Below are 72089 nucleotides of genomic sequence, written 5' to 3'. Positions count from 1 at the left end.
AAATCCAACATTAATAAAAAAAAAAATGGCTAAGTAGTACTGGACAAGTTTTTTCAAGATCTAGAAGGAATAGCTATAAGAATAGCACAAGAGCATAAGAAAAAAATTCAGTGCTCTGACTACTTTACAGAGGACTGTTTTGTTGGAAATTTGAGTGGTCGAACTTTACGCCATGATGCAATCCCCACAATATTTACAATTGTAGCAGAAGTGGCTAAAATTATACCTGAATCTCTGAAGGACAGATATGCCAGAAGGAAGCGAAATATACCAAAACCTGCTCAAAATATTTGCCACACAAGTTCTGAGCCCAGAGGTAATATTAAAAAGTTTAATGGATGTTACAAAAAATATTGTTCAGTTTACACTCAAACAGATTTCACTTTATCGAACTCTGTAACTCATTTGGATAAAAATGTTAAACAAGAATTGTTATGTAGTACCTCAACCCCTGATGTTACAACAGCAAATCAAGAAAATTCACAAGATGGGGCTACAAATTCAACAGAAACTAATGTCATCCAACATTTGCATGCTGTGGAAATATTGGAGAGTGCAGAAAAAGGAAAAAGCAAAAAATTGATTCTCTGTATGAACCAGATATGGAAAGTACAATAGATTCCGAAATTTCAGGATGCACCTCACTGTTACCAGAAATTAAAAGAAAAAGACAAAGTTGCCTCACAAATCATGCATAAAAGACTTTGTGTCTCCGGAGACGGCCAGTGTGACACGCCTGGCCATGAAACCAAAATAACGGACAAGGCACTACTTCAAAAGATGATAATATAAAAAATAGAAAAATGCAATGGCACACAGTATTTTTTGGGTGCTCAAACCGAATTGACATGAAAAACACTAATCAAACCCACAAAGAAAAGCATGCCAAAAAATATCGGTGGCACATCCAATTAGAGATAAATCAAAGAGAATGTAGCAGAATAAACTTTATTGATACCAAAAAACAGTGGGACAGACAAATTTAAAAACATTTAAAATACACAAATAGAACCAACAAAATACCGTGTATGATAAACACGGCACAAGGACAGGCCGACCATATAGTATAGGGGATCCTAACTGGTGTAAATAATAAACAATGAGATAGACACAAGTACAAAGATAAGGCTGCAAAGTAAATGAAAAAGGCCAGAGGCCCAAACAAAAATGTATATCACCAGAAAAAGGGATCCATGTCGGCGTCGACACGCCTGGCCATAACACCAAATACTGTATATACACAATCATGGACAATGTATCTGAAAAAATAATCGATTTTGAAATGATAAAAATCATGCAATCAACATTGTCCGTAGCCAAGGAGAAATTAGGTTTTAAAACTGTTTTTAAAAGAATCATTGATCATGGTTATCAAGTCGAAATTTTCGCATCCGATGGACATGTGGGGGTAAGAAAAATTATGCGGACTGATATTCTGAAAGGAGTCCACCAATTTGACATGTGGCATTATGCCAAGTCACTCTAAAAAAAAAATCAATGCTGCAAGCAAGTTAAAATAATGTAAGGAACTTTCACCATGGTTTGAGCCAGTTATACTACATTTCTGGTGGAGTGTACAAACATGCCAACGAAATGAAAAATTGTTACGGGTGAAATGGTTTTCGGTACTGAATCATGTTATCAATACTAATCACAGAAAATAACAAACACTGCACTTCACTTTAATTGTGAACCAAGTCCTTCCGCACCTGTTCAGACTCCACCAAGTCCACTTAAACTGTATACTTCCAAGTCAATAAGTGTGGAAAAAGCGTATGAGAAATACCTTTTTTGTAGTATTTTGCTGTCTTTACTTCAAGAACATATACTCATGATCATGTTCATCATGAATTCAGAAATGTATTGGACTCTCATACAGGACATTAAGACATGGTCACAAGCTGATGTGTTCACCCTCACAGTCCAAACCATCCGACATCTCCCCGGCGGACGTTTCGGAGGATAGGCTCCTTCTTCCTCATGTTATCAATATCCATAAGTGGGAGGAAAATTTTTACACAGCGTGTGGACATGATACGTTAGAGGAGGAAAGGGACATAATGTGACTAAATAAAGATACACCTCTGTACAAGAATTTAGAAAAAATTGTTAAAAATAAACAACTAATAAAGGATTTGCCACATCTCATACACTACTGCCATACAGGGCGATTAGAGAATTTCCACAGCTTGGCATTAAAATTTAGGACAAATAGAATTCACTTCAGAAGAGATTCTATGGAGGCCAAAACCAAACTTGCAGCCCTAATGCTGCGTTTACACGGAACGATTTTCGTGCGAATTTTGATCTTTCAACAAGTTCTCAAATCGTCGTTGATCGTTTGCAAAAAATTCGCAGATCGTTCCGTGTGAACAATCGTTTAACCGATTTAACCAATGTGCTATTTTAGCGTCTGCTCACTGGTATGTCCGCACTGAATTTTTTCTATGTAAAGAATAAAGATTTAAGAAGACCGGAGCGGTGAGTGCAACTACTCTTTTTTCTACTTCATGATATTATACATATGACTGTGCTGTTATAGTTAGCACCACCAGATTCTTGCCTCTTGTTCACACCGGGAGCTAGCCTTTCACCATGAATTCACACCGGTAGTGCCACCCACTCTTGCTTATTGTTAACCAGTGTGAGATAGGCTTTAAGCGATCGCAAAACGAATTTCCATACGATATATCATACCGTCTAAACGCTGATCGTTATGAAAAAACAATCGTTACTCTGACATTGTTAATTGTACGATCGGGCGAATTATCGTTCCGTGTTAACGTAGCATTACTCATAATTTTAATGTAGGACGTGAACAAGCAGTAGTACTTGTACAGACAAGCCGATCAGACACAGTAGGCACTAAAAGAACCAATATAGTGTGGCGTAAAGCTACCAGTCGAGCAGCCAGTATGCCACCAAACATAGCTAACAAAGAAAGAGCATGTAAAGAAGATATACTTCAACAGTATAGGCCGTTTAGAGAAAAAACCTACACCACCAGTATCATAGTTCAGTATGGTAAATTCTGATTTATTTTACTTGGGCTATGCTCCTCACTTTATAATCACTATGGGTGTTATTATTGAAAAATAAATTTTAGTTATCTAAAATGTTTTTAAGTTATTGTTCAATAAAGAACGACCCTAAATAGGTGCCCAAAATATATGCAATCCTAACGCATAAAAGATACACATCAAACCAACAGTGGATGCACAGCGGGATCCCAAGAAAAATGCAGGACAATCAAAAATAGATATTAATTTAATCTTTATTATAATAATTTATATCAGATCAAATCCATTAAAAAAAATGAAGAACATGAAACAGAACCATACACAAAAGAAATCAGTGAGGGGAAATATATATAGAAAATTCATATGGTCATACATTGCACATACACAAAGGTGCTAAATGGAAATGAATATATAGGTATTGCAATACAAGCAACCTCCACTAGATGGCAAACAAATATAATACAAAAAGTATAGATAAAGTGGCAGTAAAAAAGGATACAGGCAAACAAAGCCAAGTACAGTAACGTGGAGACTAAACAAGTACCACACAATACTACACATAAGATTGCCAGGAAAGATGCATGTATTGAACCAAGTCCCACTCACCTACTTACCCTATGCGCGTTTCGCATTGCTTTGTCAAGGGATATTGAGTAGTGAGGGGAAGCCTGTGTTATATACCCGATTCAGCCAATGAGAGAGTGTTAGTACAGGTGAGATAACTCAACCTGATTACCTACAGAGAGAAGGAGGAGAGGCTAGACGTCACATAGATGGCAGAGTATCCGTTCTGGTCACGTGACACACATTGCGTCACTCACCACCGGAAGTGATGTCAGTGGGCCTGGGTCACATGACCGTATATGTGGTCAGCTGATCCGGACATCCATATATAGGAAACCACATAAATAATAATCAAAGCCGGATTATAGGGACATGCCCCGAGTCGGGATGATGTAAAGAATATCCACATTTTGCTCAAACATAGAAACTATCACCATAGGATGGGTCCCCGATCGCGCGCATATGCCAATTACACAGTGGTACTGATAACAGTGCTATATCCACCGTGCATGCGTCGCAGACACTGAGCAGCAACATATCACATGAAACAAGGACAACTGTTAGACAAACTGACACAAGTGATAAGTGACCAAAAAAATTGTGCTCAAAGCAAATGAAAGTGCAGTGCAAAAAACAAAAATATGTAGTGTGCATACTTACCACAAATAATGAAGAATATCCAAATATGAGTGTATATAAGTAAATTAAAGCGACTCTGTACCCACAATCTGACCCCCCAAACCACTTGTACCTTCAGATAACTGCTTTTAATCCAAGATCAGTCCTGCGGTCTGTTTGGCAGGTGATGCAGTTATTGTCATAAAAAAATTATTTTAAAACTGCAGCTCCGTGCCCTACAGGCGTATCTGTGCCCTAACTTTGCACCACCCCTCCGTCCCTCCTCCCCACCCACGGGATTCTGAGGCGGAAATCTCGGCCGCGGAATTCCGACGATCTTGCTCAGTATGAACTGGCCCTAAGGTGGGAGAGCAGAAGGTGCAGGAGACATTTTTCTTCACTTGCTGGATATCTATCAGCTACAAGTGTGGCAAAACCGTACAGGTATGGTAATACATTGTATAGACACATCTATATAACTTTTAATGTACTTTTAATAGAAAACAATTTTTTTTCTAATGTGGAGTTCCCTTTTAAGTACTTTAACAAAAGTGAACTTTTTTGCATCACATTTCTCTTAACTCGCATTGGACTATGTTCAGACAATGAGTATTTTTGATCATATATATTTTTTAAAAAATATATTTTTTATTACCATGATTTAGTCTATTTGTTTGTTTTACATTTTATTTTCCCGTGCCGGTCCGCCCCTTTCTCTGGGATAACACCGTAGCTGGATGCCAAAACTGGCAACAGAGGTAAGAGGCGTGGTTTGAAATAGCAGCATTGGTTGTTCCTGATTGGTCCCACCTCTCGGATGTTGGCCAGGTTCAAATGGGTAGGTGTTAAAAAATATATATCTGATCTATTGACTCAAATCACAAAGGGGATAAGCAATGATGAATCTGAATCAATGTTAGCAACACACTTAAAAAAAAATATATATATATATGTATATATATATTATATATTATTATTATTATTATTATTATTTAAAAAAAAAAAAAAGATCGGTAAAGACAAGGTGGTTCAGTGTCCGGGACTGATTCATCAGGCAACAAAGGGAGATGGAGCAGGGTGTGGCCTCTCCATCAATATTATCAACATCACATTCTCAGCGCCTGAGCTTACTTTTGCCTGGCAGGAGGCGCAGGGAGTATGATTAAAGGGGTAGTGCGGCGGTAAACAATTATTCACAGACTAACACACATTACAAAGTCATACAACTTTGTAATGTATGTTATGTCTGTGAATGGCCCCCTTCCCCGTGTCCCACCACCCCCACCCGTGTACCCGGAAGTGTGGTGCGCTATACATACCTGTCACGTGCCAACTCGTCTCCGATCTTCAGTCTGCGATGTCGTCTTCGGACGGCCCGGCCAAATCCCTCCGAGCGTCCTGAGTGCCGGCCGCCCTCTGCCACGTCATCGGCTGCTCAGCCGCGATTGGCTGAGCATAACTGTGCTCAGCCAATCGCGGCTGAGTATCTGAAGTTGTATAACTTTGTAATGTGTGTTATTCTGTGAATAATTGTTTACCGCCGCACTACCTCTTTAACACAATATTTTATAATTCATTTTTTAATGTAGAAAGGTAATTTTGGAACACATCAGTTGTACATAGTGTATATGTTGAGAGGGAAAAAGTAGCTGATCCTGCTCCATACCATATGTGTGCCAGCTGATATCATCATCTGGCACTCTCCCCTGATGTTGTGGCTAATGTATTTGTTTCCTCTTTTGCTAATATGTTTAATCTAATTAGATGCCTTTTGTGTCCATATAGACAGGCTGATGATAGCCGGATCAATAATGTAAATGGGCACTGATCTTCGCTAATCATTTAGCATGAACTGCACATTGTTCTTGATTTTGGGTACTCTCTTGCCCTAAGCTATAATACATTACCATGGTCCAGGTGATATGACCTCTGCTTGCTTTCCGGAGCTGTGGCTGTAGCTTCAGACCGGATGTCTGAACTGACAGGCTGCTCAGACAATCACTGGCTGGCTACAGTGGCAGCTATGGTTAGCAGGTGGAGGGCAGAAGAACCCTGGGACTGTGGACACGTAATGTGGTCCATGTTCTTTAATACTTAGCTTTTAGACGCACATTACCAATACATATAGCGATGCATGGTCTGCGGGTGCGGATTTAGGTGTTGGCACCAAAGACACAATTATCCAATAATATTAATTGGCTCTTTTTAATATTATAATATTTTAATATTATCTTTGGCTCTATTAACACAGAGCATCATTTAGCTAAATCTACCACACTACCCAATACACACAAACCAAACACTGGCTTAGAAGAATTCTCAGGCTGGTTTATCATGCCTTGAATAAATACATTTTAAAAAGTAGATACAACAAATTAGTAAACTACCATTCCAATAGCTTAAAACATCTGTAATGGTCTCCTGATGTTAAGGATAACACATAATTACAATTTGTCCACAGAACCAGTGGCAATTTTGAGGAACATGTTAGCCCTGGGTCTCCTAACAACAACCAGGGGCTCAGATGCAGGAGAGGCCAACTACTCTCCCAACAGGAAGAACTTCCAGCCCTGATGCATCGGAGGGTGATTACCAACTTGCGGGACCTTCGGGACTGTCTGCGGAGGATTGTGAAGAAGATGGAACCTTCACATCGGGGACTGCAGGCCCATCCACAACCTTGCCAGCATCCCCATGTTCTCCTCCTCGCCCTGCAGGCAGATCCCAGCCACGTCCCGCCCACAGGCCACCTTTTAGCCTGTTCGTAGGAATCTCTGGGTGAAGGATACCAGCCCTGGTGAAGCAGAGACAGCAGTGCTTCGCTACCTCCAGAGATTCAACGTCTTCCATGAGTTTTCCAGCTTCGGGAATGCCATGACAACTCGCTGACGCCAGTTGCCACCCGAAGTGAGCTCGCAACTTTGAGCTGTCATGGAAGGTGTGGTGGCAGTCTACGAGTGGGCTGACCCTTTGAACCTGGCAGCACCCGGCTATATAGTAGACATAGTGACACACCTCTGTGGCCTCAACCTTCCACGTCCTGCTGTGTCCTTGGCAAACCAACTAATGCTCCATACTATTGCTACCCAAACATCCCCACACTCTGCCTAAGGCCCAGTTCCCACTGAGGAAAGGTAGCGGAATTCCGCGACGGAATTGTCCGCCGCGGAATGCCGTTAGCCTTCCGCTCATAATGGGAGTCTATGGGAGGCGCGCGCTCCTGCTCTGTACGCGCTGAAGAATGAACATGTTCATTCTTCAGCGCGGACAGGGCAGGAGCGCGCGCCTCCCATAGACTCCCATTATGAGCGGGAGGCTAACGGCATTCCGCGGCGGACAATTCCGTCGCGGAATTCCGCTACCTTTCCTCAGTGGGAACGGGGCCTAATACTTACTATTCTCAACATTCTTACCACCTGTCACATCCTGACACAAATCCCTACCAACAGCCTGCCCCTCCTGACCCTTATCCACATCAATTCCCTGCCCCTCCAGCCACTTATCCCCAACAATTTCTTGCCCCTCCAGCCACTTATCCCTACCAACGCCCTCTAGACACCAGACATCATGCTTTGTCCGATATCCCCCACCCTGACACACAGCACACCAGCAGTGGGTCCCCAAATTTGTCACAAAAAAAATACCTAATTGTACTAACTACTATAATTTATTGTATTTGTTTCAATTGTATAGAATATTTTTGTTGTGTGGCTGCCTATTTGTTAATGCACAAATAAATCTTTTTAGTTAAAATGGATGTGAATGTTTCCTAAATTATTTTAAAATATTTTCACAATTATTAGAGAATGTCTCAAACAAATGTAAGACAATAGGGAAACACAAAAGGGGTCTTGTGATATAAGCCTTGTTGTTTTACACCCAGTTTAAAGAAAAAGTTCAGGCAAAATGTATTTTTTAATGTTATTACATAAAGAAAGATGGACAAATTTCTAATATACACTAATTATGGGAAATGCACATAAAGTGCTATTTCCCTCAATTTAGTAGATCAGGCAGGCTTCAATTTTCCTACAAAACCGTGATGTCACGAATTAGAGCAGGGCTGGGTGTAATTCCTATGAAGCATCCAGCAGGGGGCGCAGTGTAAGGAGAAATTACATAGTAAGAATAACTATATCACAAGTGCCAGCAGCCACATCCCCGGACAGTAGACTCCAGACCAGCCCGCCCCCCCCCCCCCCAGAACCCTCAAACTTCCCCCATCAGCACGACGCATAGGACGGGGCTGCTGGCACTTGTAGTGCTGCTGCTTCCGCTGTCCCCCTGGCGAGACAGCAGACCCCAGACCAGCGCCATCCCCCCATAAGCACTTCATAGCTTACCCCAGCACAACCCCTTCCCCCGGGTTCCCCCCGATCCGCACTGCTAAGAGGTGCATATCCTCCTGTGATGCGGCGTGTCACCGCTCTCTCTTCTCCCACTGCTTTACACGGGAGGGAGAGAGAGAGCAGGAACACGCCACATCACAGGAGGATATGCATCTCCTCTCTGTGCGGATCGGGGGCACCTGGGGGAATCTTTGAACTATGAGAACTATGAGAATTTGAGAACTATGCGTGTGATCGGAACGACTGTATTTGGGTCAGTTCTGTCTCAAGTTGTGTGCCTATTTTTTCGAAGACTGTTTTCTCGTGTTTCAATAGGTATTAGCTGTTAGCAGTTGTGACCACCTCGGCCGTAGGTGCTAAGCTAATAAACTAATGTTCTATCGACTTTAACAGGACTAAGGTGACAGTGATAAGCACAAAACACACTGTCACCTTGGATTAGCGCTTCCTCTCTTCACTCCGTATACCGTTCAGTATCTTTTGGCACAGTGACTGCTAGTCTATCTCGTGCTCGTACTCAGCAATTCCTCTTTGTACTGACACAGTTAACCTTAAATGCGATTTTGTATACGCATTTTAAAGCCCATCTAGATACTAGGAATCACCCTTTACCATAATTTAAAATCCCGCTTTCTTGCCTATACTGAAATGTTTCGTCAGTAACTCATTGACTTTCTCAAAGACCATTGGCAAAGCTGTATAGCTGTATGTTGAGATTAGACTGAGCACGTTTTCAAACTTAGTAGTTGCCAAATATCAGTGATACTCTAGCGCTTGTCTTTTCCACTTAGACTGTCCGGACTTTGGTATTGGGCTGCGCATGTCTCTAAACTTAGTCTTTTAACTTATGCTCTCAGTTCATTTATCGGTCTCATTGCGCATGTTTTTAACCCCTTAAGGACAAAGCCAATTTCGATTTTTGCGTTTTAGTTTTTTCCTCCTTGTGCTTAAAAGGCCATAGCACTTGCATTTTTCCACCTAGAAACCCACATGAGCCCTTATTTTTCACTAATTGTACTTTGCAATGACAGGCTGAATTTTTGCATAAAGTACACTGCGAAACCAGAAAAAAAATTCAAAGTGTGGTGAAATTGAAAAAAAAAAAAAAGCATTTTGTTTATTTGGGGGAAATGTGTTTTTACGCCATTCGCCCTGGGGTAAAACTGACTTGTTATATATGTTCCTCAAGTCGTTACGATTAAAACGATATGTAACATGTATAACTTATATTGTATCTGATGGCCTGTAAAAAATTTAAACCATTGTCAACAAATATACGTCACTTAAAATCGCTCCATTCCCAGGCTTATAGCGCTTTTATCCTTTGGTCTATGGGGCTGTGTGAGGTGTCATTTTTTGCGCCATGATGTGATCTTTCTATCGGTACCTTGATTGCGCATATACGACTTTTTGATCGCTTTTTATTACAATTTTTCTGGATTTGATGCGACCAAAAATGCGCAATTTTGCACTTTGGGATTTTTTTTGCGCTGACGCTGTTTACCGTGCGAGATCAGGAATGTGATTAATAGTTCGGGCGATTACGCACGCGGCGATAGCAAACATGTTTGTTTATTTATTTACTTTTATTTATAACCTGGGAAAAGAGGGGTGATTCAGACTTTTATTAGGGGAGGGGGCTTTTTACTATTAACAACACTTTTTTTTTTACTTTTACACTTATACTAGAAGCCTCCCTAGGGGACTTCTAGTATAAGTGCTTTGATCTCTCATAGAGATCTCTGCAGCATAGATATGCTGCAGAGATCCATGAGATAGGCACTCGTTTGCTTTCGCTGCTGCAGCCGGAAGTAAACGAGTGCAGAGCCGGGGACGGCGCCATCTTGGAGCGGTCCCCGGCCGGCTTCAGAAACGGAGATCGCTCCTCCGGGATAACATCCCGGGGGAGCGATCTCCGCCACTAGACACCAGGGAACGGCTGAATCCGGTAATCGGATGCAGCTGTCATGTTTGACAGCTGCATCTGATTACTGTATTAGCGGGCACGGCACCCGGGACCGCCGCGGTTCAGAGCGGGGTCGCCGCGCGGCCCCGCTCTGAACGTCCTTATCGGCATCAGGGCGTAAATTTACGCCCGATGTCGTTAAGGGGTTAAACTTAGTGTGATCTGTGTACTTTCCAAACTTGATCATAGGATATGTTGTATCCTACTACTAACTACTAAGTTCGAAAACATGCGCAGTCTAATCACAACATCTTAAGTGTGAATAAATTAAGTCAAAATACATGCGCAGTAATGATAACACAAAGGTACTTACAACCTAAGTCCCTGTGCAGAATCAGTGAGATCACTGGCAATATCACAAGAAACTAAGTCTAAAGGCATGCGCAGTAAAATACCTATGAACAATTGCACTCTTAGGGCCCTATTCCACCGGACGATTATCGTTCAGATTATCGTTAAATCATTTGAATCTAAACGATAATCGTTCGGTTGAAATGCAGTTAACGATTATGACCGAACGAGAAATCGTTGATCGCTTTATAAGACCTGGACCTATTTTTATAGTTGCTCGTTCGCAAAACGTTCGCAAATCATTCGCATTAAATAAGACATTGTTCGGTCGTTCGCAATAGATACGAACGCAATAGCGAATAAATAGCGAAGAAAAAACTATTGCAATTATGATCATAATTAACGATTATCGGTCCATGGAAATGAGTGAACGTTTTCAGGTCTTTCGCAATAGCGGTTGTTTGAGATAGTTAATCGTTAATGATTATGCGAACGATAATCGTCCGGTGGAATAGGGCCCTTAGTCTAAAGACATGCGTAGTGCAACATTACGAACATTTACACTGTAAGTCCAAACAGAAATGACATCAGTAAATCAATCAGCCACTTCTGGTAGTGCAACACCTATGAGATTTAAAAACAGTGATGTGAAAAGAAAACATTGGTTACAATATTCCCAATCCTCCCCCAACACCCATCCGTGATTCCCTTTAAAAGGTAGAAAGACACGGACGAAATGCAGCTTTGCCAATGAAAAGGGTGCTGGTGTGTCTGAAACGTGTGAAAGAGGCTCTAGCTTGCAAACTTGTCGCCACTTGGTTTTCATTTATTACCATCTGTAAAAGAAAAAAATATGGCGTGGTGAATTTGTTGATGTATTGTTTCTACTACCTTCTAGTAAGGATGTGTCTAATAAAAAGTTCTGCTCCCAAGCCGCCATCCCAATCGGCTGCCCACCACAAAAGAATTATTGGCCAAAAGCCTTGACTCCAGTTAACCTAGAAAAAATTTTACCTTATCTAGACAGTTTCCCAGACAGACAGAAGGCTGAATTGATTGTTTGTTGTTTTGCTTCAGGCTTTGATGTGCCATCATACACTGGAGTAGGTTGTGTAGTAGTGGATAATTTAAAATCGGTGTCATTGAATGAAGATGTTGTACGGGATAAGATAAAAAAGGAGGTTTTAGAGGGGAGAGTTGTGGGTCCTTTTCCTGCCCCCCTTTCCCAAATTTTTGTATTTCACCCCTGGGCTTGGTGCCCTAAAAAGAGCCAGGGAAATAGAGATTAATGGTGCGTTCACACCTACAGGATCTGCAGCTGATTTTCTGCAGCAGATTTCATTTAAATAACTGAACACAGCATCAAATCTGCTGCAGATCCTGTAGGTGTGAACGCACCCTAAGGGTACAAACCCACACGACGTATTTGTTGCGTGAATAAGTCTTAAAAATAAGCAGGCAAATCGCGATTAATTAATAGTTCGGGCGATTACGCGCGCGGCGATACTAAATATGTTTATTTATTTATTTATTAATTTATATTTATAAAATGGGAAAAGGGGGGTGATTTGGACTTTTATTAGGGGAGGGGATTTTTTTATTAATAAAAACACTTTTTTACTTTTTTTTTTACTGTAACTAGAAGCCCCCCTGGGGGGCTTGTATATAGACAGCACTGATCTCTCATAGAGATCAATGCTGTGTATATACACAGCAAAGATCCATGAGATCGGTCATAGATTACTATGGCCTGCTGCAGGCCATAGCAATCTATTGCCGAGCCGGGATCAGCGTCATTCCGACGCTGAGGCCCGGCACGGGCAGAAGAACGGATCTCCGACCCACTAGACACCAGGGATAGTGTGCATAAAGCACTTCAATGCAGCTGTCAGGTTTGACAGCTGCATTGAAGTGCTTAATTAGCCGGCGCAGCAACGGGACCCGCGCCGGCTAACAGAGGCACTGCCCGGCTGCACGTGTCAGCCGGGATCAGCGCCGCTCTGAACACCCCCCGCGGCACCATGACGTATCAGATACGTCATGGGTCGCTAAGGGGTTAAAGTTAGTTGATGTGTGTGAGGGTGGAATAAAGATTTGTTTAAAAAAACGCGCCTTTTGTGACTGAACAAAGTGGTCAAAGGTATTCTGAGGAGAAAAGGATCCCAGTTTTGAATTGTGTAGTGTGGAAATGTCAACTATGCAGCCAATTCGTCTTAGACGACCATATTTAAATTTGCTTTTGCACCTGGCCTTAAAGGAGTACTCCGGTGATCATGAAAAAAAAAAAATATTCATACATCTGTACGATGCGTCACCACTTTGTCTTGTTGTTTTTTTTTACTCCCCTTTGCAGCCCCCATTCACCTGCATAGATTTAGTAAAAAACTGATCTACTTCCTGTTTCATCAACATCTCCAGGCATGCGCTCCAGTCAGACTCTCTATATTCCCCTCTGGCTGTCAAGACGCTCTAGGAGTCCTCTGGCCTCTCTATGGTCCCCTCTGTTTCTCCTCACTGCCCTACCACATGACCAACTGCCAATCCTGTTGCTAAGCAACATACTTGGTGTGTGACGTGTGTCCTGAAAAGCAAACAAACTCCTGCTGACATGGTCATGTTGTAAATACAACGTTGTACAAAATGGGAGTTGTAGTTCTGCCACCTCGAGCTCTCCTGGAGAGCTCCAAGTTGCAGAACTACAACCCCCATTATCATGTTTTTGGGTAAATACTCTATGGGAATTGTATTGTTCCAACTTGGAGCTCTCCTGGTTGCATAACTAAAAGCCCCATCCTCATCTTGTGGTGATGGTACATGATGGGAATTGTAGTAATGAAATCAGGAGGGCTCCAAGTATGAAAACTACAACTACCATCAGGTATGTTCCCCGCAATGTTAGGATGGGGCCTGTAGCTATGCAAGTTCAACAGCTCCAGGTTGCAGAACTACAACTCCCATCTTATACTGTCACCACAACATGAGGATGGGGCTTGTAGTCATGCAACCAGCTCTCCTGGTTGAGCTCTCCTGGTTGCATAACTACAAGGCCCATCTTCATGTTGTGGTGACAGTACAAGATTAACTACAACTTCCATCATGTAATGTCACCAGGGCATACTGGGAGATTTAGCTGTGCAATCTGAGGAGCCACACTAGATGGAGAGTCACCAAGGGGGAAGCCTGTAGTGAAATCCCCACCCCTACAGAGCCACCAAGAGGCTGGGATGCTATCTATCTCTTATCTAAATATCTATCTATCCATTGTTCAACTGGGCTACGTGGCCCACCAGGGGAAATTATCCCATTGGTGCCCACCAATGAAGAACCATTGAGAAGCAACATGCAGACCTGATTTTATGCTGGATTGATATGTGTCCACAACTAGTTAAACTACTGCTCTCAGAATGCCCTACACTTATTCAGCTATGAGGGTATGCTGGGAGTTGTAGTTCCAGAGACAACAACAATTGATGGCTGTGTAGAGGATTCTGGTGGCTGCAGTTTGTCACAACCATCAGCCCTGAAGATCCATCAATAAATCTATATACTGCACCAGCTATTATCATAGGATTGGCTGTTCAAATATACTACATCTCACATCATATCCTTAGGATTGTGTGCAGTCAGTAAATGCTGGTAGTTGTATTTTGAGGATCCTAGGTGTACTGAATACTGGATGCTTTTTGGGAGACCAGGAATACATAGTTCTGTGGGGGCTCAGTATATGGAAACACCAGCATGGCAACAATAAATGCAATACCCAAAAAATTGTAAACAGCAAGCAAAAACATTAAAAACATGATATATACCAGGAGACCATGATGTAACAAACTTCCCGCCAGTCCAATTGACCAAAGTATGAACAGGGCCCAATATAGAAAAATGAGACTGCTATTGTACTACTCCAATCAATGTGTATACAACACTGCAAGTAGTGCTCTTCTATATAAGTATAGACAGCAAGGTAGTGCTCTCCTATATAAGTATATATGTATCATGCAGCCTACAGACAAAGATGTCAGACTGCAAAAACAAGCCGGGAGAGAGCAAAGTATGTACATCACCAGTAACATGCAGTCCAGGTTGGGGCCCTTTGGATCCCGGGCTCCATGTTACTGGTGATATACATACTTGTATGTCTGTAGGCTGCATGATACATATATACTTATATAGACCCAGGGCCGGCCTTAGGGCAGATAGGGCAGACACCCATGCACTGACTACAGACACTGACATACACTTACTACAGACACCCCTGCACTGACATACACTTACTACAGACACCCCTGCACTGATATGCACTGACTACAGACACCCATGTATTGATATGCACTGACTACAGACACCCATGTATTGATATGCACTGACTACAGACACCCATGTATTGATATGCACTGACTACAGACACCCATGCACTGACTACAGACACCCATGCACTGACATACACTGACTACAGACACCCATGTATTGCTATACACTGACTACAGACACACATGCACTGATATACACTGACTACAGACACTCATGCACTGACTACAGACACCCATGCACTGACTACAGACACCCATGCACTGACTACAGACACCCATGCACTGACTACAGACACCCATGCACTGACTACAGACACCCATGCACTGACTACAGACACCCATGCACTGACATACACTTACTACAGACACCCATGCACTGACTACAGACACCTATGCACTGACATTCACTTACTACAGACACCCATGCACTGACTACAGACACCTATGCACTGACATACACTTACTACAGACACCCATGCACTGACATACACTGACTACAGACACACTTGTCTAATCTTGTATGGTGCAGTCTCCTCACCTTCTCTATCCTTAGAGAGGGTCAGGACTTCTGGCCTCAGGGATAATGGTCATCAGGATGGCAGGCAGAGCACAGACAACCCTGCAGACAGCTTACAAGCCTCCATGTGCTGTCTGTGCTGTGCAGGCTGTCCTGCTGCTGTCATCTTCCTCCCTTCCTCCACCAAGTCCCGACAGCAGGAGGAGGAAGCTAAATGAAGCTAAACAGGAGGCACAAAATGAAAGTATCCTGCTCTGCTTCAGGTGGGGGCCGGAACAGGAAACACCAGGGAGGAAGAGCCCAGGAGTGTACTATTACTGACAGATACAGGGGACGGAGCGTACTATTACTGACAGACACCCAGAGGACGGATTAGGTAAAGCACACCTTCAGAGGAATGTTTAGCAGACAGTATGATGGGCAGCTGCAGTGTTTCCTCACAGAGCTGTTTACATCACCACACACCGCACTACTGGCTGCCTGTGAGAGGAGCTGACAGCTCTGAAACACTGATCACAGGGTCGGCACAACAGCCGGCCCGGGGCCCCCCTTCTGTTTGCTGGAGTGATGCGCCCTGTGCGGTTGCACAGGTCACACACCCCTAAGGCTGGCCCTGTATAGACCAGCACTACCTTGCAGTGTTGTATACACATTGATTGGAGTATTAAAATAGCATTCTCATTTTTGTATATTGGGTCCTGTTTATACTTGGGCAATTGGACTGGTGGGAAGTTTGTTACATCATGGCCTCCTGGTATGTATCATGTTTTTATCTTTTGTGGTGTTTTTTGCATGTTGTGTACTATTTACAATAATTTTCGGGTTATTACATTTATTGGTGCAGTGCCAGTGTCTCTATATGACATGTCTCTTTATCTTTTAATGTGACATATATACAACCTGCACCCCCACACTATATCTATTCACAAACGCTAAAGATTCAGTCACACAAACACATATACACTATGCACCCCATCCCCCACACATTATCTCTATACACACACACTGCAGCATCATTCACACAAACACACATACAGTATACACACCCTGCACCTACAGTCACATGTCAGACCTCCCTTTGTCCACCATACCTGTCTGTATCCCTAGAGCTTTCTCCTCCTGACACAACAGGACAGCAGAGCAGGAGGGGGGAGCTGACCTCTCCCTAAGGGGCAGCTCTTTATCTGATCTCTTGTGTGCTGATAGCTTCTTTCACTTCTGTCCGAGCAGGATGCTGGTGAGGAGGTGAGCAGCCAGAGCTCCTAACAGAACTGCAGTGTCCTGCTCCTTCTGCACATCCTGACACCTGTGCTGAGTCCCACTGAGGGCCCAAGGAGAGCTGCCCATGGATTTGCCTGTAGTGGCAGCCCTGGAACTTGCTGTCAGTGCCTAGATGACAGCTAGCCCTGTGTTGAGATGACAGCTAGCTCACATTGCCCAAGGGTATGTTCACACTGAGCAAGTGCGGCAGAATTCCACGGTAAAAACCTACACCAAGGAAACCAGTCTGCCTCAGTGTGACACTACTTTTCTATGGGAAAGCGTGTGCTCCTCCATTGCTACCGCTCTCCGCTCAAAGAAGTGACGTGTCACTTCTTTGAGTGGAGAGCGGCGGCAGTGGAGGAGCACACGCTCTCCCGTAGAGAAACAGTGTCACACTGAGCCAGACGGGATTCCGCGGGAATTCTGCCCCATTTGCTCAGTGTGAAAATACCCTAATGCTGGCTCTGCAGCGGCCCACCAACATGGAGGAAGGGGGAGGGGCCCACGGCGAAACCCCTGGCTCCCTGGTGGCTCAGTCCAAGGCTGTATCTATCTATCTATCTATCTATCTATCTATCTATCTATCTATCTATCTATCTATCCATCTATCTCTTATCTATCTATCTCCCTCCTATCTATCTATCTATCTATCTATCTATCTATCTATCTGTCTGTCTGTCTGTCTGTCTACCTATCTATAAAATACAAATAGTGTACACGGCACCCAGAAAAGAAAATCTGGTGCCAGCAAGCATGCCGGGGGTCCACCAAGCAATGGTGAATATATCCTTCAAAAAGACTGCAGCACTCCAAAAGTAGTGAAAAACGGTGCAAAAATGTATTCACATCCCAAATCAATACAATGAAAACGACGTTTCTGACTGCAACAGCAGTATTTTTTCAAGCCTTGAAAAGGATTGCTGTTGCAGTCAGAAACGTCGCTTTGGGATTTGGGATGTGAATAAATTTTTGCACCGTTTTTCACTACTTCCGGAGTGCTGCAGTCTTTTTGAAGGCTATCTCTATCTCATACCTACCAACTTTTGCAAAGAGCAAAGAGGGACGTGCGCCGCGGTCCCCATACCCATGCCCCCATAGTGACCCTCCATAGCCACGCCCCCATAGCGACCCTCCATAGCCACACCACCATAGCAACCCTCCATAGCCACTCCCCTACAGTCACCACATGCTGCTGACTGAATAGTGCCCCATTTAGTATCCAATCCCAATTATAGTGCCCTATACAGTATCCAATCCCTCCAAAAATGCCCTATATAGTATCCAATCCCCCATATAGTGCCCCACATAGTAGCCAATCCCCCATATAATGCCTCACATAGTAGCCAATGCCCCCATATAGTGCCCCACATAGTAGCCAATCCCCCCATATAGGGCCCCACATAGTAGCCAATCCCCCCATATAGTGCCCCACATAGTAGCCAATGCCCCCATATAGTGCCCCACACAGTAGCCAATGCTCCCATATAGTGCCCCACATAGTAGCCAATCCCCCCATATAGTGCCCCACATAGTAGCCAATGCCCCCATATAGTGCCCCACACAGTAGCCAATGCTCCCATATAGTGCCCCACATAGTAGCCAATCCCCCCATATAGTGCCCCACATAGAAGTCAATCCCTCCATATAGTGCCCCACATAGTAACCAATCCCCCCATTACTGTGGCCCGACCAGAAAAACAATAAACCAGTAACTCACATGACCACCGGTCCCAGCAGCTCCTCTCCCGGCAGAGCGCGCACTCCCGTCATCCTCCGGGGCGGGCAGCGGGAGACAGAGACGCTGACTGTGCCGGATGTAATTCATGACAGAGGCTGCAGGACACTTCCGGCACAGTCAGTGTCTGTATACCCCGCTGCCCGCCCCGGAGCATGACAGGAGTGCGTGCTCTGCCGGGAGAGGAGCTGCTGGGACCGGCGGACAGGTGAGTTACTGGATTATTGTTTTTTTTTCGGTGGGGCCACGTATAATGCAGGAAACTGGGTGCGGTTCCAGGACCACGGGACAGCACCCCGAAAACAAGACTGTTCTGCGGAATCCGGGACAGTTGGGAGCTATGATCTATCTATCTATTTATCTATCCATCTATCTATTATCTATCTATCTATCTCCTATCTATCTATCTATCTATCTATCTATCTTCTATCTATCTATCTATCTATCTATCTCGTATGTATCTTTCCATCTATCTCCTATCTATCTCCTATCTGTCTGTCTATATCTATCTGATATGTACTCCCAGTCACTGTCACGTGCTGTTCTGACCCCCACCTCTCCCGCACATACTGTTGTTGCAGGGGTCAGGTATAAGTCGGCACCTCCATGCTCCACCGGGCACTGCTCTCTCTCTCTCCCGCACAGGAAGGAATCCTCTGCCCCCATCACTCAGTGTTACAGCACATATATCTGCCGGTAGCATCACCGGCAGATCGTCACACATGGCTGCTTCCAACACTGCCAAAAGATAATGGGACGCCGAGGATTCCTGTGCGGGGACAGAGTTCGGTGCCCGGTTGGGGGAGGATGTGCCGACCCATACCTGACACCAATTGTATGTGCAGGAGAGGTGGGGGCAGGGCACACTGTGTAGCTTCCAGAGAAGCTAGGAGAAGTGAGTGAGCCGCCCTGCAGCAGCAGCAGCGCTGAGCACACAGCACGCCTGTGCGCAGCCTGTCACATCTCCAGCCTTCCTTCTCAGGAAGATTAAAGGGGTTTTCCAGGATTTTTATGTTGAGAGGAATGAGTTAATCCATCCAAAGTTTGAAAGAAAAATAAATCCTTTTCCATCCAAAGTTTGAAAGAAACAATAAGACTTTTTCTCATGGAACTTTCACTGAACTTGTTCAAGGATATACAGCTGGTCTCGAGATTATGGAACTCTCCTATGTGACTGAACCTGTTCCCAGCAGATAATAAATGTTATTCTATAATTCTCATAAGCAGATAACAAATGTTTTTTAGCATCCTTATGTATGTATCAACATCCTTATGTAAACAATTTATCTGTCAAAATATATCCGTAGTTATTAGTTTTTTGAAGTTGATGACGTATATAGTGTATGACTTTGCATTTTACATTCATATCCATTGGTTTTTTTCTGTATAAACAAAGGTGGGTTCTCAGAGATAGTTGGAACATTGCTTACCTTGGAAAACTTCTGATATGACACTAGAAAGAATGTTTTGTCTCAAGAACTATTTCCCTCAGAGACATGTTTATCAGTGTTCAAGGACATTCTCAGAGGAAAGTTGCCTGTCTGTTACAGTGGGAATAATGTGAAAGTATCATTGCACAGAATGTATTGTTCTAACCTTTTTGAATAATAATAATGAATACTAATATAGATGCTATTGCGCATGACTGAATATCTAAATCACTAGCACCGCCTCATCTATGTCTTATTAGCATTTGTTACCACCCTATATTTTATCTGTCTATAAAATGTGATCACCATAATAAAACTGGGCCCATTTACACCAGACTTGTTTGCAAGATACGTTGTCTGTGTCTTCATTCTAAGTGCATGGTGTGGGAGAGGGGATCCGGACCCATTCTCCAACTTAATTAGGAGACAGCCAACAACAGTAGGCCTTCTTTGGGAAGGCACCTCGACATTATTGGCGCCCTTTGAACAGGGACACGCCCATTACATCGGGAGATCGGATGACCTGCACTGCTGTACCAGGGGAGAGAGAGGTGAACAAGGAGACCACAAAACCTGGCCAGGTAAGAGTAAAAAATTTGTTTGCTCTTTTCTGTGCTCTCCTCCTTCACATCTTTTCTCACCTACCTCTGCAGAGTAAGTTATCAAAGTGAACTCACGATAGGCGTGTCAATTTGAACTTTGTTCTCCTCTTGTTGGCTGTTCTATGTCTGTTTGTCCTAACCTGTGAGGGTTAGTATATAGTAGGCGAAGAATTGCTCATTCAGGCTAAAACTGTTACCCAGAGCCCGGCCGTGGTTGTCACAGGTCCTCATAGACACGGAGCGTTGTGCGGTGGGAACAGTGCCAGTGCTAAAACCACTTTGGAATGAGCCTAGTAGCCTAACTATACAAGGACGCTGGACAGTGGTCTGGTTGTTTTCAAGGGAAAGATCTGTGATATGCCTATTACTGTCCTCTGTATACTTGGGGTAACTTGTTTTGCAATCTACATAGCAGCAAGAGTGTATTTCAACATAAGAAAAGGAAGCCCTGAACCGTGGAATATTCTAAGTCCCAGCTTTTGGTAGTGATCCGTGGTCATAAGTGTACAGGACACAAGAAAGGAAATCATCAGTTGATTATTCTGGGTGCCTCCTGTCATAAGTGTACAGGACACAAGAAAGGAAATCATCAGTTGATTATTCTGGGTGCCTCCTGTTATACGATCACGAAGTAATATAAAATGGGACACACAGAATCAAAAGGGGTTTCTGCAACCCACATAGTGACCTGCCGATATGGCAAAGAACAAGCAAAAAGGGCAAAAGCAATGTTGAAATATTTTAACATCCAACACGATGCTGTTTTTAACCCCAATACTTGGACTAAAGTCCAAGAAACAAGGGGAGGATTAATAATTGATAATGGGTGGACATGTCATGTGCCAGTGACCAGCAATATCTAGATAAGACAGAATATTGTAGTGTGTGTGGCAGACCCAAGCCACATCATTATGTTACACCATTGTACCCAGTTTATATCTGTATACAAACCCCAGATCCTGCGAAAAGCCAACCTACCTCCAATGGTGGCGTATAGACCCTTTGTTCTGCAGGAATCTTCCCTTTGGTCGGCTGTTGAAGTAGTTACTTTGATTTAAAGTGCCCCTTACCTGATAGTAAGACCAATGCCTTTTGTGGAGGTGGCAGCCTAACCTCAAATAGTGTACATTGCCATGTAAGTGTCTAAGTACAAAGCCACGTACTCAGACAAGGAGAACAGTCCAGCTCATTGCTAGATACAGTACTGAGAGAGCTGAAGAGGTTAATTAATGCTGCGTAGTGAAGCAGCATACAAAGTACATAATGTGTGTTATTTGTTATGTTTTGTACAAGGCCATCAACCAGCTCTGAGGGCTGCAGATAACATGCAAGCAGCATTAGGAAAAAAAAAGAATCAGAGCTGTTAGTGTAATGTAATGTACGCTCCTACATTATATACTGTCGTATTTCAGCCAGTCTTACTAAGCTGGTGTTCCGCTTTGGAAGTATGTTACGTGTTACAAAATGTTGATCATTTTCTGTTGTCCCGACCGTGGAACATTTGCTTATTTAGCTACGCCACTTTTTTGTAATCAGCCCTCAAAGATGGCGACTGAAAGCCAACCACTCCCACATATCATATAATTGTGACGTCTCAAAACCATGCCCTAAGCCAACACCCCTATATCCGGTTATCTAGTCCGGTGGCCATTTTAACTCCTGGCATTTCTGTCCTCCGCCCATACTGCTTAGTGTCACTGAGGGGGCGGGCACAGGATTCTCCGATAGAGTCTAACAACTGTTTTGCACATTTATTAATGAATATTATTACCTGATGGAGAAGAAAGTTAGACAAAGGTATATTGTAAGCAGATTTTCTTTAAGTGTGTGTCCCCAACGTATGATATTTCTAAGGAGTAGTAACTTACTACTGTAATATATATTTCTATGTAACTTTATTTAACAAGTGTTTTTATATATATATATATATATATATATATATGTGTACACATCTATCCTAATAAGTATGTGTGCCACTGTCCAAGGTTACAGTCTGGTGCATAAGAGCACAGCGCTGATATCTTCTGTAACTTCAAGGATGTTAAAAAAGAAAAAAAAAAAAAAACTTCCAAGAAGTTTTAACTCTTGTATCTAATGATTTCACTGCTCAAGGTTAGAAGTGAGGTACAGAGCGTTCTGTTTACTGATAAGAGCAGCGGATTGAAGGAATATTCATCTCAGCTGATTTATTTACTTTTTTTAATCAAAAGAAGGTTAATATGGGACAAGTGTACAATGTTTAATTGTTTTTTTTAATGTCTTTATTTTTAGGGTTATGGCAGACTAGCTCATGAATATATATGTATTGTTTTATCCCTAGTAAAGCCAAACCCATATCCATGGCTCCAGTCTGCACTCCTTATGCCCCCCAATATATATAGCAGCCCATTTTGATGGAGTAGCCAATTTTGATATTTTAAGATGAAAATGTAATTGAAAGCCCAAATATTAATGAAAGTTTAAAAGTTTTCATTGTAGATTATCTCAGACTTTTCAAGATGGATGACACAAGACGCAAGGATATATGTTACCGCCATGCAGAGTGACATTCCACTGCAGAAACCGCTCCTGCCATAAGCTGGAGGTGAGGACAATCACTAAGACATGTAGGATGGTTGAAGGTAACTGTGCAGATGTCTATATGAAGCCCACCATTATGGGTTAATTGGCAAATTAGAGATTTGTTTGGTCCCTGGGCTTACCAAAAGCACTTGAAAAAAAGCTGCCATAGAGCGGCTGACGCAACGTTCACACAGACAAACCCTGATGCCAAAAAGGGTGATGGATGATGGATGAAGCTGGTGATGCGGTGGTTTCTGTGCTCTTCCCAAGGTAACAGCGTACAAAGCGTACAAGGGAACGGGGAGATGCTTCCAGTCTCTTCCTGAGGTAACCGTACATAGTGTACAGGTGGAGGAGGAGATGTGGATCTGTTTGTTTTTAAGTCTTTTCCAGAAACAATCAGCAACAAGCTGTGAGACCAGCGGATGGAGAGGAGGTACAGGGTAAAGATGGCAGTCAGACAGTAAGTAAGTAACTGTGTTTGCCGCCTGCCTTGTATCCCACTGTAAGTTGTCTGACAAAACCAGCAGAAGGAAGCCATGTGTAATGTGGTGTAGTATCCTCACATTGGGCGGCCCAGGGGACAACAAATATAGCAGAGAGGGTTGTGTACGGCTGTATTGTCTACACCTGCCATAACCTACTGTAAGTAACACGGTAAAGTGCCTGTCTGCATAGTCTGTCATCTTCCTGCCTGTTTCAGGGAATGTAAGTGGACGTCATCCACCTGCCACAGGTGGCCTATATAGGTATGTCCTTGTTTGTATTGGTGTCTTCTTTACAGGTCAGCCAAAGCTATGGGAGACAACAAAGCCAATGTCTGAGGTGATACTAGTGGCCTTAAAAGAAGCGATATAACTGAGGCCAAGAATCCAAGTGTCTGTAAAGAGGCCTGTCAGTCAAAAGATGGGTTTAAGGATAAAGGATCCATACCAATGCCACTATTACAAAAAGGATCATATGATATATTATTCTAAAAAGGCTTTGAAACCTTAGGTGATGTATCGTTTACACTTTGCTTTTATTTCTATGGTGGTTATTTTATGTGTAATATGTGATGATCTCAGTGAAACAAGAGACAATTCAGTAGGATCCAAATATTATATCGGTAATAAGCGCCAAGTTACTTCATATTATTGGTGTATGTATTATACTATATGATTATGTACAGGAAGAGATGTGACCATGTGACCAGTCATTAGTCCTGTGTGATCTAATCATAAAGACGTTTTCTAGGTACAAAATAAAGTAAAAAGACTAAAAAGAAGTGGAAATTTTGAGAATCCCATACTGAAGATTGTGAATTCACTATCTGGTTATTATAAGTGAATCTAGTGGTTACATAGTAGGTCACATTGTGGAGATTTTATTGCATTTACCTGTTGTGCTGTTTTTAATTTATGTGTCAATCAACTTTTTATTTTAATTTTGCCATGAGATAAGATTTGCTCACATCTAAACTTTCCTTTTTCAGAAACTTTTTAAAGTCCTTGTTATAGAGTCACGTCTGTTATATACAGTGATAAGACAATAAGGTTTGGTTATTTTGATAAAATCCGGAGAGGTATTTGTCATATATATATGTTATTTTGGGTATTGATAATAAGCTTTTATTTGTTTTGTTGTAACTAAGCTGTATATTTATGTATACTGTACAGACTCACCCATTGTTTAGTATTTTCTTTCGGTTATTGCAGACCTACCTATCTCATCTGCTGTAAGTTTGTTCCGCCATCTATAACTCTCAACAAATTTTTTAGTACTTTATTTCTGTATCTTATGGTGATGCAAACTTGGGACAAATTAGTTGGAGCCACAGACTATTTAGATGATCAGATATTTGACATACTGGATATACTTAACACCTCAGTAGCAGTACAGAGGCAACTTATGGTAGTTACTAACCAGCACACTGTGGTGCTTGATTTTCTGACTGCTGCTCAAGGGGGGATGTGTCAGGTAGTTGGCCCTACATGTTGTCATTATGTAAATGATCAGGGAATAGTGCAAATCACGGCAGACCAGGATAAATGGTGGTCAGGGGCATTAGCTAGCTTAAATCCTGCAAATTGGTTCAATGGTATGGGAGGATGGTTCATGGGAATACTACAAACAGTTTTTCAGATCATGTTGTTTCTTTTATTGGTCTATTGTGTAATCAAAGGATTATGCTGTTGTTGTCAGCAAGTTACAAAGACTAAATCTTATACTCTATAAGTAATGATGTTTGTTTCTTTTCCTTCTAGATTGGCGTTATGATGAGGAAATTTCTTGGAGGAGGATATGCCCATGTGGCTCTAGGTGATGGTGTTGGACCCAGAAGCATCCGCACCCTGACAACCCTCGCCGGTCAGAGAGTGTTTAGGGTGCATACTGGGATTTAATCCTGTCCAGGACCCAGATTTCTTCATCATCGCCAAAAAGGGGGGACACTGAGAGGAATGAGTTAATCCATCCAAAGTTTGAAAGAAAAATAAATCCTTTTCCATCCAAAGTTTGAAAGAAACAATAAGACTTTTTCTCATGGAACTTTCACTGAACTTGTTCAAGGATATACAGCTGGTCTCGAGATTATGGAACTCTCCTATGTGACTGAACCTGTTCCCAGCAGATAATAAACCTGTTCCCAGCAGATTATAAATGTTATTCTATAATTCTCATAAGCAGATAACAAATGTTTTTTAGCATCCTTATGTATGTATCAACATCCTTATGTAAACAATTTATCTGTCAAAATATATCCGTAGTTATTAGTTTTTTGAAGTTGATGACGTATATAGTGTATGACTTTGCATTTTACATTCATATCCATTGGTTTTTTTCTGTATAAACAAAGGTGGGTTCTCAGAGATAGTTGGAACATTGCTTACCTTGGAAAACTTCTGATATGACACTAGAAAGAATGTTTTGTCTCAAGAACTATTTCCCTCAGAGACATGTTTATCAGTGTTCAAGGACATTCTCAGAGGAAAGTTGCCTGTCTGTTACAGTGGGAATAATGTGAAAGTATCATTGCACAGAATGTATTGTTCTAACCTTTTTGAATAATAATAATGAATACTAATATAGATGCTATTGCGCATGACTGAATATCTAAATCACTAGCACCGCCTCATCTATGTCTTATTAGCATTTGTTACCACCCTATATTTTATCTGTCTATAAAATGTGATCACCATAATAAAACTGGGCCCATTTACACCAGACTTGTTTGCAAGATACGTTGTCTGTGTCTTCATTCTAAGTGCATGGTGTGGGAGAGGGGATCCGGACCCATTCTCCAACTTAATTAGGAGACAGCCAACAACAGTAGGCCTTCTTTGGGAAGGCACCTCGACAATGTTTTTTCAAAAATCATCTAGCATTATTGTCTAAGTCAAGACAAACCTCCCCATATACATTTTTCTTCTCTATCAGCTTCTCTTGAGATGAAAAAGCTCTTTTTATATCTTGTATTGTTTGTTTACAAGCTGCTCTGTCTGTTTACATATGCAGCACACCCAGTGGCCAGAGTTGGAATTGCAGTGTATAACAAGGTAATCAAATACCACATGTGCTGCAGCCTCAGGCCAGGTTTACACTATGTAAAAACAACGTCCGTATTTCATAACAATCGCCGTAGTTGTTATGAAATGTGAGCGTTGTTTTTACATAGTGTGAACCTATCCTAGGCATAGAATTAGATTTTTTTTTTTGGACTATTTTCCTCCTGCTTCTGCCTATGGTGACATGGTAAGTGTCAGGATTACTGTGCTCACTGAAGGGTTCGGGTTTGGTGACAGAGTTTGATCTTATTTTTTTTTTCCCCCGTCTTAGGGCCCGTTAACACAGAGTAAGAAAGGCGGAAATGCCGCCAACCTCCGTGTCATAATGACGCTCTATGGGAGGCGCACGCCGCTCCTCTCCCCGCGCTGAAGAATGAACATGTTCACTCTTCAGCGCCAAGAAATGCAGCGCGCCTCCCATAGAGCGTCATCATGACACGGAGGCTGGCGGCATGTCCGCCTTTCTTACTCTGTGTTAACGGACCCTTATTTTCCAATGATGGCTTGTGCTAAGCATTATGGTGATTGTATTTCCCCTGCAAACAAGAAACACTGAGGTATTATACAAACATGATGAATTTTCAAAGAAAATAATGCTCTACTGACAATACCTATTGACTTTATACCAAACTGCCCTGGATATCAGTATACATGTATTACCTAACCAAGTCTATAAATAAATAATAAAACCAAATCTATTTGCCACAATATAATATTATTATTATTATTATTATTATTATTATTATTATATTGTGGCAAATAGATTTGGTTTTATTATTTATTTATAGACTTGGTTAGGTAATACATGTATACAGATATCCAGGGCAGTTTGGTATAGAGTCAATAGGTATTGTCAGTAGAGCATTATTTTCTTTGAAAATACACCTCAGTGTTTCTTCTTTGCAGGGGAAATACAATCACCATAATGCTTAGCACAAGCCATCACTGGAAAATAAGATGGAAAAAAAAAACAACCTCTGACAGGTTCTGAACCGTGATCAGTGAGCATGGTAATCCTGACACCATTGCTCCACAGGCAGAGGCTGGAGAAGCTGGAGGAACATAGACCATAACAGTGTTCTGCTACACAGAGCTCCTCTCCACCCCTGTCCCGACCTCGTCCCTCCACAGACATAGGAGGACACCAGCAGCAGCTCTATCTATAGGAAAGTTCTCACTGACATCACATGAGTCCTGTCAGGCCCGCTTCTGCCATGAGGTGGAATGAGTATTCCGCCTCAGGCGGCAGATTTTGCGGTCCTGCAGGGGGCGGCATGCCCGGCTGATAATCTGGCGGACCGGGCAAATGCCCACTGGGCCGCCCAGATTATCAGTTGTAGGGCCGCCTGCCGGGCCCCTCCAGAACATACACTACCACCCCCACCTCCCTGGAACACCCAGGGGACGCGGCCGCCGGAGCTCTTCAAGGCGGATCTGCCGCTTTAAAAGTAGGGGGCTCCGCTACCACTACCTGTTCTAACCAGTCCATTGAGCTTCCGGGACAGGTCACCTGATGCACGCCGGCCCCGTAAGCTCACAGCTCCAGCCCCGTGCGCCGCACCTCTCCCGCGGTCCTGTGCGGTCAGCTGTTACATGTATGCCACTGAGCAGGAGCCTAGAGAGGTGCGGCGCGCGGGGCTGGAGCTGTGAGCTTACGGGGCCGGCGTGCATCAGGTGACCTGTCCCGGAAGCTCAATGGACTGGTTAGAACAGGTAGTGGTAGCGGAGCCCCCTACTTATAAAGCGGCGAATCCGCCTTGAAGAGCTTCGGCAGCCGCGTCCCCTGGCTGTTCCAGTGAGGTGGGGGCGGTAGTGTATATTGGTGGTGGGCTTGCCGCGGGCGTGCGCGGGCGCGCGCGCGCGGGGGGGGGGTTGGGGGGGGATTCGAGTGCCAGTGAGGGGGGCGGCAGCCTGAGGTTTGCCTCAGGCGGCACAGACCCCAGAATCGGCCCTGAGTCCTGTGTGTGTGGAGGGGGGAGGGGTGGCTTAGGACGAGGTGGAGATGATTTCTGTGTTGTGACAGAGAGAGCTATCAGATCGGCAGCAGCACAGACACACAGCATCTCCCTCCCAGAGTGACTCTCACTGCTCCTGCTCTGGAAGGGAAGCAGCCTGCTGCAGCAGAGTGTGATACACTCTGGGGAGGGAGAGACACTGTAGAAGTCCGTGCTGCTGCTGAGAGCCAATCAGAAAGCATCAACACCTGAGTCCCTCCCCCTCTCCACACACAGGACTCAGCAGCTTCCAGCTCTATCAGAGGACACATGCAGAGACAGGAGTGACGTCACCGAACCGGAAACACTGTGTTTCTAGTCCGGGATGTGACAGGAAGTCAGAAGCTCAGGAGCAGGCAAGTCATGTGACCAGCTGGGGGATCTCCTAGAGCTGACAAGTAATGTTAGGGAAGTATATTAGAAAAGGATTAACCTTGGTTAACCCTTTCCTAATACCAAAAATCGATTTTTCCTGGAAAACCCCTTTAACTGAGGGGAGCAGAGCATGCGGCCGCAGGGTGAGGAGGAGGGAGGGGGGAAATACCGCAGATACCGTCCTGGCAGAGTTGAGGTCGGTTAACCGACGCCAGAGACGGTATCGGTATTTTGACGGTATACCGCTCAGCCCTACCCTGTACCGTTGGTCATTGCTATTTACCGCTTGTCACCGCTACATCTGCAACTTGACTGCTGCATTGCTTAGACTTAGATAGATAGGAGATAGGTAGAGAGATAGATAGATAGATAGGAGATAGATAGAGAGATAGATAGATTGACGTATTTTGACTGCTTGTGATTGTAATTTTTCCATTGTTTTATCTATTATTTGAAATCTCAATACTTTAAAGTTGGAGGAAATTATCTATACAGATGAAGAGGAGAGTTTGTACACCGAAACGATCAGCGAACTATCTGAATTGGATATTACTCAGGTAATTAAAAAATAAATATATATATGTGTTCTTTCAAGATAATAAATAGTACTTTTGGATGTTGTGATTTATAGTTTTGATTATTACATTTTGTTTCACATAACAGGCTGAAGAAGAACAGACAAATCACGGTGCCATTGCCAATAGATATCAGGAGAACACGGTAATTGTACCATTCTTTACGGCATAAAGAAAAGATGTGGAATGCCTGAAACCCCCACCACCACACCGCTAACACCCCCCCCCCAATGTAATGTATCCAGTACCGTTTTCTCTTACTTGCTTGTCGGCTTTTTCCTCCGAGGGTTTACATTATGCTCCCCGACCTTATATATGTAGCCCTTCACAGCAGGAACGTACATATATAGTTGTACTGAACGTGGCATCATCTTTAACCCCTTAAGGACAGAGCCTGAAATGGCCTTAATGACAGAGACAAATTTTATGAATATGACCAGTGTCACTTTAGTCATTAATACCTTCGGGATGCTTTTACCTATCCGGCTGATTCTGAGATTGTTTTCTCGTGACATATTGTACTTTACATTTCTGGTAAATTGGAGTCGATACTCATAACAAATCTTTATGAAAAAAAACCAAATAATGTGAAAAAATGTGAAAAAATGCATTTTTCCAACTTTGAAACTTTTTTGCGTATACAGAAAGTGGTTATACCACATAAATTATATATTAAATAGCATTAGCAACATGTCTACTTTATGTTGGCGGCATTTATTAAACTATCTTTCATTTTTTTTAGACGATAGGAAGCTTAAAACATTAGCAGCAAATTTCCAAATTTTCAGTAAAATTTCAAAATCAGATATTTTTAGGGACCTGTTCAGGTTTAAAGTGTATTTGAGGGGCCTGTATGTTAGAAAGCCCCACAAAGCACCCCATTTCAGAAACTGCACCCCCCAAACTCTGCAAAAGCACATCCAGAAAGTGTTTTAACCCTTTAGGGGAGTCACAGAAATAAAAGCGAAGTGTGTAAGGAATTTGAAAATTTTAATTTTCTGTGCAGAGATTTTATTGTAATCCAATATTTTTCATAATTATAAACCTATTACCAGAGAAATGCACCCCAATAATTATTGCCCCGTTTCTGCAGTTTATAGAAATACCCCATATGTGACCCTATTGCGCTATTTGACGCAACCACAAGCCTCAGATATAAGGGAGCGCCTAGTGAATTTCAACGCCTCCGTTATATTTGGTCATTTTTGACTGTACCACTTCAGGTTGGCAGAGGCTCTGGGGTGTCAAAACCTAAAAAACACCCCTAAAGGGACACCATTTAGAAAACTGCACCCCTCAAGGAATGTAACAAGGGGTGCGGTGAGCATCTGGACCCCACAGGTGCTTCACAGATTTTCCGAACAATATGGCGTGAAAAAAGAAAAATTTATTTTTTACACTAAAACGTTGTTCTAGCCTTCAATTTTTCATTTTCTTAAAGGGATAAGAGGCAAAAAAAGACAAAAAATGTGTAGCGCAGTTTCTCCCGAGTACAGAAATACCCCACATGTGGCGATAGAGTGCCAAGGGGGCGCAGGACGAGCCTCCAAAGGGAAGGAGCGCCAATTGGCTTTTGGAAGCTGAATTTCACTGAAAAGGATTTCAAGGGCCATGTCGCATTTACAGAGCCCTCGTGCTGCCAAGACACTGGAAACCCCCCACAAGTGATTCCATTCTGGAAACTACACCCCTCAAGGAATCTAACAAGGGGCACAGTGAGCATATGGACCCCACTGGTGACGGGCACAAATGTGGAACAATGTGACGTGAAAGGGAAAATTTTCATTTTTTCACTTTCATGGCACAAATGTGCCCGTCATCAAGGGGTTCATATCCTCACTGCACCCCTTGTTAGATTCCTTGAGGGGTGCAGTTTCCAGAATGGGGTCACTTGTGGGGGGTTTCCACTGTCCTGGCAGCACGAGGGCTCTGTAAATGCGACATGGCGTTCATCATCCATTCTAGCCAAATCCAACCTCCAAAATCCAAATGGCGCTCCTTCCCTTCGGAGGCTTGCCCTGCGCCCACATGACGCTTTATGTCTACATGTGGGGTATTTACGGACTCGGGGGAAATTGCTCTACATATATTGTGTGTTTTTTTCTCTTTTAACCCCTTGTGAAAATGATAAATTCAAGGCTAAACCAACATTATAGTGTAAAAAATGTAATATTTCATTTTCACGCCACATTGTTCCACATTTGTGCCCGTCACCAGTGGGGTCCATATGCTCACTACACCCCTTGTTACATTCCTTGAGGGGTGTAGTTTCCATAATGGGGTCACTTGTGGGGGGTTTCAACTGTCTTGGCAACACAGAGGCCTTTTGAATGCAACATGGCCCCTCAAAATCCATTCCATCCAAATCCAGCCTTCAAAAACGAAATGGCGCTCCTTCCCTTCGGAGGCTTGCCCTGCGCCCACATGGCGCTTTATGTCCACATGTGGGGTATTTACGGACTCGGGGGAAATTGCGCTACACATTTTGTTTTTTTTCTCCTCTTTTAACCCCTTGTGAAAATGATATATTCAAGGCTAAACCAACATTATAGTGTAAAAAATGTAATATTTCATTTTCACGCCGCATTGTTCCACATTTGTGTCCGTCACCAGTGGGGTCCATATGCTCACTACACCCCTTGTTACATTCCTTGAGGGGTGCAGTTTCCATAATGGGGTCACTTGTGGGGGGTTTCAACTGTCTTGGCAACACAGGGGCCTTTTGAATGCAACATGGCCCCTCGAAATCCATTCCATCCAAATCCAGCCTTCAAAAACCAAATGGCGCCTTCCCTTTGGAGGCTTACCCTGCACCCGCATGGCGCTTTATGTCCACATGTGGGGTATTTCCGTACTCAGGGGAAATTGCCCTACACATTAAATGTTTTTTTTTATCTTTTAACCCCTTGTGAAAATGAAAAAACATGACAAGATTAATAATTTAGAGTAAAAATTTTACAAAAATTACACTAAATGTTGGTCTAGCCTTGATTTTTTTCCATTTCCACAAGGGGTTAAAAAAGAAAATGAACACAAAACGTGTAGGGTAGTGTCCCCTGAGTACGAAAATACCCCACATGTGGGCATAATGTGCCATATGGGCACAGGACAAGTCACCAAAGGGACAGAGCGCCATTTAGAGGCTGGAATGGAGGATGGAGGCCATGTCGCAATTACAAAGCTCCTGTGCTGCCAGGACAGTAGAAACCCCCGACAAGTGACCCTATTCTGGAAACTACACCCCATAAGGAATCTAACAAGGGGTGCAGTGAGCATATGGACCCCACTGGTGACGGGCACTTACGTAGAACATGTGCCGAGAAAATAAAAAATACAATTTTTTTCATTTTCACGTCCCAAATGTGGCCGTCACCAGGGGGCCATATCCCCACTGCCCCCCTTGTTAGATTCCTTATGGGGTGTAGTTTCCAGAATGGGGTCACTTGTGGGGTGTTTCTACTGTCCTGGCCGCACAGAGGCTTTGTAATTGCATCATGGCATCCTCTAATGGGAATGGCGGCCATACCTATTTAGCTGGGGAAAAGGGACAATTCTAATTTATAAGAAGTTTATAAGGTTGGAAATGACAGGTGTCCATCAAACTCAACCTATGTTGATCCAGAGGAAGGCAAAAACCCCTCGTGAGGCAGACGACAGTAGCCTCATCACAGGGGAAAAATTCCTTCCTGACTCCATAATGGCGATCAGAATAATCCCCGGACCAACGTGACCCCTGAAATAGGAATAAGGGACAGAATTTAGATAATGTAGAACCCCAATGACGTGTGGTACGCCTTGGAGCGATCCAGTATGCAGAGGCCGGGGTGATCAGGACAGGTGTCACACAGGAAAATGGTGTCCTTCCTGATCCCCCTGTTACGCCACACTCTGCACTTCTTCTGGGGTCTCCCTTTCTCCTGTGTGCGGGACGTCACCTGGAAAATGTTGTCCTGGTGCGATACGGGGTCCCTCATATCCAGAAGCGCTGGGTCCGCTCCATGGCTGCTAAATATTAAGGCTCTATTACAGCTTCTGATATGTTCGGATCGTGCCGCAAGCTACAGTAGCTCGGGCAGCGAGGGACCGGAAGAGGGGTGCTGGTATAAAAGTTATCCCCGTACAGGTGGTAACCTTTATCCAGCAGTGGGAAGATCAGTTCCCGGACGATCTCCCCACTAACTCCGAGGATGGGGGGGGAAGGGGGCATCTGGGGGCTGGATTCGGGTGTCCCTTCCTACATACACTGTAAGGGTACGTGCACACTGCGGAATCGCGACAGATAACCCTTCGTGCATTCCACAGCTGGCACCCACCGGCGGACTGATGCAGGCGCACGTCTCCACACGTGTCATAGACTCCATTCTATGCACGGGCGGATTCCGCTCTCCGTCCAACGTGTTCATTCTTTGGATGGACGACGGATTCCGCCCGTGCATAGAATGGAGTCTATGACACGGGTGGAGACATGCGCCCGCATCAGTCCGCCGGTGGGTGCCAGCTGCGGAATGCACAAAGGGTTATCCTTCGCCATTCCGCAGTTTGCACGTACCCGAAATCTGTAAGTGTACCCTGAGGTACTGTCACAGAGTGTGTAGAATTTCACACCATGCCGTCATCTCTTATTGGGACGGTACTGGCGGAAAAGACGTGTCTGGGGGGCAGCGTACGCTACGCTACTCCCAGACACGTCACTGGATGATGAGGATGAATGGAGGAAAGAAGGATCCCCCCCATTCATCCTCACTGGCTGTTTCGGTGTCAGAGGCAATAATAACGTATCCCTCTGACGCCGAAAACACCCTGGGGGCCATCTTTATACGGGGACTAGTATATGGGGTATGTAGTGGTGTAGTGTCAAACTTTATTCAATGTAGTGTGGTGTAATGTAGTGTTTTTTACGTGTTTTTTTACAGTAAGTATAAAAAAAAAACCTACGCCAACAAAGGAGTTTCTGATAAATGCCGCAATGTGCGGCACTTATAAGCAGACCGTGGCAGTAGAATATATAAAAAAAACACCCTACGCCAAAAAGGAGGAGTTGCTGATTAGCAGCGCACTTTCGTGCGATGCTGATCAACACTCAGCGGCGATAGGGTGCGGAAAATAGAAAAAAAAAAATTTGGGAAAAAAAAATAATTTTTTTTTATATTCTGAATATCCCTGTAGCTGCTGATAAGTGTATTACACATATCAGCCGCTAGGGGGCAGCAGAGCGCAAAATCCGGAAAATGACGAGGCTGGAGCCGAAAATAGCCGAAAGAAGACGACGAGGACCGCCGGAAAGACCCGAAGACCGAACGGAATGACGGAGGACGCCGCGAACCCGGAAGACGCCGATCAGGAGCCCGGGACAGGTGAGTAATGTACAAATACCTGCTCTGGACCCCTCGGCTACCTAGCTGAGGGGTCCAGGGCAGGTATTTACTATTTTGTGGGACTCTGATCGCCGTGCCACCGGCCCGATCGCCGTGAACGGCCGGCCGGCCGTTCACGGCGATCGGGCCGGTGGCACGGCGATCAACATTACTTTTTACAGTAATGGCGGTCGGTGCCGTCCTCGGACAGCACCGACCGCCATTTTTTTCCGGGTCATCGGGTGACCGATGACCCGGAAAGGTTCCGATCGCCGCTATTGGCTGATCTGAATTGATCAGCCTATAGCAGCGATCGTAAGCACGGGGGGTGTTAACCACCCCCCGTGCCGAGAAGCTATGATGGCCTGCTATGATTTATAGCAGGCCATCTTCCCCGACCGCTGTGTGTGAACACGCAGCGATCGGGGAAACATCGGGCGTAAATTTACGCCCTGATGCGCTAAGTACCATGGCGCCAGGGCGTAAGTTTACGCCCGATGTCGTTAAGGGGTTAAATTACCATTTCAAATAACATACATCTTTACTGGAGATGAGTGGGTAGTGAAATATATTTCAAATATTTTAAAGGGAAAATATTTGCGAACGCTTTACGAACATTTATGGCAATGTTCACACATTTCCTTCGTATTTCTTGTGCAGCGTTACATACATGATTCCAATGTGCGTCCGAAGAGCGTCGTCATGCTGTACGAATGTTACTGGAACAATATGTATGACGTTCCTTTTACTGGGCTACTGGAACAGTATATATCAGGTGCCATTAGTGGGCTACTGGAACGGTATATATCAGGTGCCATTAGTGGGCTACTGTAACAGTATGTATCATGTGCCCTTAGTGGGCTATTGAAACAATATATATTATGTGCCCTTAGTGGGCTACTGGAACAGTATATATCAGGTGCCCTTAGTGGGCTAAACCAGGGACACTATAAGTCACTTGTACACACAGGGTACTGGAATGAATACACATGCTGCTGCTGTTGTTATCATCTATTTCGCTCATCTCTAATCTTTACATCTCTGAACAATTATAGTTTTAAGTGTATGTTTATAGATCTTTACACAAATGTACACCCAGGGCCGTTTCTAGGTAATTTTAACTACAGGGCGAATCTTGCTAAATGTCCCCCGCCCCCAGGTGGTGCCGGGGGGGGGGGGGCCTTTGTTACTAGGGAGAAGCAGTGTGTGTATTTTGGCATAGAGCATTGTTATTCAACCCTTTTCAATTTGAAGCCAACAGAAAAGGGCATTTAGTAGCTGACAGGTGACGTCCTCTTTGTGACACCAGCCGGGGGTGACACCAGCGCCCCCTAGCTGTCAGCACCCCGTGTGGTCGCCCGTCCCGCTCGCATATAGAAACGGCCCTGTGTACACATATTGATGTTCTGAAGTTGTTGATGTTGTGAACTCTACCCCTACAAATGTGACTCCAATCAATCTGATTGGATAAAAAGTCCTTCTTCGCTATGCTACATGACCATCCTCCCATTTCAAAGTACAGTGGTGCCTTTGATACAAGCATAATTAGTTCCGGGACCGTGCTTGTAATCCAAATCCACTCTTAAACCAAAGCAAATTTCCTCATAAGAAATCATTGAAATGCTGAAAATTGATTTCACACACCAAAAATATTTTTTTTCTTCCATTTCCATTTCTGGATAATATTTAGAAACAGTTGAATATGTCACATAATAAGTAAAGTATATAGTATAGCAATCAGCATGTGGCATATAATGTATAGTAAGAGCATAAACCTGAAAAAACAGCAGGAGTTTGTCGATATAGGATGGATCTGCAGATCCCCATAATGCAGCAGCGTAGTACAACAGGCTGGAATAGAGAAGCAGGGCTGCTGTCAGAGGTCTGTGTGGTCACATGACAGCAATGGGGAAGGGGTGTGTGTTCAGCACGGACCAATGATGAAGTGAGAATCACAGAGCTGTGCAGGAGGACAGACTCCTTTTTTATATGGCAGTGTGTATGGCTGAATGTGAGTGCAGGCACATTATAGCAGGAATGGAGAGGATGGGAAACACAAGAACTTACAGATACTGCAGGGAGCAGGGCAGATGTGGGCACATACATTCAGCACTCTCTGTCTGGGGAGAGAGGGATTACAGCCATGAAGAGATTACCTCCACAATCCTGTCCCCTGATGTAAGTCTCAGCCTGATGTGGATCTGCTATGATTTAGAAGGTGAGGGAGACTTCCTGGGTCAGAGTACAGGGCTGTAGACCCCGCTATGCAGGCCATGCCCCTCCTCCACTCCCCCTCACACCCAGTACAGGGAGCTCTTACACCAAAGCCATGCTCTTACACCAAGTCATAATTTTGAAAAACGTTCAATCCAAGTTACTCCAAGGTACCACTGTATAACAAATGGGGAAACAAAATTTACACTGATAATAGCCACCTCAACCACTTAGTTTTTGCAAATTGCTAGTTCATTATGTGTATAATTAAAAATTATATTTTCTATTTTGAATGATTTGAACTATTTTGAATGATTCATAGGCATTTCAGAATTTACTAGAGAGGCTACAAGAAAGAATTGATGCAGAGAATCGTCTATCCCCACATTGCTTTCAAAATGATCCCCAGTGGGGTCCAGATGAAGAAAGACCAGCCCCTATTGACGACACAGAGGGGAGACTGAGAAATACTGGTGTCGTTGTAATGGTTGCCAAATTATGAATTCTGTAGAAGAAAGCCTTTGCTGTTCAGAATTTGCTGCAATCAATGTTTTTAAAGGAAACTATACATGTGTATGCATGCATCCTCGTTTTGAAACATTGGTTATTGATGAAAGTCTGCTGCAGCATTTTATAAACATGTGGGAAGATGTCCCAGGAAGAGAAACTCAACAAACCCCAAACAGATAAAAAAAAAAAAGAAAGATATATATATATGTGTGTTGCAGTGGAATGACAGAATCAGGGATTTGATCAAATCCCCGACCCCTTTCAGGTAAACGATGAAATGGAATTCTATCATTTCCCCTGCAACAGGCCTCCTGCTCCCTGCTTGCTGTGTGATGCTGCTGATGATGCCTCCTGCTCCCCTGTCTGCCTCCGATTCTGTGTGCTGTGTGATACTGCCTCCTGCTCTCCTATCCGCCTCCGGTCCCCTATCCGCCTCCGGTCCTGTGTGCTGTGTGATACTGCCTCCTGCTCCCCTATCCGCCTCCGGTCCTGTGTGCTGTGTGATACTGCCTCCTGCTCCCCTATCCGCCTCCGGTCCTGTGTGCTGTGTGATACTGCCTCCTGCTCCCCTATCCGCCTCCGATTCTGTGTGCTTTGTGATGCTGCCTCCTGCTCCCCTATCCGCCTCCGGTCCTGTGTGCTGTGTGATACTGCCTCCTGCTCCCCTATCTGCCTCCGATTCTGTGTGCTGTGTAATGCTGCCTCCTGCTCCCCTATCCGCCTCTGGTCCTGTGTGCTGTGTGATACTGCCTCCTGCTCCCCTATCCGCCTCCGGTCCTGTGTGCTGTGTGATGCTGCCTCCTGCTCCCCTATCCGCCTCCGGTCCTGTGTGCTGTGTGATACTGCCTCCTGCTCCCTAAAAAAATCAGACTATTGTCGTGTTATTATATATATATATATATATATATAACAAAATTAAACGTAAGGACGGCACTCCGATGGTGTATAGTGAAGGTTTATTCACCCAATCACAAACAGCGACGTTTCGACTCTAACATGAGTCTTTCTCAAGCTTGAGAAAGACTCATGTTAGAGTCGAAACGTCGCTGTTTGTGATTGGGTGAATAAACCTTCACTATACACCATCGGAGTGCCGTCCTTACGTTTAATTTTGTTATCCAGAGGAGTCGGGGGTCGACTTTTTTAGGACGTGCACCCACCAGCTTTAAGCTGTTTTTTGACTTCAAGCCAGCACAGTGCCGTCCATCCACTACTTATTACATATATATATATATATATATATATATATATATATATATATATATATATATACTGTATATAGAGCCGAGCGACTTCTGACTCGTTCATTCAATCATTTACCTGAAAGGGGTCAGTGATTTGATCAAATTATTGACTTTATTCAGTGAAATGATGGAAGGGCTTGGCCATTTCATCATTTCCAGGGATTTAATCAAATCCCTGAATTTTATCATTTCACTGCTACATATAAACATTCTTCTACATGCTAAAAAACATTCTAAAATAACTAATGACCAATTTTTTATTTTTATTTCAGGAAGTTCATATGGGTAGCATATAGATCCTTTTGTTCACTGATATATGGACATCTGGGAAAAGGTCACCGGGTACCCATACCTTCTTGTGCTGTTAAAATGATACGTTCTAAATTCCCTGAACCAGATGGAAATTACAAAGGTTTTAAATGGTTCAATGATTACCCTTCTTCTGTTATGCCCGATGTTAATTTCTAAAAGTTATATATATATATATATATTTCAGAAAAAAGCGCCAATGTGCACTCCTTGCTATAAAGCCAAAGATCCGGTACAATCCTTCCAATAAACAGCTTTCAAAGTCTCTCTGAAATCCCAAGATAAGTGATAAAACTTAGTCGTTTATTATATAAAAGAAAAAAAAAAGATAATTAGTCGTTTTTTCACCATCACGGACAAAGACTCCGCAATGGGGCAGAAAGGTCACATTTTTTTTGCATTTTTAGGGTTCACACATAAGGGAATCGCAGTGGATTTCACACTGGTCCACCATCTGGCTTGTTTTTTGTCTCCTGACATCCAGGTGACCCACTCAGCCAATCAGTATCATGTTCCACCGCAGCCACTGATTGGCTGAGCTGGATGTCAGGGAATTGGGAGCCACAGAATATGGAGAAGTGCTTACCATCTTTCTACTTATCTACTTGGCCCCGGGTGACAATTCTGCTGTGAGTATGTAACCCTGTTCAAAGTTACAGGGCGGCAACTGCAGTGGATTTTGCTTCAAACTTAAAACTTTAAACCTTTGTACCTTTTGATGTACAAGCCTCTTTTCCTGTCAATCACCCCTGTGGAGCTAATGCCTATGTAGAGCTATTGAATGCTAGTTCCCTTTAAAGCGAGTCTGTACCCACAATCTGTCCCCCCAAAACTGCTTGTACCTTCGGATAGCTGCTTTTTATCCAAGATCTATCCTGGCGTCCGTTCAGCAGGTGATGCAGTTATTGTCCTAAAAAATAACTTTTAAACTGGTAACCCTATGTCAAACTGGCGTGGCCTAGATTGTGTATGCATTAGGCTGGCACACACTCTCTGTCCCTCCTCCCTGCCCTCCTCATCATTTGGAATGCTCCAGGCAGATTTTTTCCTATTCATCACACTACAGAGGAATAGAAAAAATCCTGCCAATGGCATTCCTAATGATGAGGAGGGCAGGGAGGAGGGACAGAGAGGTGGTGTCAGGTTAGGGCACAGATACTCTAGGCCATGCCCGTAGGGCACGAGGCTGCAAGTATAAAAGTTGTTTATTAGGACAATAACTGCATCACCAGCAGAACGCACCCCAGTGATCCGAAGGTACAAGTGGTTTGGGGGGGTCAGATTCTGGGTACAGAGTCACTTTAAATCGCTTCTATTCCACTATGCTTGAACCCACCCAAATAAATGACACTGTTTTTTCACTCATTTTGGGAGTGCAGCACAACTTTTAAACATATATATGTATTTCACTTTTTTTACTATATTTTTTTAACTGCTATATTGTTTTCTATTATTGTTTACTATTACATGACTTTTGTCTTTATTTATGATAAATAATAAAAAAATATTAAAAGTTTACACTCTTTGTGTTATTATTTTTGATACAGCCTATAATTGTTATGATGTCAACTGTGTGCTTCCAACTTATTTATGTGTTTCCTGATCTTGCTTTTAAAAAAAAAAAAAAAAAAAAAGATTAGGACTTTGTTTCATAAGTTATGATGCACGTGTAAAAACATTTTTTTGGGGGGACCCTCAACTACTTACCTCAGATTTTTTTTTCTGCTCTTTGGCTCATATCTTCACGGTTGTTGTTTATGTACAGAGCTGAGTGTTGTCACTTGCTGCCACTGCTCTTAGCAGCTTAGGGGAACACTAGCCATTCCTGCTATTTCAACTAGGACAGCACATCCAAGTAGGAAAGGACAGAGGGTTGAGTTCAGTTAGGGATTACGGTTTTCTGACACTGCGGTGTTGATTCTACTACTGTATAGTGTAAATGTGCGGCGGGACAGGTGGCCCACTGATTTGCCATGTCTGCCAGATTGGCAGTCTGCGGCTGCTCACAGTACTTGCTTGGCTATTCATTGATTGAGGTGCTGTAGACGCAGATAGGTATATTGGGCATGAATGATGCATCTCAAGATTGAAAAAGATGTAGAAACTAAATACTCAACACTTGTTTTTATTTGTTTTTTTTTATTTCAGCATACAGTGTTTGCTAACCATGTTAGCACCGCAGCGCTCAATTTGTGTTTTAGTCGTAGGTACAACAACAATATATATGAAACGTACATTCAATACATATATCAAAATGTTCAAACAGTATAAATGACAATGCAAATTGTTGAAGCGTGTGGCATCAGAGTACCTCATCAGATACATACAAATAGATAAATAAAGAAGGTAAAAGTATACAAGTAGGAGGGGGGAACTGGAGGGAGTGAATAACAAAAATAAAATCAAGAAAAGGACATCATTTGAGATGTTACCCCACAAACATTATAAAGACAGTAGTTTGAGGAAGTATAAGGAAAGAGGCTACTGAACTTAACAGATACGAGGTATAGCTCTCCCAGAATTTCACATCTGGCCAATTCCGCCCATGAATCCCAAATATTGATTACTAAAGCAAAAGTACCATAACATAGGCAGCAGGTAATAGTCTACCTCAAATGTACACACCCTCAAAACTTATGATTATGTGATCCCAGTATAATATATCACCAGTGTTGGCTTTCAGGGAGCAGGCCCCTTGTCATACAAGTGAGTCATCAGATAACCTAAGGGATCAGAAAACATAAATTCGCTCCCACAACATTGTAACTATGGAAGGGGTGCCAAAGTAAGACATGCTCACACTCCATATATCCAACAGAGTGTCCAGCATTTGTACCCCTAAGAGAAATTATGCTAAAGCACCTGAGGGTAGTGGACGAGGAGATTATTTCCTCTGGTCTAGTGACCTCAGCAGTGCGTCTGGGAGATGAGTGGGGAGAACGGAACTAGAGTGGCCAAACATGACTCCGCCTCTTCTGGTGAACTAAATGCTAATAAAACAAGAAAGAACAGAGGACGGAGGCCCTCCTGGTATGATAATGTAAAAGAAGTGTTGTTCTCCAAAAAATGGAAGGAGCTCACCTGGGTGAGTTGTGCTGATCTATATCTATATGGGAGATACTGCAGCTCCGGTTGGAGGACACCTAACAGAGGTATACAAAGTGATGAAGATGTGAACCAAGGTGGATCACTGGACCAACAGCAGTTCCAGCACAGTTGGGCGCAGGTATGTAGCCTCAAAGGTAGGTAAGGAGTACCGGTGAGTAGTCGCAATTGACCGTCTGTACTTCCGCAAGTTTGGCTAGAATGTATTTATAATAAACAACGTGTTTTGGCCCTCCACATCATAGGGGGCCTTTTTCAAGTTACTATTTTTTATTTTAAAGTGTCACTGTTTTTCAAGAATGTCATAGAGACATGTAAATAGTGTTGACTGGTCTGGGTCTGATCACACCCGTATAGATCGAGAGAACAAGTGGGGAGAGGAGCGCAAATGCAGCGCTCATAGGAGCCCCTTACAAGTCCAACTCCATCTCCCGATCAGTACGGGTCTGAACACTCAGACCAGCACTGATCAAAACTTTTGGCATGTCTCTATGACAAGTTTTTTTTATAAAGACAGGTACACTATAAAAAAATATAACAAAACAAAATATTCAAAAATATAACAAAAGAAGACACTGCACCTCTTGAACATAACAATGTAACATAATAAAGAACCAACAGGTCACATTGTCAAATTGAATTCCAGTGTCAGGCTGGGTTCACACTATGTATATTTGAGGCTTGTTTTGGTTGCTATACAGCCTGAAATATACGTAGTGTGAACATAGCCTCAATATGCACTCACTAGACAGGAGTGGGGAGGGAATGGCAGGTAGGTTGGTAGTGGGACCTGAAAAACCAGGCCCAAGACTGCTAAACAAAATATCAGCAGAATAGCACTGCTGAAAAACACAAATATCCTGGATTTTTTCTCATCTCATCCAGACTATGTGAGATGTTCTCCCCCTCGGGTACTTTATAAACATATACTTTTGTAACTACTATAATAAAATAAATACTTTTAAAAACGAGAACAAAAATCTGCAATCATGTCTGCACGGTCTGGCTTTGGCTTTTGTGCGATATTTGGTGGATACTTACTTCTTTTGGATTCCCAGTCAATAATATTTGGATCATGGACTATTTCTAACACTGATTTTAAAATATCAAAAATAAACTCTTGTGAGGTTGGCTGAAATATGGCCTTCACAACCCAGTCCCTTCGCGCTTTACTGTATACGACTGAGTGCCGATTAGCTCCAACAGGGTCTCCAGATGGTATTGCCTTTTTAACGGTGGCCTGTATTCTTGTAACATTACGATTATGGTCGATTGCTGCTAGCTGAGTACGTGCTACCATAGAATCTATGTAGAAATGGATTCTTTTTGGTCTATATTTTAGACAGAGACTATGGTAAACCTCTAGTTCTCCTGTATGACAAAAATACGATAGTTGACGAATGTCTTTCAAAAGCATTGGATTATTAATAATTTTTGTAAGACAAGTATGAGCAGGACTCTCCTTGGTAAGCCATTTTGTATTTTCTATTTGTTCTAAAGATAGCTCTGGGTGTTCACATGAAGAATATGAAGAATCATCCTCCCAGGAATGTTCATTTACAACATGTTTGGTACATGACTTCCATCGGTCAACCAGCGCCTGTGGGTCTTTTCCACATGTACGTGCAGACCACCAAATATGATTTTTTTATAGGCTGTACCCAATTGCTCAAGATTTTCTTGTTCTTATTTTTGGATGCTTTATATATTTTGTTACCTATTGACTTAGCAATATGCCAAACATCAAATTGATGGTCTATGTATGGATACTGCTCACGTAAAATTTTTCTTATTGATACGTGGCGATCAGTTGCCAACTGTGCAATTTCAACTCCTTTTTCAATCAATTCATTTATTGTTTTTTGAAAAGCAAGTTTTTCAAGAGATCCAGAAGATAGTGATGGTTGTAACTGTTCGACACTAAAAGAGCAGATTTTTTTTGACTCAGCATCCATTAACGTGTAGATGCAGTACTTAGCGCTGTAACCGGGTGAGTCGCACTGACCATCTCCAGTCAAATATGCTGGTGCTGGCCGAACATGATTCAAAACCTCATTTTGCTCTTTTTTCCATTCTTGATCTATAGCTGGAAATATGTATTGTCGTTGATTTTTGAAAAAAAGTTGATTTTGCAATACTATGCATTTTTAAAACATACAGGAAATTTTGAATTTTTAAAAAACAATTTCCACTCAATACTGTGGCAGCTGAAATCAACACGTTTCCAGCAGGTTGGTTGTTAATTTTGGGTTGACTTTCCCATAGAAAACATTCATGGCCATGTGAGCATTTCACTCTGATGGATAAGAATGATCCCTGTATGTTTTTTTTGTACTTGATTAATTTTCCGTTACATTTTTTTCGTGATGGACATGGAATTAGAGAGATAATTTTTTTAAGTGCTGAATCAAATACCAAAAATTTTGAATCATTTACAAAGTCATTGCTGTTTGAATTTAAATCTTCATAATCATCAGTGATGTCCTGCTCATCCTCTGATGTGATCTCAAACAATTCCTCTGGGTCATCCTCATAGTCAGTAATAGTAAAAGAAGTATCCTCAGGGTCCACATAAGATGAATTAGAACTTTCATCGTCAAATTGATCTTCCAAATGACTGTGGAATTCCCTCGTACTATCTGCGTTGAAACTGATAGAAGACATTGCCGCACTTGAAATGTCTTCTGTTATATGATGTGAAACTGAAGTGTCAATTTGCTCATCAGAATGACTTATTTCCCACGGAGTGCTGTCTGTGTGGTCAAAGATAGGAGATAATGCAGTGTCTTCTATAAAAAGTTGTTCTACATCATCATTCTGTCTAAAATTTATTGTGTAATTGTGGTCATGCAAGAAAGTGGACCATAAACCAGATGTTTGAATTGGTGTAGAAGATTTTGGCAGAGCCTGAATCTGTATGGCTGTTTGAGATGACACACTTGCCTTTCTAATATTTGTGTTTGTTGCTGAAGATGGTAATCCATGCAGACTTTTTTTCCTGCTAGATATTTTCTTACGCCGTTTACTGATATCAGCCTTTTGTGTTAGTTTTTCACACATTTTTTTTTTATTTTTGGTTTTGATATTAACTTGAATTCCCTTCGTTTTAAAAAGTGATGGTATAGTCATAGTGGCAATATCTCTTTTTTGAGAGCTGCTTTTGATTTTCTGTCTACTCTTGGAGCCAGATACTGCTTCAGGATAAAGAGAAGTTGCCGATTTAGAAGTTGTAAATATATTGTCAGAAGTAGAAGTTTCTTGTACATGTTGACGTTTTCTTTTTTTATTTAGATTTTTTGAATACTCAAAACTTGTCGCTGTACTGTAACTCACTGATGGAATTGTGACCACAGATAAAGTTGTTAACAGTGAATCCGTTGTGTAGGTTGGTAAGGTACTGCAAGTTTGTGCCAAGCTGTAAGTCAAAACTGTTGTAGTTGGCGTACAAATCGATGTTATATTCATTGGCGATGGTTGAACAGAAGTTTGATGTTCAAAGATTGAGGGAACTGCATCTTTCCTCAAATACCGACGTTCAAGCTCATATGTGTAGCTTTCATTTGTAAAATGCAATGAGCACATCCTGTAGCTATCATTAACTTTTCCATTTAAAACTTTTTGTACCATTTCATCTAAATTACTTTTAAATTGACCTGAATGCTGAAGCCAAAGTTTAATTCTAGATGAATCCCAGGGAAAGCTGTGTAGTACAACTGAGGAGTCTCGCTTTCTCCACTTGCTGGTACATCCTCTAACTATGCACGATGGCATCTTTGAAAAATTACAGATAAATATGTTGGTTATGGATGTCCAGGTATTACAATTACTATGTATAATATAATAATTCGCAGCTGATTTGATCTAAATAACTGAACACAGCATCAAATCTTCACCTGCGTATGTGCTGCAGATCTGCCCTTAGGGTGCCTTCACACCTACCAGATCCGCAGCGGATTTCACGATGAGAGTTTCCAGCGAAATCAGCTTCAGATCCTGTAGTGTGAAGCTCAATGGGTCCCATACCCTCAGCGGATCCACCGCCTGCATGGGACCCGGCCCCTTTAACCCCTGCGCCTCCGCCGGCACCGCACGCACGCATGATCGCCACCTCGAACCCCCTGCACGCACAATCGCAGCAACGCCCCGACCCCCCGCACGCCCGATCGGCACCCCGCAGCCCAGGCCCCCGAGCATACATCACCTGCTCGGGTCTTGGCTGTGTGATGCTCCCGGTGCTCTCAGTGCTGCCGTGCAGGGGAGCCGGGAGCATCACGCAGCCACTGCCCGAGCAGATGATGTATGCTCGGGGCGGGGCGGCGATTGGGCGTGCAGGGGTTAGAGGGGCCGGGTCCCATGCAGGCGGTGGATCCGCTGCGGGTATGGGACCCATTGAGCTTCACACTACAGGATCCGAAGCTGATTTCGCTGAAAACTCGCAGCGTGAAACATGATACGGATCCGGTAGGTGTGAAAGTACTCTTATAAGATAAATCTGAATCTATGTCCTGCATGATACATATTGCATCTGAGATGTACTTTTATATGTGTTTAGTTGGATTAGCAATAAGGGTATGTTCACACAATATAAAATACTGTAAAAATATGTTATTAAAAAAAAAGGCAAGAAATAGAAGGCAAGAAGTCCCGGACCCCGTCCCATTGCCAAGAAATCCCCGTCTGAAGCCGTGCGCGCACTCACCAGAGATGAGTCCGACGCCCATAGAGAATGATTGCTCCAGTCATTCTCTATGGTCGTCTGACTCATCTCAGATGAGCGCACACACGGCTTTCGATGGGGATTTCTCGGCAATGGGATGGGGTCTGGGACCGGGACTTCGAGTAAGGGGTAAGTATAAGGGGCTCCACTGGGGAGTCGATCCACTCCTTGTCTAGGAGCTCAGTTTTCAAAATTTGACCAATTTTTCAATTACATAAAATTTGAGGGACTAAGCTGCTGGCCAGGGATTGCAGCACGCGACTATAATTAGAGATGATCGAACATTTGAAAATCTTAGGTTCTATAGAACTCGAACCTTGTTGAACCTTCCACATCTGATTCCTGATGCCTTCCCGGTCCGTGGAGAAGGAGGAGACAGCCCGGCGACCGCCTTGAATTCCGGGATTCAGCCTAGTTAATAGGCTTTATCCTGGAATTCCAGGTGGTACCCGTAAACATTTTCAAATGTTTGATCATCTCTAGCCATGATCTTTCCCTTGTGTCAGCAGTATAACCCATTATGATCAATAACTGTTTACATTTTGGAAGATATTTTTAATGTCATAAAGTGAACCAATCATACAAAAATGATTCTGGGCATGGAGCTGATCTTATCCTTATCTTTCTCTCTTCTCCAGCCTCTGAGTCGCGGGGACGCATCTTCCAACAAATGCAATAACGCCATATTGCTGTGCTGGAGAGATCACTTTGAGCACTTGGAGTGATGTCTCAGGTGGCATGGGGGGTGTGATGGGGTCGCAATCTATTACTCTGCTCAGCATAGCCACCCCTTCCCCGGGACCTCACTCACCAGAGTAACAGTAATTGATAGCCATGCTGAGCTAAGTGAGGTTAAAGGGGGTTATTCAGCAAAAATCTTTTTCTTTCAAATCAACTGGTGTCAAAAAGTTATATAGATTTATATTTACTTCTATTAAAAATTCTCAAGTGTCCCCATACTTGTCAGCTGCTGTATGTCCTGCAGGAAGTGGTGTTTTATTTTCAGTATGACACAGTGCTCTCTGCTGACATCTCTGGCCGAGACAGGAACTCTGTCTATTTTTTCTATGAATCCCCATAGAAAACCTCTCTTGCTCTGGACAATTCCTGTCTCGGCCAGAGGTGTCAGCAGAGAGCACTGTGTCAGGCTGAAAATAAAACACCACTTCCTGCAGGACATACAGCAGCTGATAAGTATGGGAAGACTTGAGAATTTTTAATAGAAGTAAATTACAAATCTATGTAGCTTTATGACACCAGTTGATTTGAAAGAAAAAGTTTGGGGGTGGAGGATGTTTTAGTGGTGCTAACCAAAGCTGAATAGTGAGGTCCAGGAGAGAGTGTCAACTTCCTATGCAATAGCCCTTCATAGGAGCTTATTGAGAGCCGCAACACTGATATGTACATGATTGGTTCCCTTTCTAAAAGAAAAAATATTGGCTGGCAGTATAAAGTACTATAGCAGACATAATTACAGACTATTACCATAATCATTATTTACAAAATGCCTTTTTTTATTGGCTCACACATTATTTTATGGAGTTTGAACATACCCTAAAGAAAGGTTCACATGTAACTTATATCAGTGAGTTTATCACAGTGAAATCAGCTGTAAATAGGATTAGCCATTACAGATTTTTATTTGACTGCGAGAAAGGAATGCAATAGAATTTTAACATTTGAGATATTTTTTATTTTACAGTCATTCACTCCCTGTCCGCAATCACTCTTGCAGCATCTCTGGTTCCCCCGCTTAGTTACAGCCCGTTCAGACAATCACTGGGTGTGGAAATTGTCTAAACCAGTGATTTCCAGAGTGGAATGTCACAAAATGTGGGACCCAGAGATGCCGCAGGAGGGAAACAGGGGAACGCAGACAGATAACAATGGCTTATTCATTATTTGTAAATATAAGACCAGAGAAATATCTGAAATTGTACAACACTATGACACTCATTTCTCACAGTGGCTTGAGCAATCAGATTTGCACACTCTGCCAGGCAGTAACTGAAGCTGCAAAATACTGCTGTCAATGACTAGCTGACTGGGCCCTTTGTGAACATATTCGAACTTTTGAGAAAGTGCAGTCTATCATGGATCAAGAAGCCTGTGATGCAGTTCTGTGGGATCACAGCAACGGGTAATTATTTCATGCCCCCCCCTACCTAAAATTTGATTTTAGTACTGTCATCCATGTGTATCTCATCCATCACTTACTCTCTCATGGATGTCTTGCTCTCTCACAACCATCTCTTGCTGTCTCTCATCCATGTCTCACTCTTATCCATCACTTTCTAATCCATCTCTCTCTAATCGATGTCTCGTTCTCATCCATCACTCATTTCCCTCCTATTTATGTTTCTTCCTGCCATCCATCTATCTCATTCATGTCTCGCTCTCAACCATCACTCTCTCTCATCCACGGAAGCCAAGAGAGACCTGGATTAGATAGAGGTGGATGAGAGTGAGACATGGATGAAAGAGAGAGTGATGGATTGATGAGATCGAGACATGGATTAGAAAGAGAGCGATATATGGATGAGAGCAAAAGATGCATGAGATTTAGACAGGAGTTAGAGAGAGAGTGAGAGTAATGGATGACAGCGAGAAATGGATGAGAGAGATGGACGGATGACAGCAAAAGACATGGATGGTAGGGAGATGAGACAGTGATGATGACAGCAATACATGGATACTAGAGAGATGGATGACAGCAAGAGATATGTATCACAATCCATTTCTCACTCATCCATCACTTTCTCTCACTGACATCAACATCTCACTCATCCATGTCTCACTCTCATCCATTACACACTCTTGTTGTCATGAACCTCTCACCCATCACTCTCTTTCTCATCCATGTCTCACTGTCATCCATCAGAGGAGGGTTGAAGTACAGCCATGACAATATTCCGGGACTTCCTTGTGCTAAACAGCAAAGAGTAGTCACTACTGTACTGATAGGAGTAGTAGTAGTGGGTGAACAGTTTAGAAATAAACAGTTTATTGCATAGATAAGGTGTTTTGATGTCTCTTTTAGTATGAGAATGGTATCATAATGGCATCCATCCCCTCCTTGGTTGAACTTGATGGATATGTGTCTTTTTTCAACCGTATTAACTATGTAACTATGTATATAAGTCTTTACTGGTATACAGTAATAAAATATGAAAAAAAGAATTCAAAAGCTCCAATGAATCAAGTTTTTTGTGTTTTTTTTCAAAATCATGTAAAATACTAAAAAAGAACTAGTTATATCCAATAATATTTGAAATATAATCATTTTTCAGATTTAGCAACATTTTGTTTATTTTATTTAAGAAAAATTTAAATTCTGACCCAAAGTGGTCTTGAACCCCAGACGTCAAGTATCAGAGGTTTGCTTCTTACCTCTGCTCCACAGACACAACACACAAGCTTTGCTGTAACTATAGCTGTTTCTATGATACACTCATACAAATCGGTACATTCCTCTTTCTGAGATACAATTATCAAATTTACACGGTCACTCTACCTAAGTGTTTGTTTTTACAATTTCTAATTAAATAGTAAATATTGCAATTTAGAGGTAATTGAACTCAGGACTGAGCAATTACATTACCACTACTTTACAGGGCCATTCATAAACTCCTGAATTATGTTATATGTGAAGTCTCTACTCAGGAGTCGCATATACGCATTGTATTGCTGATTTTTTTATTTTTTATGAAACATTTTAGTGAAACATCTATGAACATCACACAAACAAATATTAGTGGTTTATTTTTTTTATGCAATATTTTTTCTATTTCTGCATTTACTACATGATTTTGAAAAAAAACAATGATATTGATTACATGGCACTTTTGAATTTGGTTTTCCTGGTTTTTTTTTACTGTATCAACGTAATGACTTCTGACTCCATTGTCATACTAATCTGACAAATAGGTCACACCTTGAAACACGTTATCTATCTCATCAGTGCAGTAGTGACTACTCTTTTCTGTTCAATACAAGGAAGTCCCTGATCTTCGGCACTACTGTGCCTCAAGCCTGCTACCTTGCTCTGATTCTCTACTCTATTCTCTCTCACATCCATGTCTCTCTCTCATCCATCACGCTATATATAATCCATCTCCCTCCCATTCATGTCTTTTTCTTGTCCATATCTCTCTATTCCCATATCTATGTCTCACTCTCATCCATCATACTTGCTCTCTTCCTCCCATCCATGTTTCTCTCTATATTACATTACATGTATACTATATATTACACTTTCTCTTGCTGTCATGCACCTCTCACTCATCCATGTGTCTCTCTCATCTAACACTCTCATTCCCCTTCCATCCATGGATGAGAGCGAGAGAGATGGATGATTGAGAGAGCGTAATGGACGAGAGAGAGACATGGATAGGAGGAGATGATTGAGAGAGACATGGATAGGAGGAGATGATTGAGAGAGACATGGATAGGAGGAGATGATTGAGAGAGACATGGATAGGAGGAGATGATTGAGAGAGACATGGATAGGAGGAGATGATTGACAGAGACATGGATAGGAGGAGATGATTGAGAGAGACATGGATAGGAGGAGATGATTGAGAGAGACATGGATAGGAGGAGATGATTGAGAGAGACATGGATAGGAGGAGATGATTGAGAGAGACATGGATAGGAGGAGATGATTGAGAGAGACATGGATAGGAGGAGATGATTGAGAGAGACATGGATAGGAGGAGATGATTGACAGAGACATGGATAGGAGGAGATGATTGACAGAGACATGGATAGGAGGAGATGATTGAGAGAGACATGGATAGGAGGAGATGATTGACAGAGACATGGATAGGAGGAGATGATTGACAGAGACATGGATAGGAGGAGATGATTGACAGAGACATGGATAGGAGGAGATGATTGACAGAGACATGGATAGGAGGAGATGATTGACAGAGACATGGATAGGAGGAGATGATTGACAGAGACATGGATAGGAGGAGATGATTGACAGAGACATGGATAGGAGGAGATGATTGACAGAGACATGGATAGGAGGAGATGATTGACAGAGACATGGATAGGAGGAGATGATTGACAGAGACATGGATAGGAGGAGATGATTGAGAGAGACATGGATAGGAGGAGATGATTGAGAGTGATGGATGATTGAGAGAGCGTAATGGACGAGAGAGAGACATGGATAGAAGGAGATGATTGAGATGTATAACACCAAAAGATATTGATCATCATTATCAATCTATTTCAATCTTCTCTCATACTGTCAATTATGAATATACCTCTCTCTAATCCATGGATGTCTTCTGCAATATTCAATGCGTATCATGCTAAACTTGTCTGTGTTTTATCTATATGTGTCATTGCTACAATGCTAAAATTAAGACGGTAATCTATTGATATAATATTATAAATTAGTTTTTATCCACACTGATTTTCTTTGTTTTACCTTGTATCAATATACTACTATTCTAGAATGAATTGTCAAACGTAGCAGATAATGGCGAAGAGAAAATACTTCGACACACAATTTTTTTTTCAAACAATAGTAACTTTTATTGGTTGGATTTTGACAGCTTGTCAAATAAACAGCCAATCACAGGATATTTTATTTACATACACATGCTTGATATAATCTGCGATGCGATCAAGACCGTTATTTGACTGGCGCATGCGTGAATCATCTGGGTGACATACAGCACAGGGGGGTGCTATCAGGAGAAGTGTGATGCAGTCTGGGGGGGGGCTATCAGGAGCAGTCGGATGCGGTCCGGGGGTGTGTGTGCTATCAGGAGCAGTGTGATGCGGTATGGGGAGGGGGTGCTATCGGCAGCTGAGTGAGGAGCAGTATGATGAGGTCCGGGGGGGGGGGGTGTCGGTGGGGGCTGCTGTTGGGAGCTGAGTGAGGAGCACTGTGGTGAGGTCCGGGGCGGGGGCGGTGCTGTCGGGAGCTGAGTGAGGAGCAGTGTGATGAGGTCCGGGGCGGGGGGGGTGCTGTCGGGAGCTGAGTGAGGAGCAGTGTGATGCGGTGCAGGGGGGGGGTGCTATCGGGATGAGGCGCGGGGGGGGGTGCTATCGTTAGCTGAGCGAGGAGCAGTGTGATGAGGTGCGGGGGGGTGGGGGGTGCAATCCGGAGCTTAGTGAGGAGCAGTGTGATGAGGTCCGGGGGGGGTGCTATCGGGAGCTGAGTAGCTGAGTGAGGAGCAGTGTGGGGGGGGGGCAGTCAGGAGCTGAGTGAGGAGCAGTGTGAAGAGGTGCGGGGGGGGGGGGGTGCTATCGGGAGCTGAATGAGGAGCAGTGCGATGAGGACCGGGGGGGATGAGGTGCCGGGGAGGGGGGTGCTATCGGGAGCTGAGTAGCCGAGTGAGGAGCAGTGTGATGAGGTGCGGGGGGGGGGGGTGCAGTCGGGAGCTTAGTGAGGAGCAGTGTGCGGCGGGGGGGGGAGGTGTGCAGTCAGGAGCTGAGTGAGGAGCAGTGTGATGAGGTGCGGGGGGGGGGCTATCGGGAGCTGAATGAGGTCCAGGGGGGGTGCTGTCGGGAGCTGAGCGATGAGGTGCCGGGGGGGGTGCTATCGGGAGCTGAGGAGCAGTGTGATGAGGTGCGGGGGGGGGTGCAGTCGGGAGCTTAGTGAGGAGCAGTGTGATGAGGTCGGGGGGGGTGCTATCGGGAGCTGAGTGAGGAGCAGTGCGCGGGGGGTCGGGGGATGCTACCGGGAGCTGAGCGAGGAGCAGTGTGATGAGGTCCGGGGGGGGGGGGGGGGGCGGGGGTGCTATCGGGAGCTGAGTGAGGAGGTCCGTATCGGGAGCTGTGGGTGCTGTGGGGTACTGTATGGTGCCTCCAGGGGGAAAGGGGAATCAGGGCGGTATAGTAAGCTGTGTGGAGTCTGGGAGAAATGTCACTGATAGCCGACTGCAGGAGATAGGGAGGAGCACGAGATCACTAGCTCCCAGCTTTCATCACTGTGTGACCCGCGCATGCCCAGAACTGTACTAGAAAACTGAGGCTGTGCACAGGGCCGGCGCTGATTTGCTGATTCCTCACCAATCAGGGGAAACCAGGAAGACACAGACTGATGGCGGCTGAGACTGAGAAGTTCGTTAGTGACGTATCGTCGGCAGAAAACGGGGGTCGACAGTCAAGTGGAGGACTTCAGGTATACAACTTCCTGTGGAGTGGTGCAAGGTTCAATAAGAAGAGCAAGCTGCAGGAACCCATCATGTAAGTATATTGCAAAGTTATATAATTTGACTTAACCCTTCCATTGCAGGTAAAAAAAATTTCACCGGAGTACTCCTTTAAGACTGGCTAGACGTCACGAAGAGGTATAAATAATAAACCATAATGTATAGTTAATACGGTGGGGGTTTATGAGGTAATTTGTTATGGTGGGTTGAGATTGAGAAACATATCTTTCACACATTGCATAAGGCATAGCTACAGCCAGACTATAGACAGGATTCTACAGTCCTGAGAGACTACTGGTATAGTGAGCTGGCTGCATGAGGTGGATAATGCAGTTGGAGTTCCATATTCACACCGGTGTCATAGTCTAGTACAGTGGAGGACTTTTCAAACAGAGCAGTGACTTACAGTGGCCTAGGCTGTCACAGCAATGGATATAGATACCTACCTCCATCAGCATCATCACCTCATGGGGGCTCCGCAGTAGTAACTGCAGTCTTCCACTCCACAATGTATGATACTGTGTGAATGATGAGGCCCTCCATGAGGGGGTAATGCACAAGGTTAATGCGCCAGTTCGAAATTAATTTTAACCAATTTCCCCCCCCCCCCCTTCGTCTAAATCTGTTACCCTAAGTTGCCCCCCTTTTTGACCGTGTCACAGCCAGTTCGCCTCAGGCACCCAAAGTAGGCCCCAGCCTACTTAAGCTACTAGCAGGGTGGCCCAGTCAACATCCTGTCACCTTCGCTCACCCTTGGGTAGCCCCTAGTTTGCCCCTTGTCTGCTCCTGGCACCTAATGTCTGCTCCATGCATTCACAATCTTGCCCAACTACTCCCTGTATTTCCCTAGTAGAAACCCTGGTCTCCTCTACTAACCACCCCCGTATGTAGCACTCACACATAGTCTGGCCATTAAACCCCAATTACCCTTCTTCGGCACAACCCACCTCCAGTCACCTCCAATGTCCACCAGAGAGGATTGCCTCATGTGTTGCCCTTTCTCCACACCCCTTCACTGGGCCGCATTTATTTCTGTGATACTACTTCATCCTCCTTTTTATGTAAGGCTCCAGCGAGTAATGGGATAATGGAGCGCTACTAAAACATACCCACATTTCCACCTTCTGTTGTCTCCAGTTCAGGTGTTGTTTGCAATTAATCTCCATTTACTTCAATGGAACTGAGCTAGAAACCCCACCCAAAATGGAGGCAACAGTAGGGGGAAAAGCGTTCATGTTTTTGTTGCACTGGATAACCCCTTTAATTTCAACATCGGAAAAGGCAAAGAAATATTGCAACCCAATTATTTTGGATAAGCCATAACGTCTACTACACACCGTAAATAGGCCACATCTACCTATACCACAAAAAAGTTACGCAACACTTGTATGACAAAGAACTCCAGTGTTTCTAGGGAATGTAACATCTATTATTTTAACATAGACAGTGGTTCTTTGAATGCTGAGCATAAATTGTTGCAGGTCTGTGGTTGCTGTGTAATGTCACAATTTTGGTACAAGTATTCACACAATGTAGAATTAAAAATCACATAATCTATTACACAACCCACCAAGAGTGATCAAATGCTGGGAACAACTTTTTAGGACTGCTTAGGTGATATCATCTGTCACATTAAACTATAGGAATGTACATGTGGACTATAATGTACAGTAACTACATAAATGCAAGAACACACCCCTAGTTTGCTGATATAGGATTAGGTGCAAATCCCCATTATGTAGTAGTGGAGTACAACATGCAATAGAAGTTTAGCCAGGCTCCTGTCAAAAATATTTATCATAATCTCATAGCCATTGAGAAGGGGTTGTGTTTAGGCAGGGCCAATGAGAAATGTCAGGCACTGCAGGGAACATGAAGGAATTAGTAGGACAAATGGTACCATAGTTTACCAGCATTCTCTGGTTGGCGATGCACGGTTTTTAAGTTTGAAGAAATTACTCCACAGTCCTGTCCCCTGATGCATGCCCCAGCCGGAAGTGGTAATGAAATAATTAGGAATGTGAGACAGACTTTAACCAACAGATTACACACCAGTATAACATGCTGAGTCCACCGAGCCACTTCCCCACTTTGGCGCCCACCCTGTACACCGTACACGTAAATAATGTAGGTAACACAAATTCCAGTTTAATAAACTGTAAGTGCCTACTCCTAAACACTCAGAGACCAACATACTCAAACACCAACGTTCGAAAGTTTACCATGTCACATATCTAACGTTTTGAAGTTGTTTTTTTCTAAGATTAAAAAATCTTTTCATAATTGTAAAAGACTTCAAACTCTACCTATGTCTACACATAATATTATCTGTAATTTTTTATTTATAATGTGTGGCTGCACACAATTGTTAATGGAAATGTTATTTCCCACATGATAGCGGAAAAGACAACGACACAGATATTAGGTTCACCCAATTCTTCAGGACCGTGACCGGACAGGTGTATTCTGCAATCTTTATCAAGGATTTACGACGGTATGTCAAAAATATTCACAAGAGTCATTCTTTACAAATGTTAAAGGTTTAGTGTGGCCCTCAGCAATTATTCAGAAATTAACACATTACACAGTTATACAATTTAGTAATGTATGTTATGTTTGTGAATGACCCCCTTCCCGGTTTACCCCCACACCTACACGAGTACCTGGAAGTGCGTGATACATACCTGATGCGTTTCGACCCCCGTCTTCTGTCAATGATGTAATCAGGGGGATACCGGCCAACCCACTCCGGCTGTTCCGCATGCTGGCCCCCCTCTGCAGCGTCATCAGCTGTTCAGCCACAATTGTCTTTGCATAACTGTGCTTAGCCAATCGTGGCTGAGTACATTTATGACGCGGCAGAAGGGGGACGGCAGGAGCAGATCGGCAAGTCTCCCGAATATGACGTCTTTGCAGATGGCAGAGGGGGTCGGTCACCAATGATCAGGTATGTATAGCGCACCACACTTCCGCTTACACGGGTGGGGGTGAGGAAACACCGCAAAGGGCCACATTCACAGACAAAAAATAAATTACAAAATTGTTAACCCTTAGGGGACACAGCCAGTTTTCATTTTTGCATTTTTGTTTTTCCCTCCTCGTGTATATAAGGCCATAGCGCCTGCATTTTTCCACCTAGAGACCCAAGTGAGCCCTTATTTTTTGCGCAACTAATTGTACTTTGCTATGGCAGATGTAATTTTTGCCTAAAATGTGCCGGGAAACCAGAAAAAAATTCAAAGTGTGGTGAAATTGAAAAAAAAAACGCATTTCTTTTATTTGGGGGAAATGTGTTTTTACGCCATTCACCCTGGGGTAAAACTGACTTGTTATGCATGTTCCTCAAGTTGTTACGATTAAAACGATATGTAACATGTATAACTTATATTGTATCTGATGGCCTGTAAAAAATTTAAACCATTGTCAACAAATATACGTCACTTAAAATCGCTCCATTCCCAGGCTTATAGCGCTTTTATCCTTTGGTCTATGGGGCTGTGTCAGGTGTCATTTTTTGCGCCATGATGTGGTCTTTCTATCGGTACCTTGATTGCGCATATATGACTTTTTGATCGCTTTTTATTACAATTATTCTGGATTTGATGCGACAGAAATTGCGCAATTTTGCACTTTGGGATTTTTTTGCGCTGACGCCGTTTACCGTGTGAGATCAGGAATGTGATTAATTAATAGTTTGGGCGATTACGTACGCGGCGATAGCAAACATGTTTGTTTATTAATTAATTAATTTATTTTTATTTATAAAATGGGGAAAGGGGGGTGATTCAGACTTTTATTAGGGGAGGGGGTTTTGTGTTATTAAAAATACATTTTTCTTTTACTTTACACATATACTAGAAGCCCCCCTGGGGGACTTCTAGTATATGTACTCTGATCTCTCATAGAGATCCATGCAGTATAGTTATACTGCATGAATCCATGAGATCGGTGTTCTATTACTTTTGGCTGCTGCAGCCAAAAGCAATAGAATGCCGAGCCGGGATCAGCGCCATTACGGAGCAGACCCCGGCCCGGGATGGATGCAGGGATCGCCCCCCCGCAATCGCGCCGCAGGGGGGCGATCCCCCCACTAGACCACCAGGCATGTATAACAGCAAGTATTTAGAAGCAGCTGTCAACTTTGACAGCTGCTTCTAAGTACTTAATTAGCGGGCACGGCGATCGGACCGTGCCCGCTAATAGCCGCGAGCCCGGGCTACTCGCGGCACCCGGGATCGCGGCAGTTCAGAGGGTGGTCGCCGCGCGACCCCCCTCTGAACTCCCATAGCGGCACGAGGACGTTCAATAACGTCCTGGTGCAGCTATGGGTTAAACTTTTTAAATGTGTGTTATTTTGGGAATAAATGCTGTGCGCCAAACTACTGTTTTAAATTTTAAAGCATGCTACATCATGGCGTATGTGTTTTTTTTAGTTATGAGTTACAAAACAGGTTTGAAAAAAAATCTCTACACTAGGACCGTTCTTCACTACACCAAAATGTCTAGTTGCAAATAAATGTCTTTTGTTGCACCTACCTTACACACCAGCTAAGAAAAATACAACAGTGTATGGTGAATACTAGAAGGAAATATGAAAATATTTTAGCCTACTATCATTGTTTAATAAATTGCTTTCAATTGGTTAACATATATTTTTTAGACTTTCTGGTCAATTTTGAGCTATGGCTCTGCCAAATTTGGCAGAGCCAACATTTATGCCCATGCAATAACTATAGGCAACAGATACTATAATAGAGGCTCCTAAGATCGTTGCTGCCAACCAAAATGTGTATGCAAAGCATCCTCCTAGCAATCTTACACTTAGACCCTTATGTGGAAATTGTGGTTTACTTTTCATGCATTGTTTTGCTGTAATGCCATACATTATGCGATATTTGTTTTCGTCTTTTGTTGGTGACAGTTATTTCGTAAGACCTTGGATTGTAGTCAACAGTCTCAGCAAAAAAGCAATGGTCATGGTGATCTTCACCATTCATTCCTTGAACAGAAAAGAATCAAATAGAGATGACTATTATCTTGTGCAGCATTGTCTTATGGTACAGCATTCACGAATAACTGTCACAACCAACAAATCAAGTTCTTGACTGCTGGTACTTTTTATCCTAAGGTCAGAAAAATAGATTTCGGATTTATATATACAATTTTTCAAACCTAAAACCAAATAATGTATTGAGGATTGGCAGAGTCATTTATGGCATGTATTTGATTCCAAGTTTACTAAATATTGTGGTAAATACTTGTAATCAAAGTATTTTAGGAATGATAACTGTATAGGCCAACCAATAATTGTTAGAGCTGTGTACCAATAAAGGTATCACTCCTAAAATACTCCTGTAACAATTTATGGTAGGCCAATAAAGGTATGAATCCTAAAATAATTTTATTACAAGCCTTTTCCACACTATGGAATATTCTGGCTAACACGGTACCATATTATACATTATTTAATAACAAGTTTACTGAGCAAATGCTTTAATCCGCAGATTTGAAGACAAATTTCAGGCCTTCTGCCGTCTTACTGTGGCCCAATTTGATTCTTTACTGCAAATTGTGGCAGTGGACCTTACCTTTGAAGATACCCCAATGAGAAGAGCTATAAGTACAGAGGAAAGGCTACTCATCACCTTGCGGTTAGTTAACATTTGCTCTTGGAGATGACAACATTTTACCTCTCTGCAAGTTTTTAGCTTATTCTTTAAGGTGTTGCTTATCACCTTCTAAAATATTAAGCAGATTTTAATTTATCTGTGCATGTTGAAGCACCATGGGCCTGTTGTGTAGCTGCAGGGCATTGGTGGTGCAGCTATCCTGGCCACACATGCAGGTCTACATTCTATACAAGATGGGAAAGCCACTCTTGAAAGGTTTGTTGCCAAAGCTGTTCAACATAATATGCAGTTTATCCGGCCAAAACAGAATAGGTGATTTCCCCCCCACCCCCACCCCAACAAAACAATATTTGCCACTGCTACTGTCATCAGCATTTCATATGTCATCCTTCAAGAGCATAGAGCTGCATGTGTCCAGGTTAAATAAACAAGAGGGAGATATTGTGTCATGTCATGCCAATCCAAAACTGCATATACTTACCTGCCTTTGCTGCTCCCAGCTTATCTGGCATTAAGCCCCTATTCCACGGGTCGTTAAGAGGAGCAAACGAGCACTCTCAGCGCTCGTTTGCTTCTCGTTCCCCGCTTGCTGCCGCCGCTATTCAACCCGGCAGCAGCGAGCGGGAGGGGCGGCGGGGAGCTGTGGGGGGGCTGCCCTGGTGATCGCTGATCGTCCGGGCAGCCCATAGCATACAGCAGCGTCTGCTGCCGATGCTCCTATTCAACGGAGCACCGGCAGCAGATCGCTGCTATATCAGTCGCTTGTTTTTCAACATGTTGAAAAACAAGCAACTGCAACGATCAGCCGACATGAACGATGTCGGCTGATCGTTGCACTCTATTCCACGGGACGATTCAGCCGAATACGGACGATATTCGTTCCATGGAATAGAGCCTTTAGCCTCAGTGACAGTACACTCATCCAGTCAGAATTTACGATGGCACAGTGCACAGATAAGCAGAACAGGAGTCAGTAAACCGGGTAACAGAGAATAAGGTGGGATATATCACACAGAGATGGATATGTCCCCCTGCTTTAAAAAAACTCACCCCATTTAGTCAAGATGCCTCAATCCATGTGGCCAGAAACCTCCTCCCCATGTAGACAGATAACTCCCACCATGTAGTCAAGAGGGCTCCTTCTATGTAGCCAGATGACAACTCTACTCTGTAATCAGATATCTTCAAACCGTGTAGTAAAAACACCTCATAATATTTGTGAATAATAAATGCCCATTTAGTGAAATACCTCCTTTTATGTAGGTAGATACCTCTGCATATAGGTAAATACCTATTCATGTAGCCAGATACATGATGAGGAGGTGAAGGGGGTGAGAGGACAAGATGATGTGGAGTTAGACAAAAAGGGGATGGGGTTTAGAGGAGAAGATAATGGGGGGCATAGAGGATGTGATTAAGGGGAGAGAGGAAATGATGAGGGACAATACTTTGGAGGACATGATGGGGGAAAGTGGAGGAGAGGATGGGAGTAAAAGAAGATATTCGGGAAGAGAGAAGGAGATGGTGTGGGGCAGAGAAGAGGTGATAATGGGGGGCAGAGGGGACAAGATGAGGGGGAGATAGAAGGTGATGATGGGGGTGCCAGAGGAGGTGAGGGGATAATGCTGGTGGATAAAGCATCGGGTGTCGTGAGCGGAGGTAAGAGAACCAGGGCGGAAATGACTGATGGTGCATAGAACTCCCCCGTCCATGGCTGTGACAGGAGTGGAATGTGCTGGGCCGGGAGATGGGGAAGACCCGTTGGCAAGGACCACCAGCCAGAAGCAGGCCCAGCAGCCGTGGATGCCTCGGCTGCCCCATCTCCAGCCCCACCACATTCCACTCCTGTCAATGCCCAGTCCAGGGGAATCACATGCATCACGGCTCATTGTTGGGCCAACCTTTGGTAAGCTGCCCATCACCTCTCAGGTTATACTACTCTCACAACCCCACACGCTTAATCAAACCCCATCACCAGCTAACTGCCAACCAGGATAGTGATACCGCCGTTCTAGAATTCAGCTGCTGCAGGGGGACATTGTGCAGGTGACCATGGTGTTACGCATATCCCCCAGACTGTCTGCATCTTTCTCCCGGCACCATCTCCTGGTCCCCAAAAACTTGCTGCAGGCATGCTGATGGGGGCAGCTATGTGAGAGCTGCCGTATTTACAGGTGGCTGAACAATTATGCTTGATAGTAGTGTCCTGTCACTGGAAGGCATACTTAATTCGGTTTCCCGACCTCCGGCGTACCCCCTCTACCAGTGGAACTGAACATCTGGAGTCCGCGTACTGCATTTAGACTAACACTAACCTACTCCACGACAGTTAGCATAATCAAAATGCCTAAGGTCATATATTGGCTTTTTCCCCATTACAACATTAAGTCCACAAAAAAATATATATATCACTAAAGAGGAGAGACCACCGTAGGTCAGAAAAAATATATTAAAACTTAGCTTTTATTGATATAAAAGTAAAAGAGGTACGTACCTCAAAAACCGCACACTACTAACACATGTACAAAAATACAGGTGCTACACACAGTGAGCAAGGCAGTATGTGGTAACTGACTGAAATATGCTGGATGTCTGAATGGTGGGAAAGGACAAAGGGAGGTGCGCCCTTATCTCCTAGGTTCAGACTTTCTCTGCCTTTTGGGGTTGCCCACCTCCTTAATAGGGTGGCCCCAACCACGTAGACAGACCCTGCTCTAATTAAAGTGCCCAGGAAAAAATAATAAAATAGACAAACAAAAAGGTGTATTGTGTCCCGAAATAATAACACTCCACACTACAACAATCTATGTACAAAAATATATACAAAACTGTATGGATCGGTAATCCATCAAACCATGATACTGCTTATTCATAAACGATCATCTATCATTGTTCCAACGCGTTTCCCCTGAGAAAAGATACCCCAGGTTCATCAGGGAACATTATTTGTAAAGCGCTAAGAAAAAGCTCCAGAAGCGTATATGGCAAATGTGCTTTTAGAGGTTAGTACCCCATAAACCAAAAAGGTAAATGTCAGGATGGTATCTTTGCAGAGCATTATGCGCCCCTCGGCTCGTGCAGTGCGGCCGAGAAGGCGCTGATATTCTTGTCTTCTGTTTCTGTGTTTTTGTTTGCAATGTGTGAACACTGGTTTATATGTTGAGAGACACACCCAACTTCACCTGCTGAGTTCTGTCTGGCCATGTCTGGGTTAATCTGTGTTTTGGTTCTGCTGTGACTGACAGGTCATCTTGCCAGTGGATCTGTTTTGTTCTCAGGTGTCTGTGATTGGAGATCAGGGGGATGGTCCAATTATGTTCTGGATCAGAACCCTGGCCTCCTATATAACTACCTCAGTCTCTGCACTCAGGGCTGGTTATTGACTTAGTCTCTGCCTGCTTGTGGATTCTGATTCTTTGCATCTCCTGACTACTGCTTTGTATCTCTGACCTCCCTTGCTTGCTGCCTGCCCCTGATCATATTGCCTGTTTTCTGATTTCGCCTTTGGATCCTGATTTTGTACTTTTGCTGCCCAACTGTTGTGACCCGGATTGTGGACTTTTCTTCATTGTGTTTGTCTGTCTGTTTTGTATTTGTGTCCCACCTAGCCAGTGCAGGGACTGCCGCCCAGTTGCTCGCCGCTATCTTAGGGCGGATAGTGGCAAGTAGGTAGAGGACAGTGGGCGGGGCTGAGCTTAGGGCTCACTGTCTTGTCTTGTTGTCTGGTTCCTAACAGTAAATAAATAAATATGTGAAAGATAGACCGATATGGATTGTCAGCCGATAATGTATAGGTGTTGCCACCCCTATATTAGATTTATAGTTCACTAAACATCATATGGTCACAGTGGACCCAATATAGGTGCAGTGTCCGACCACAGAGCCACTAGGGGCCCTGAACATGAGAAATAGTCAAATGAAAACATGGTCCAGTGGATACAGGAGACCACATATATCCGTAGGGTAGTAAAGTAACTTAGCTTTTGATGGTCACGGTTGGGGGAGCTGGTGTTGATACACAATAAGACTCCAGTATCCCCTATATGGACAAGAATAAGGGTGGCACCTAAACATAAACACATACAAGAAAGGTGGTCAGGGCCCCATGCGCTAAGGATGCAGAAGTATAACAGGCAAAAGAAGCATAGTATACGATACCTATGACGGCCGGCTGACAATAGATCCGGACGCTGCCTGTGTGGTGTGCCGGGCCCCTATATATATGTCCGCACCGCTATAAGTTCCGGACACGTGAGATATCACGTGACCGGAGTGACGCGGCGGCAAGTCACTGGAACGCATAATGCGCTCCAGCGTGACCAGGGCGTGCCACGTGACCATGCGCATACCTGATTGTGCGCGTCTACTATGGAGCGCACAATGCGTTCCATCTGACCATCCAGATTATACACCTTTTTGTTTGTCTATTTTATTATTTTTTCTTGGGCACTTTAATTAGAGCAGGGTCTGTCTACGTGGTTGGGGCCACCCTATTAAGGAGGTGGGCAACCCCAAAAGGCAGGGAAAGTCTGAACCTAGGAGATAAGGGCGCACCTCCCTTTGTCCTTTCCCACCATTCAGACATCCAGCATATTTCAGTCAGTTACCACATACTGCCTTGCTCACTGTGTGTAGCACCTGTATTTTTGTACATGTGTTAGTAGTGTGCGGTTTTTGAGGTACGTACCTCTTTTACTTTTATATTAATAAAAGCTAAGTTTTAATATATTTTTTCTGACCTACGGTGGTCTCTCCTCTTCAGTGATATATAATTTGTAAATACCACTGGGTCACACCCACCCGAGGTTCACAGACCCTATATATTTTTTTCTGTGTTTTGGAATTTGTTCGGTTTTTCCGTTACACTGTTATAACAGTGTGCTATATATCATTTGTAGTGGCATGGCAGGATTTCTATCCAGTTGTCCTAACATCGACAACTGGACAGAAGAGGCACAGGAGGTATTCTCTGACAAAGATATTACTATTGTAAGTGGGGCTACACCTACCCTTAGTGGGACCTTCAAGGATCTTGAATATAGATATAAAGAAAATATCAGATCCTGGTGGGAGGTCAAGTCATTAGAAAGTTACATCGCAAATAACATTGTACCCAGAGGTCTTCATATTAGTATAACCCCTGCTGAAAGATCTCAGACTACGGAATTAATGAGTAAATGGGAACAGGAGGCCACGATTAGCTCCCTCAGATTCATGAGCCTGTTGCTGGAGGAGGAACGCAAGACACTCACCAGCACCACCCAAAAACTCCAGGAGACCCTTAACGTGGCACTTAAACTCAAAGGAGAACAGGAATTCCCTAAAAAGGAGTTGGACCTACAGAACAAGGTCGAGAAGTTCAAATATACCCTTAAAGAGAGGAAACATCGCCAGTTTGTAAAGGACTTAAACGAGTTCAAAGAAAATAAAGCATACTCCTTTAATAACAACCCCAACCGGGGAGGCTCCGATACCGATCTATCATCTTCGGAAGCTGATAACTCGGATTCTGACCGCCAGCAGAAAAAGAAGTCCAGTAAACGCTCCCCATATCCAACTAGGTACAGAGGCAGGGGCTCATGGAGTGCCCCACGTGGAAGAGGAGGATACCAAGGCAACAGAGGGTACAATCATGCCTCTTACTCTTCCTATCAACCAGCTTCTTTGCCGCCCTCATCAGGCCAGCAAACTTTTTTGGAGCGGGGCCCCATGTCATCCACACAGGGTTAGCAGGGGGCACACATCATGGAACCGAGGTGGGAACAGCACAGAAACCAGATAATCAGATCATTAATCTCTCCACACATACTCTCACAACAGGGGAAATACAACTATTACGGAAGGGTCTATCATTTATCCCCACCAATAGGATTGATGTGTTCGGATGGGTTAAGGATTTACATCTGTTTGCACGCTCTTTGAAGTGGAAAAAATTCTTTCTTTCAAAAAACCTGCGCATACATGAAAATACAGGGCTGGATCAAACGTACTTCAATGGGATTCAAATTCTTACATCCCTTCTGGAAGAACAAAATCATACTCCGGGTATGGGCCCATATTCAGACTGTAGAAATAAGAGTACTAAGATGCCTCCGGTAGGTAATGAGGATAGTATTGATGTATTTGTACAGGTAGTTACCCAAGCCATTGAGGATCTACAATCATGCCCCGGCCGGGTACATCCGAATCTCACAGCAGATGAATGTAGTGCTCTCACATCCCTGGAAAAGGAGAAGTCCATCATTATAAAACCCTCTGACAAGGGGGAAAACCTTGTCATCATGGACTCCACCCAATACAGCAATATGTGTCTAACGGTACTGAAGGATAAAGCAAACTATGCGATTTTGAGATCGAATCCGACCTCTAGGTTCCAGAAGGAGCTAAAAACCATCCTGGATGAAGCCCTACAATGTGGACTCATAGATAAAAATGAATTTGCATTCATGTTTCCCACAAGTCCTCAGATCTCTACTTTTTATGGCCTCCCTAAGGTCCATAAAGGCCTCCATCCGCTTAAATGTCGCCCCATTGTCTCTGGTGTAAATAACTTGACCCAAAACGTGGGTGTATATCTATATAGATCGTATTTTGAGATCATTCGTGACATCACTTCCCTCGTATATACGAGATACCACGGATCTCCTACTTAGGATACAGGACATAATATTGGAAGAACATTACCTCCTGTGCTCTGTGGATGTTGAAGCTTTGTATAGCTCCATCCCTCACCATCTGGGCATACAGGCGGTCGCCCACTTTTTGAGAAGTAGAAGTATCCATGATATACCACACAATGAATTGATGCTTAAACTATTGGAGTTTGTTCTCACAAAAAATTTCTTTGTCTTTTCATCTCAGATCTTCCACCAGCTCAGGGGCACAGCTATGGGTGCCCCAGTGGCGCCCACCTATGCCAACTTGTTCCTGGGCTGGTGGGAGGAGACACTGGTGTTTGGAGAGTCCATGCAGAAGTACCATGACATGATTGTTTTCTGGGGCAGGTATATAGATGACTGCCTGGTCATCTGGTCCGGCTCACGCCAGGAATTTGAGGAGTTCATGGGAGCACTTAACATCAACATAGGCATGCGTTTTACCTTTGAGGTGGAAACCGATAAGCTATGTTTCCTGGATGTCCCCCTTGAACGGGGGGCTGGTGGCCAAATCGTCACATCAGTATACCGTAAGCCCACAGCAGGCAATAGCCTGCTTAGATGGGAAAGCCACCACCCAGCCCCCTTACGCCAAGGGATTCCGAAGGGACAATATTTAAGAGCAAGGCGCAATTGCTCGTTCCTCGATTGCTTCAAACAGGAGTCCCGGACTTTGAAGGAGAGGTTTCTTGATAGGGGCTACCCCATGAACACTCTCAGGAGGGCCTACCAGGATGCCCTCTGTAGGGATAGGAACCAACTGTTAACACCCCAAACCAGGCAGGATCTTCCCCAGAAAACTAGGATCATAGGTACTTTTGACTCGTCGGCCCAACAAGTGAGAGACATAATTACGCAATTTTGGCCCATCCTATCAGACCCCATCACATCCCAACTGATAGATAACAGACCAATGATAACGTATAGACGGGGTAGGAACCTTGGGGATAGGTTAGTGCACAGCTACTACTCCCCTCCATCTTCTACAATGTGGCTCAGACAACCCAAACCAGTTGGCACCTTTAGATGCGGTACATGTAAAGCCTGCAGATTTGTACTTACCATCAACACCTTCAGTGACTGATTCAGGGGACCAACGTACTTACAAAAACAGGGAATTAGCAAATTGCAAAACTGAGCACGTTGTCTATATGGCCACTTGTCCCTGCGGACTGAGGTACGTAGGAAAAACAAAGCGTGAGTTCCGACGCCGTATTTTAGAGCATGTGGGAGACATTACTCATGAGAGGGAAAAACCTGTTGCGACTCATATGCGCCAGGTTTACCCTAACAACCCCTGGGACATCAAATTCCAAGTAATAGAGGTCATCCGCCCATCACCTCGGGGTGGTGACATCGATAGAAGACTAACACAAAAGGAGACACAGTGGATTTATAGACTGCGTACAGTCAACCCACTGGGTCTTTAATGAAGCCCTCTCGTTTGTCTCTTTTATTTGATCTGCCATGCCCTTCACTTTATTTTTTTCAGCCTCGTTGTTGCCACTTACTAATGTTACCAAATATACTAATCAGTCAGTTTTATTTATACTTTACTTCACAAACATCATTTGGAGCATCATGTGCGACACCTGGATATAGGAGATATACCTATGTATCATGCTTCTTTGATGGGCGGGCTTTAGATGCGCTTTTCTGACCCTCATTTATCTGGATGGTCAGATGGAACGCATTGTGCGCTCCATAGTAGACGCACACAATCAGGTATGCGCACGGTCACGTGGCACGCCCTGCTCACGCAGAAGCGCATTATGCGTTCCAGTGACTTGCCGCCGCGTCACTCCGGTCACGTGATATTTCACGTGTCTGGAACTTATAGCGGTGCGGACATATATATAGGGGCCCGGCACACCACACAGGCAGCGTCCGGATCTATTGTCAGCCGGCCGTCATAGGTATCGTATACTATGCTTCTTTTGCCTGTTATACTTCTGCATCCTTAGCGCATGGGGCCCTGACCACCTTTCTTGTATGTGTTTATGTTTAGGTGCCACCCTTAATCTTGTCCATATAGGGGATACTGGAGTCTTATTGTGTATCAACACCAGCTCCCCCAACCGTGACCATCAAAAGCTAAGTTACTTTACTACCCTACGGATATATGTGGTCTCCTGTATCCACTGGACCATGTTTTCATTTGACTATTTCTCATGTTGAGGGCCCCTAGTGGCTCTGTGGTCGGACACTGCACCTATATTGGGTCCGCTGTGACCATATGATGTTTAGTGAACTATAAATCTAATATAGGGGTGGCAACACCTATACATTATCGGCTGACAATCCATATCGGTCTATCTTTTACATATTTATTTATTTACCTTTTTGGTTTATGGGGTACTAACCTCTAAAAGCACATTTGCCATATACGCTTCTGGAGCTTTTTCTTAGCTCTTTACAAATAATGTTCCCTGATGAACCTGGGGTATCTTTTCTCAGGGGAAACGCGTTGGAACAATGATAGATGATCGTTTAGGAATAAGCGGTATCATGGTTTGATGGATTACCAATCCATACAGTTTTGTATATATTTTTGTACATAGATTGTTGTAGTGTGGAGTGTTATTATTTCGGGACACAATACACCTTTTTGTTTGTCTATTTTATTATTTTTTCCTGGGCACTTTAATTAGAGCAGGGTCTGTCTACGTGGTTGGGGCCACCCTATTAAGGAGGTGGGCAACCCCAAAAGGCAGGGAAAGTCTGAACCTAGGAGATAAGGGCGCACCTCCCTTTGTCCTTTCCCACCATTCAGACATCCAGCATATTTCAGTCAGTTACCACATACTGCCTTGCTCACTGTGTGTAGCACCTGTATTTTTGTACATGTGTTAGTAGTGTGCGGTTTTTGAGGTACGTACCTCTTTTACTTTTATATCAATAAAAGCTAAGTTTTAATATATTTTTTCTGACCTACGGTGGTCTCTCCTCTTCAGTGATATATAATTAGTAAACACCCACCCAGGGTTCACAGACCCTATATATTTTTTTCTGTATTTTGGAATTTGCACCAAAAAAAATAGGAACAAAAAATTGCTACGTTCTTTACCCATGGGATGATTGTCATGTTAAATAAATTAGCGTTATTGACTATAACCTGTGGGGTTTAGTTTTTTGTTACAAAGGGATACAGACTGCAACAGAGAAAAGGGGCTTGCGTTAAACAGGTTTTATAAATGTTAAGCAAATCAAATATATGGCTGCTTTCCTGAGATAACTTGAACACTATTTAATTTTTTTTTCTTTTTCTTTTTTTTTCTGTTGTATGTCTTCTGTACTATTCCACCTGACTTTTCTGTCATTCAACACAGTTTTTTAGCCACAGGCGAGAGCTATGCATCCCTGCACTTCCAATTCCGAGTTGGTGTAACAACCATCTCGCGAATTGTGAGGTGTACATGCGTCGTCATCTGGCAGAAATTGCAGCCCAGGGTGATGCCGAGCCCATCCGAGGAGACTTGGCGGCAGGTTGCAGCAGGCTTTCAGACTGTTGCTAATTTCCCACACTGCCTAGGTGCAGTCGATGGCAAACATGTCAGGGTGCAACAGCCACCGCACTCAGGATCACGTTTTTATAATTATAAAAAATATTTTTCAGTGGTCCTGATGGCAGTGGCTGATGCAAACTGCAAATTTGTTGCCATCGATGTTGGCGCCTATGGCAGTACTGGGGATTCTCGGGTGTGCAAACATCACAGATTGGGCTGCAAATTCTCCAAACGGGCGATCAGCTCCCAGCAGCCGAACCTTTGCCTGGGTCCACAGATCCAGTACCGTTTGTGATGATATCGGATGAAGCATTTCCGCTATTACCAAACCTGCTGCGCCCATATCCACGAAGGGAACTGGATACCAGGAAAATAATTTTTAATTTTCGGCTGGCCAGAGCACGTAGAGTTGTGGAATGAACCTTTGGGATCATGAGTAGTCAGTGGAGGGTCCTGGGTACTACAATCAAATTGGATGTGAGAACAGTTGACAACATTATCAAGGCTTGCTGTGTTCTCCACAATTATGCTTGTCCTGAAACAACTGATAAGATAATGGAGAACCAGCAAGCCACTATTGATAATGTTGTCAACTGGGATTTTCCATCTCCATCCAATTTGGGAGTAGCTATTCGGGATCGTTACGCTGACTGCTTCATGTCCCCTGAAGGTGCAATATGCCTGTGTTGGTGATGAGTAGCCGCTCCTGCACAACGGGGCCCAGGAACATCTCATGATAATGGCAACTAACATCGTCCTATCAAGCATCATACTGTCTTGCAAAACTAAAAATTGACTACCATCAATTTCAACTAAGGTAATAATATACGTTAATAACACTTTGTACATTATAATTAGATAAATGAAATGATTAATATACAAGGGTCATATTCATCAGATTTTAGTGTGTGTTTGCAATTAAATCACACACAAGTACAACATAAAATGTGTGTATATTTTGTTTTAGGGGTTCAAATTGGCAACATTTTCTGTGACCCTCAAGTCTATACATAGTGTTATCTTTAAACCGCCATCATCAGAAATAATTCATTGCCACCACTCAACCACAAATACCTTAGTAAATAATTGCCTTTACGCTACTATAATCCATGTTTGTCCACTAATAAACTAACCTTGTTAATTCTGAAATCTAGAAATGTAGCCACGACACACATATTGTTTGTAAACATTTTATTATTCAAAAATATAAACTTTGCTGTACAATAGGCCATTTTACACCTTACAAAGTATAAATATTGGTTGTCATGTATTGTTAATATACAGCTGCAAAAAAATGTTATTTTTTCCTGTAATTGTCAACAGGTTACATTCTTCTTGTATCGGGGAAAAAAAAAAAAAAAAGATGTGGAAATTGCACAAAATATCCTTTGGTCACATAGAAAAATACAAGCTCCTATAAAAACAGGTAAACAGATTTTACAACAGAAAACATACATTGCTAAAGGCCATAGGGGTATATTATAAAAGATATGTTTGTTACCAATCAACCATTGTGTTAATCAGCGCTCTTGCCATAATGTGGTCTTTAATGGCCATGCACATATGCAACCATGTTCTATACTCCATTGTAGGCTTGCCCACATTCTTTAATCAATGTAAGGACTAAGGGTCCTATTTAAGGGGTCGAGGAGGGCCCGATCAACAATGTAAAAGAGCAGGGATTTGCTAGATCGCCCCTCGTTTACTGGGCCTATTTCACAGCCGATGATCATTGAGCGAGGGCTGCATGGACATTGTTCCCAATGTCCTTGCAGCCCTTGCAGGAATACCATACCTGGTTGCAGGGCTTGTCCTCCGCTCCGTCTCCTACCCGGGTCCCGCGCGCTCTATCTTCTGAATGGCCGGTCAGCTGACAGGCCACACTCCCAATCACAGGCCGTGGCGGTTCCGGCATGTGATTGGCTGAGCGCTCCGTCAGCTGACCGGCCA

The 72089-nt window shown here is 43.5% G+C and overlaps 2 long non-coding RNA genes across 2 annotated transcripts in view; both read left to right on the top strand.

The window, feature by feature from the left end:
• Positions 1-15922: 15922 nt before the first annotated feature.
• Positions 15923-37923, top strand: LOC138770089 (uncharacterized). Its single transcript, XR_011359393.1, has 4 exons — positions 15923-16011; positions 29615-29698; positions 29805-29861; positions 37607-37923. It is a non-coding gene; the product is annotated as an uncharacterized lncRNA (long non-coding RNA).
• Positions 37924-70013: 32090 nt separating this feature from the next.
• Positions 70014-72089, top strand: part of LOC138769749 (uncharacterized) — a 5200-nt gene continuing 3124 nt past the window's right edge. The window contains exons 1-2 of the long non-coding RNA XR_011359303.1: positions 70014-70956; positions 71463-71565. This is a non-coding gene — a long non-coding RNA (uncharacterized lncRNA). The remainder of the gene's footprint in view (positions 70957-71462; positions 71566-72089) is intronic.

This window comes from Dendropsophus ebraccatus, chromosome 12 (genome assembly GCF_027789765.1).
Source record: "Dendropsophus ebraccatus isolate aDenEbr1 chromosome 12, aDenEbr1.pat, whole genome shotgun sequence".
Lineage (NCBI taxonomy): Eukaryota > Metazoa > Chordata > Amphibia > Anura > Hylidae > Dendropsophus > Dendropsophus ebraccatus.
This window is presented reverse-complemented; position numbering and strand designations above follow the sequence as displayed.